At 47.6% G+C, this 62,793-nt stretch overlaps 4 protein-coding genes and 1 non-coding gene across 10 annotated transcripts in view; 3 read left to right on the top strand and 2 right to left on the bottom strand.

Moving 5' to 3' along the window:
* The first annotated feature begins 2,049 nt into the window (after positions 1-2,049).
* Positions 2,050-2,121, top strand: Trnam-cau (transfer RNA methionine (anticodon CAU)). The gene has a single exon. It is a non-coding gene; the product is annotated as a tRNA-Met (tRNA).
* Positions 2,122-28,607: 26,486 nt separating this feature from the next.
* LOC125950200 (KH domain-containing, RNA-binding, signal transduction-associated protein 3-like) lies at positions 28,608-32,645 on the top strand. 3 transcript variants are annotated; one of them, XM_049677961.1, is made up of 4 exons: positions 28,608-28,937; positions 29,005-29,662; positions 29,739-29,902; positions 32,559-32,645. In XM_049677961.1, the coding sequence occupies exons 1-4, from the start codon at positions 28,739-28,741 to the stop codon at positions 32,597-32,599; spliced, it is 1,062 nt and encodes a 353-aa protein (XP_049533918.1). In that variant the 5' UTR covers positions 28,608-28,738; the 3' UTR covers positions 32,600-32,645. The 3 variants fall into 3 exon arrangements, with proteins under 3 accessions (XP_049533918.1, XP_049533916.1, XP_049533917.1); XM_049677959.1 differs by lacking the exon at positions 32,559-32,645 and adding an exon at positions 32,258-32,453; XM_049677960.1 differs by lacking the exon at positions 32,559-32,645 and adding an exon at positions 30,162-32,085.
* LOC125950218 (sugar transporter SWEET1) lies at positions 32,529-33,686 on the bottom strand. Its single transcript, XM_049677987.1, has 3 exons — positions 33,456-33,686; positions 32,984-33,389; positions 32,529-32,911 (listed from the first exon to the last, which is right to left on the bottom strand). Exons 1-3 carry the CDS (start codon positions 33,623-33,625, stop codon positions 32,813-32,815), a joined length of 675 nt encoding a protein of 224 aa, XP_049533944.1. The 5' UTR covers positions 33,626-33,686; the 3' UTR covers positions 32,529-32,812.
* Positions 33,687-34,404: 718 nt separating this feature from the next.
* On the bottom strand, positions 34,405-36,324 carry LOC125950216 (sugar transporter SWEET1-like). The gene is made up of 4 exons (XM_049677984.1): positions 36,115-36,324; positions 35,746-36,031; positions 35,557-35,676; positions 34,405-35,473 (listed from the first exon to the last, which is right to left on the bottom strand). Exons 1-4 carry the CDS (start codon positions 36,285-36,287, stop codon positions 35,372-35,374), a joined length of 681 nt encoding a protein of 226 aa, XP_049533941.1. The 5' UTR covers positions 36,288-36,324; the 3' UTR covers positions 34,405-35,371.
* Positions 36,325-43,225: 6,901 nt separating this feature from the next.
* LOC125950176 (AP-1 complex subunit gamma-1-like) overlaps positions 43,226-62,793 on the top strand; it is a 30,219-nt gene continuing 10,651 nt past the window's right edge. The window contains exons 1-2 of one of the 4 annotated variants that reach the window (XM_049677891.1): positions 43,226-43,313; positions 45,963-46,272. In XM_049677891.1, the coding sequence (XP_049533848.1) occupies positions 46,217-46,272 (56 nt within the window). In that variant the 5' untranslated portion in view covers positions 43,226-43,313; positions 45,963-46,216. Of the gene's footprint in view, positions 43,314-43,615; positions 43,771-45,962; positions 46,273-62,793 lie in introns of those variants that run through there. The other 3 variants (XM_049677889.1, XM_049677890.1, XM_049677892.1) reach the window with 3 other exon arrangements.

Here is a 62,793-nt window from a genome sequence, read left to right as displayed (position 1 = left end):
ACAAACCACAAAACCACCAACGGAATCCACTGGAAAGTGGAAAACCGCTTCGAAAGCCGCCACCACCACTTCGTAAGACGATTAACGTTCGTTCGTTCGTTCGGGCAACGGGGACAACCCGAAAGACATCCCTCTCCGAATGGTGGTGAAGGAAGGGCGAGGAACGCACATGTCCATCAACCACACCACACCAGAATGGACGAAGACATAAAGCGGACCCATCAACCCCTTCCCAGGTTCGTGGCTTGATTGACATACCAACACAACCTAACAGCAGCAACAGCAGCATCAGTTCCGAATTTTCCGAGCACCAGACCCACGGCCAAGCAGGGGTGGCAGAGTCAAACTTTCCACGTTCACGACTTTTCGCCGGGGCCGAGGTGTCACAGTTGTAAACTCGTAAGATATTCGACCACCAGAACCAGTGCTGCCAGTGGCGAGGGTGTAGGAGGCGCTATGGTGTAGGCTGTTGTTCCGGTCGCCCGTTGCTCCATTTCCCAGAGCTCGCCAAGCAGTCCGTAGCGAAAGGAAGAATAACGCAAAGAACGCGGCATCCGAATGCAACCGATCTGAGAGCCGCGATTCGAGGAAGGCAAAAGTTTTGTTTAAACTTCATCGGTGGTGGTGATCGGAGCTGCTTGGTTCACTGGAAGACACGAGCACCCTTGCCATGGCCGGAACCAGGGTAGACGCTGGTCGTGTTTCAGTTCATGGTAGTGTGGGTAGCAACGCTCCTACACACGGTTTTTGTTTTAAGTAAAAAGTCCCATCCTTTGTGCTCTGCAAGATAAATTGAGGCAAACATGGTCCACAAACCGTAGGCGCGATGACATTCAACCGAAAGGAAGTTGTGATGCAACTTTAAAGTCCACGACACACACACACACTGTCATGCTCTACTTAAATCTAAATTCAAATGAAATTAAAGAAGAACTGCTCACGCCATCGCGACTGCATTATCGCTCGCACATTAAACCCAATTTATGAGCAGCAGCAGCAGCAGCAGCAGCAGTAGCTTATGTTGAATGACCTGCCGAGCATATCTTTATTAAGCAGTTTGCACGCTACCATCGAGTGCGTACCGCAACAAACACTAACAGACTACTACGATCATCGAACAGGAAGCTGCTGCTGTGCGTGACATGTAGAGCCACAAAAGCCTCACCGCCAGCACCACCAGCTGCTCACCATCACTTGGGATTGACGTGCGCATCCGGCATTTTGTTTTTTTTCCTTTCCTGTGTGTGTGTGTTCTCCTGCGTACTGCTCCGTGCACCTTTTGCTGCGGAGAGGGAATTATGCACAAAAGCTGAGCTACAGCACCGAAGCGTTAGTCCGTGATTTCCACAAATGCTTGTTCACATTGAGTTACCCTTGGATCACACAACGCGCACACACACATATACACACACGTACGTACTCTCTCAACACAAGCACCATAAAACCACTTGTCGCATTCATGAGGTTCGTTGAGACGGAAAAATGGCACCACCATGGCACCGGATTGGATTAGGCAAGGCAAGCGAGTGAACTTCACCGACACCGGCGCCCTATCCTACCGCCTACCCCCGATGGGAGGGGGGCGCAGGGGATTTGCAGTTCCGCACGGTTTTTGATGATTGAAAACTGCCGCTGAGTCGCAACGTCAACGAGGATGCGAGTGCGAATCCTAAATAGCTGCCAAATGGCGCACCGATTAGCACAGTAGGCAGTGGAGAGAGAGAGAGAGAGAGAGAGAGAGAGAGAGAGAGAGAGAGAGATTGTCCTTCGAAAAAAAAAGGATTCGACGTATGACCTAACTCTGGCTGCTCTGGCTCTGGACCAGTACTGGCTGCTGACTGGCGGGCTTATGGTGAGATTTCCAAGCGATTTGAATGTGTACGCGAACGGATTTGTGAACGTCGCGTTATGGTGAAACGGCTTTCAAATGTTTCCAGAATGATGCATAATCAATCCCTGGTGATTGCGTGGCATGCTGCATGTTCCATAATCCAATTGCGGCTCAGCTGGAAATATTTACTTAAAATTTTAGTAACCCTTTCCGTGGCGAGCAGAGTGGCGCAGTGGAAGCGTGCTGGGCCCATAACCCAGAGGTCCGTAGATCGAAACTACGTTCTGCTATCCTGGAAAATTCTCCTTTTTCCCTTTCGTTTGCAACAGTAGAAGAGAGGTTTTTAGTGGTGTGTGTTGTTGTGTGGAACTATTTTAGTAGCGTTTTTGAATCAGGATAGTGTCTTTCAAGGGTAGAGGTTTAATACATACTTCGTACCTGCTGCAACTCAGCTATTTTTTATGCATCCAACATTATTCTTGCACATAGCGTAATCACTCAGACATGAGAGAAAGAAAATGTCTAATCAAATCCAAAACAAGCTAGATTGATTACCTTCAGAGAAAGTGGACAGTTGAAATCGTAATAATTGTAAAACATTTTTTAATGAAATTCGGTTGTATTATGGCGAAACGAAACTAATTTGAATGACGAATTTGAAAGCACTAGAGCGAGCGCACTAGAGCATCACAAAGCTCTCATAATCGATTGCTTTCCACCGTCACTGGCGAGTGAAGATGCGTCGAGCTCGTCGAAATTCAGGACCCATTCAGGACGCCTGCTATAATGCCTTATAATAAATCACCGACCATCAAATCGCCGCTCGTTCAAAGCGCAGAAAAGAAGCGCAGAAAAGGCGGAACTGCACCGAAGGAGCTGCTGTTGGGTCAAAAGCGCCACCGTGGTCGGCATTCCTGGGCGCTTGATGAGCGCCATGACGAGCGCCAGCCGTACCGAAAGGAAAAGAAACAACAACAGCCTAGCGCCTGGACAAATTTCCCTAAGTCATGGTTCGCGTCTTCCCCTTCGCCCCGTGTCCCTTAGCTTAAATGGCCGTGATTGGGGGCAATTTTCGCTGAAGCCAGCGCCACCAACGCCACCCTATGGACACCTTCACAAAAGGAACAGCTTTCCTTCTAGTTAACTTCTTCAAACAGGCGGTTCTGGTTCCACTCTCTCTGTCCCTGCTCTTGTCCTTCGCTTCTTTGCGCGGCATTAATGGCATAAAAAGCGAGGGGGGGAAGAGAAATGGCGCAGGGCAGACGGATGGTCACACGATGCTTTTGATCGCTTTAAGCTGATGGGTGATTTGTGCCCTCCATGCCACCGTCCCCGTCCCTCCAGTGCGGGTTATGATTGAGCGGTGCTGTGGATCTTAAATGTCTATTAGGGGACCGACCATCGGAGATGCTCGAGAAGCGCCACAGTTTGAGTTTGATTATCGTAAACGCGGACGCGAAACGACGGCTGCTCGCACTTAACATTATGGCGTTGCTGCGCGATGATAGCGTGCATGACAACATATTCCAACACAACAAAATCATAACACGATTACGCCGGTGTATTACCCATCGCCCATCGCCCGTCACAACGAGCTGAGTAATCGTTTAGCAATAAAATTTGCGAGTTTATGCGAGATCTACTGGGTTCCATTCCGGTCACTCACTGTCACCGCACAGCGCCTGCTGCTGTTGCTATCTGTTACGATATCATCATCATCATCCTGGCAACGGCGTGGACTGCCCCTTCACTCATCCATCATTTTATGCTCTCTCTCGTTTCGGTTGATTTGGCAAAGAAGCACGTGTTTATCGACACGTGCTCACAACCGATTGGCGTGCGTTACCAAGGAGACGACAGCGCCTCATGGTCGGCTGCTGCTTGACCGAGCAAGAAAAAGGGGTTGCCCGGTACAAGCTGTAGGGATTCAATTTTCGGCGAGCAAATAACAACGAGTGATAACGAGAAACTCCAACGCGAACTTTCAACAGATGCTGTGCTCCAGCTGAGGCGACCCCTAAACTACTAACATTTCCACACACACACATACTCACACACAATATGGATGATGGATCGTTCGTAGCGGCATCTTTTTTGTAACGCTTCACTTCAGCCAACCGAGCGAATGGGTTTGTTTGCTATTTAAGGTTCCACATTAAAGCTACCACCACGGATGCTTAAAGTGATGTTAATTTCATTTTAAAATCTCACCAAATCCCTGGCAAACATTTCACACAAACATATCAACGGAGAGGAGCTTTACACCGGGCCCATTAATCATCATAATCAAAGCGCTTAATAGAAAACACGAAAGTGTGCGAAGGTGCAGCTCGCTTCCTACGCGCGGCATTTATCATCCCCGTCATGGATGCAGCTCGATTAATACACACAAAAAAAAACTAAAAGCCAAAAGGCCATGCATCGAATCGATGAAGCGCTTTAAAGTGCATTCCACTAATCTGGGCACCGATTTTGCAGCAACAGCAGCAGCAGCTTTGACAGCTAGCTAGGGTGCAACGGTGGTGCTATAGTGTAACCGGATCCGGTTACTGGTTCCAGCCATCACCGTGCCCTGAACATCCGAAAACATGTGCCGCTTCTCACGTGTAGCAGATTGATTACAGCCGATACACAACATCACGCACGCCGGGGGCCTGCTGGGCCGCCTGGACTGGGTGCACTGAAGAGTGATCCTTCAGGGTGGATTTGGGCACACGCTCGTTGCTCGATTTTTCGTCTATCAACCCCGGACCCGGGATCCATCCGATAGTTGATGTGCATCGTACCATGGTGCTTGTGTTGCTTGTGCTGCAGTTTGCAAATCGGTCGATGCCAACGAAAGCGCAACGAACCGAACCGAAGCATCAGCCCCTTTTTCTGGAATTCATGTAGCTGTAGTTGTGGGAAAGGGGATTTTCGATACTATCGATCGCACCGGTTCGGTGTTTTTGCCGATACTTTCGGTTCACTTTGTGCTCGATTCGATTCACACTTCTTGCTTGCCCGTACCATTGCCGCCGCCGAGAAGCCACCTTGCTGGTGGCCACAGATGGTATCACGTAATGCCGAGTGTAATGCTTTAATTTAAATCGATTGCTTCACTGAACAGCGAGAAAAGGCGCCACTTCAGTGCTGCTCCGCGTACACCGCGGTATTGATGTGCAGAGCGAAAAGAGGATGTTGCTACTGGTGGTGGTGATGGTGTTGGGTTGCATCGTTTGTCGAATAATGAGCGCTATATTTTAAGGGAATTAAGTTGGAATACCTTGAACGGCTTTTCTCTGTCTCTCGCCTTTATTGGCATCTGGGGTACTGTGCTGGGTAGATGTGCCCATGTCCCGTGAATATGTAACAGTGTGTACGCTCTCCGTTCCTGAAATAGGATTTTCTCATTAAAAATCGATTTCAAAAGGATTCCACCAACCAAACGGGGTAAGCCCGGCCGGGGGTTCCCAGGGGAACTTGTTCCAAACATATGAACAATGCGGCGCTGGAATGGAAAGGAAATGTAAGGGGGAATAAGCTGAAACAATGCACCCACTGATCGTAACAGTAACGTTCCATTTCAATTTTATGCTGTTCATCATTCCATTGCGCTCTGCGCGCGTTGAGTACCTATGGTGGGAGGAGGGAGGGAGCAATGAATGGAAGAGGGCTTTATCACGATTAAAATTATAATGACCACGGTGGTTCCAAGGACCACGGGAAACCGACCGACCGCTCGGTGCACTCTGGGGAGCGTGTTTTCATTTGCAACCTGCAGATCTCCGCGGACGGAGATGGACACCAGCAATCATGTCGCGCCGCACCATCGTGTGTATGTGCGCTCCATCCTTCGTAACCGTTACTACCTGAGTGCATAATAATTGGCGGCAACACGTTGCTTGTTGATTTTTCATCACGCTAATTACTGTTGTTACCAGAAGTGAATGGCACTTGGCAAGTGGCACGTCTGTTTATGCGCTGCCAGAACGCTTGACTGTTGTTGGAACGAATGGTGTTAATGTTTTACGGTTCTGGCTTATTTAGAAGCTATTTCTGGTTCACTTTTTCTTCGCTTGGGATCCCTCTGGTAGGAATAGCGGCATGCCGTTGAAGAGACATGTTGGCATAAACACTTGAGAAATGGTTCGAAGAAAGGTTGTTAAGGCTAGGTTGTTTAGCGTTTTAAAGAAAAGTAGTTAAAATCGATTAAAGGTTCAGGCAGGTATTTTTAGACGGACACAGTTTAACGAAAACATTTTAACTAGCATTGCTTCACTCAAGATGAGAAAATATGTAGCGATATTATGAATCTGAATGAGCATTCGAATCATTCCATTTTAGTGCAAAATAATATAAAATTCAGTAAAGAAAATGGATCAATACACGGCACGCAAATGATTCAACGGTTTTGCAAGTTGTTTACGCTTCTTTTACGCTGCTTTTCGCTACATCTAAGTATACGAGAAGGATTTAAAAATGCACAAGTTAATAAGCAGTTTGATTAAGGTTCGTATTCAAATTGACTGACAGGTTTAATTAGAGACTCGATTCGGGGTCTGTTCTGCATCTCATCAAACCTCGACGTTAAAGCCTCCCAAAATATTTAATCACAATATTCCCCCGGGGAAAAAAGAGGAAAACCTTTTTGAGCCCTCATTGAAACAAGAAGTTCAACATTCAATTAGACTCATCCATAGATACCACATGGAACCAAAGGACGCAACGACGTCGGCACCATACGGACACATTCCACATTTGCCTTCACCGCTTTTTAACCACCAGATCAAATCCTTTCGTTTTTCCAGCTCACCGACCGACTGTTAAGCCCTCGCCACCTGCATTTGTTCCACGCAAAAGGGGGAAAAGAAATTTGTCGTTTGCCCTCTTTCAAACGAGCTAAAAAGCTAGAAAACTCCCTCCCGAGCACCAACAGGAGCACAATGGCTTTGGCTTCTGGGAAGCTAGCCTTGCCGGTGGCCTTTGCTTTGGTCCGACGGTGACGATAGACTCACTCGTTTTTCCGAACTCCTTCGCCACGGTCACAGGTGCAGGTCACTTCAGATCCCGGTGTCCCGGAGTGCATAGCGACAGTCAGGCAGGCAGGCAGGCATGGCCAGAATACCCACTGATGCCTCCTTCCACCTGTGTGAGTGCTCCACTGAATCGAATAGACTTAACAAGATTACATTTTTGCAATCATAACACAAGTGAACCCCTTCAAATACGTGTGATTATGTTTGTCCACCTGCTGCCAAGGAGTGGTGCGCCAGTGATTCAAGGTATTCCAGCTACTGTTGCTGCTGCCTTTCCTTTGCTACCGAACATCCTTTGCGTTGCGTCCAGCGCTCGACAAAACCTTTTATCATCTCTTAAAGTGGGCAGCATAAGCATACGTTACGGGTTGTAGACGGTGCTAGACCACACTTCTGGCAGTTGGTTTGCTTCCAGTGTGCTCTTAGTCTGGCTAAAAGTACCAGAAAATCCGTACTCCAGCTGCTGCTACTGCTGCTACTGCTGGTCCTGATAAGTGGTTCCATTGAGTGGACCAGCCCTTCCAGGCAGGTTCCAGTGGCAGGTTCCTCCAGAAGAAAAGCTCAAGAGTGCACAACAAACTTACTGCGGTGGCTGGCCGGGCGAAGAATTAGTTCCTGTACTCCAAAATGATCAAACAGACCCATTCAACTCGATTCCAAATACCGTCTTTACCAACGCTCTCCATGCTGGACCCTTTGTGTCCTTTCAATTTGGGGGTTTGGAAGGTAAATACCCCATGGCCATAGGGCTGTAGCATGCATTACGATCCCACATGGACGTAGCTACCGGTAGACCTCTATACCAATTAATTCTCTTCCACAGCCTCCTACAGATACAATTAAACTTGATCTAAAAGGCAAACAAGCTGCACGTCATCACCTGCTGCCCACACTCTAACCATCCCAGTAACCTATTAACGTCTTAAAACGGGTCAATCCAACCAATTGCACCGACCATAATGAGCACCAGGATGTGAGGTTAGGAAATCTCCGAAAAGGGAAAACTTCACGCCGACGACCACGGCACAATTCTATCGTCCTGGGTCAAGCGGAACAGAGCGACTAGGACGCGTCGGACGCCCTTCCCGGCCTTTACTAACCGGACGGTAAGCGATTATTAATGAGCAGCAGCAGCGGCGGCGGCGATGGTGAAGTAATTAAGATGGATCAAAATTTATTATCTAATTTCAGTCTGCGCCTCGGTAACGGTCCGATGCTACTGCTGCTGCTGCCGCTGTCAAGTAGATCGAGTTCAGGTTCAGGTTCAGGTGGAATGAATAATTTACTGCAACTCGCTCCCGCCACCCCCGGGTAGTAGTCAACGTTTCGCTGCTGATGCTTTCGATGCTTCGTGGCCACTCGGTTTGCGTCCGGCTTAAAGGTTCTGCATAGAAATTAAGGCCTCGTTAATGGATGCCCAAATCGCGCGGAGCGACAATCGGGTTTTATTTTCCTCCTTCTTTGCAATACATTGAATCTAAAAGTGTAAAACCCGTTCTCTTTTACGAAAAACCGATACGAACACGGGATTCAAAGGGATTTATCGATTAAGTTGTGCTCGAACCTTGCTCGAGGGCAGGACGGCCACCAGGCAGAGGGATTCCGCAAACGAAAACATCAATCAAGAGTGCTATACGTCTTAGCAGCTCTCAGTAAGAAGCTCGATTGAAGACGCATTCTGAAAATCTTCTACCATCCCATTCCTTCTTCGTTCAACGGTAGGAGAGCATTTGATCGAGGAAAGAATTTTCCAATAACGATTCGGTCCTTCAACGTCGTCTGCAACCGCGGACTGACGCCGGGATAAGGATGTGGTATCTGCGCTTTTGTAATTCCCCCCCCCCCACCCTCCACACACACACAGCTCCAAACCCCACTCGAGCTCGCCGTCGTCGTCGTCGTTGCTGCGAAGGATTCGAAAGGGGCCGGGACTTGGAAAACTCACCTTCGTCTCGTGAAACCCGCTCAACCGGTCAATGGGCCGGTATGCGGTGTGCTTCAGGACCGTCAAGACCTGTCAAATCAAGTTTAATCAAATTGTCATTTGTTCCGGGGGCGGTGCAACGGCGCTACGTCGGTTACGATGGAATCCCCGGGGGCGTGCAAAAAAAAGGATACTTTTCACCAACATGACCCGTGGTTTGACCTTCTTTATTTGATCCCGTCCATCGCACTAACAACATCCGGTTCTGGTGATCCCTCTTGGTGGTGGGAATGGGACCAACATTCGAAGATTAATAGTAACTTTCGGGGCGCAGCTCGGCAGCGGCTTTAATGAGCGAAAAGGCATTGAAAGGGAAAGGAGAAATGAGGGAAATGTTTACTTCTTGGTGCTGGTGAGAGAACTTTGTTTAAGATTCGTCGTAAAATCAAAGTACAGGAAAGTTTCCTGGGTTTCCAACTGTCCAAGACTTCGCCGGAATGTCATTATTTGTAACAAAAAATAAAGTTAGCATCCGGTACAACGCACTTGCTGCTCGAACTACCATTTGTTGTTGATTTCGAAACACGATCCAGAAACTCTGGAGCCAGCGAATACAACGTCTTCCCACGTCTTCCCGTACACCGAGGCCACAGGTGACACGTTTCGTAATTAAAACTACCTTACGATTGACTATTTTGGGCCGCCCCAAGTCGTACCTGGCGTTGCATAACGCCACAACAGAGCGCCGGAGCACAGCACACGGGAAGAAAAACTTTCCGTTCCGGTCGGTATCCAGACCCGAGCCACAAACATTTGCGCCCAATTTCAACCATTACCACGCGAACCGGCGTACGTACGACGATGAGCACCGCACCGGATACGGCACTCCGTCCACGGAACACACCATGGAACATATACTTTCCCCTGTTAGGGGTTCCCCAAAAAAGGGCAACCAGACGGACGGACGGACGGACGGACGGACAGCTTCTCGAGGCCGGCTCGGTTCGGCTTTTCTCGGTTACCATTTGGTGGAGCACCGTTCGAGTACGAACTAAACAGAACCCCTGCTGGACGGACAGGTTGCTCTGATAACTTTTCAGATTTAACGTCTCACTGCACGCGCTCATTGCAGGGCAGGTACTGTTTCGGTTGCTAGCTGGTGACGTTGAAGTCCGCAAATGAAGACATGATGCTGTGGCTGGTGTAATGCATCGAGCATGCAGCAGGAGCAGCAGCAGCAGCATTGGCACCGGTAAACAGTACCGGGAACTGCACTGCCAGCAACCAACAAACAACGTATGGTTTGTGGAGGTTTCCCGGGAAGCTAATAGTGCTGGTAATTACTCCGCAAGTTACACACCGTATGCACACCGACATACACTATATTTCGGCCACGAGATGCTGATGCAGGAACATTTTAGAAGGTGCCTCTACATGGTGTGCAAGCGTTGCAAAGACATTTGTGGCGCTGTAAGATGTGTGTAGCTTCAAACTTTCATTGATTAATGACTCTTGAAAAAGCTGAATATCATAAATTGGAGGCTTTAGAAGCAGTTTTCCATTTTGGGTGATTATAGGCGTTATCATTCTGCTACGCTTAGATCAGAACCTCGCACCAGTAGTAAGACTGTTCTCTGGCCACTGTAAGTCTGCTCTAGCGTCGACTCCTCCATTTCAACATCATCATCACCAGTCGCCAGTTTACCGTAAGAGGAAAAAAACACTGTTGCATCTTTGTTGTCTGCTGCGGAAAGGAAAATCATTTCTTCAATGCGAATAGAGTCGCAGGAAGAGGAAGAGACATTGTTTCCCCTCTTTCTCCTCCCCAAAAAACCATTCCAAACCAGCGGAAGCGAAGAAGTTGCGCCGATCACGTACGACACGTCAGTTTACTCGCCAACTTCCCTTCCCGTTCTACTTGGCCACTTCGAGACTTCGGTTTCAGGTCATCACTGTCAATGTGGCAGTGGCAGAAACACGGAAACGGAACACGGGGGAATGGAACTAGCTCGCCATTTCGCTGAAACCGAGACAACAACAATAATAGTTGAAGCAGAAGAAGAAGATGGAAGGAGGAAGAAAAGAAGGAAAAGAAGCAGTCAAATAACTTTCTTGCCAGCCGTCATCGTCGTCGTCATCGTCTTAGTAGTCTGGTATGGACTCACTAACGATCCTGAAACCCCACTGACGGGAGAACATCAAACCCAAAACGTCTAAATGCTTGTCATAACGGAGACGATGACCGCATCGTGGCTGGACCCTCTCTTTCTGTCTCTCTATCTTGCTAACGCGGGGTCAAGCGTGTCTGATTTGATCATACTTTGCAATAATATCATAAACTCCGGGCCACTACTAATACTTCTCAACTTCTCCTTGGGCTAAGCACCCCCCACGCCCATCAGCCACACGATCAGATGGCTCAGACAAGATAAATAAGGTGGCGCAACAAACAACAACTACCAGTAGGAGGAGGAGGAGGAGATGAGGCTAGGTTCACAATAACTCCTCCCCCTCTTGGAGCAAGAGGAACAGTGGCCCATTGGGCAGAAACTTTTCACTTTCCTGCCGGACCTTCCAGTGACATTAACACGTGGCTCAGGGCACGTGGTTGACTGTCTGAACATTAAATAGAGCAAAAGGATGAACATAATTTTATTAAAAAAAAACAAGCGCATCGCACGACAATCTTGCGACAGACATTGGAACTCATATTTCATTTACTAGCGCCTCGAGCAGCAGCAGTAGCACATTGGTGACACATTTCCACAGGGAACCGAACCGAACCACCAATTATATTGACTAATGAAAACAAGCGCCCGGCATCACTTTCTGTGATAAACGATCTGGTGCTAGCCGGCGACCAAACAGAGGACCTCGCCTAGAGTGACAGCTCCACCGCTGCTGCTGCTGCTGGTACTGCTGACCAAAAAGGGTCTGTGTCACGCGCGCGCGGAACAGAATCCAGACGAAAAACTAACAAAACCGAGGAACAAGAAAGAGGTGCAAACCGAGCTGCACACCATTTTGCGCGGTGCTCGGCGCGGTACTCATTTCATCGCGCTCTGACCATCGCTTTCTGATGCCACGTGCCGCTTTTGCTCCTATGACTTGAGCGCCGGGACAGTCCGTGAGATGACAGTCATAAATCATCAGCGAAGACAAATGCAGAACATACCGCGCGACTGGATAGTGTCAACGGTTGCGCAACTCACTCTGTCTCTCTTCTTCTCTCTCTCTCGCACCAGTTTTGTGCTGCACTTTTTTTTGTTAATTAATTAGAACGCTACTTCAGCCGGAAAGAAGAGTCCTGGGGACGGCTATCCAGCTGAGTACAATTAACAAATTGAAAACCACTCGACTCGAACAACTCGCAGCGCACATGGAAGAACCTGCTTTAAACCTGGAATGTCGTGCTGATCGCGTATGTTACCTAAAAGGACAACCAGCTAAGATTCTTAGTTACACTAGCGACTCCAAAGGAAAAATCTCAATATGTCGTAGCAAGCCCTTACGCGGTCCCGGCGAAACTACGCGCATCACGATGCTCATCAATAAAACATGAGTATGCTAATACGCTCTCTGCCGGAACTGGTGCTGGATGGATTGTAAATCATAACCATGTGCTCCGTTACACCGGTGGCTACACTTCCGCAAAACCTACACAGCGGCGCCCGCAACACGCGGTGAGAATGGAGATGAAGATAGGAACCTGCCCTAGGAGAGGAACATCCGCCATTCCTGTGCTGATTTCCCATGACCAACAACGCTAAACTTCGGCCTCCCCGGTTCAGGAACGGCGGCGCAATCTTAGCCCGCAAACTACTATGGGTTAGTTATTTATTTATTCTGCCCCGAGTTTCGAGTTTTCGAGGACTAACGGGTAATCATAATACCTTGTGGCCAACCGGCCAGGACACCCAGTCCAGCCCAGCCGCCCGGTTTTGTCATGGCCCAAAGATGCCATTCGACTTTGGACCTCGTTCCGTATGCATGGAGAAGATGGTTTTGTTGAGAAAATAATCATTATACATTTAAAATTATCAACCTCCCTCCTCCGTGAAGGAGAATCTGAAGCAAGTTTCCCTTGCTCGGAAGTGAAGATAGTGGCTTGTTGCCTCGGAAGTGTGTTGTGTTGTGCTCCTGTGGACCGAGCAGACGCTTTCTCATTAACCATTCCACCCACCCGCTCGAGCTCGCATGGAGTGTGGACTGCAAGACTTCGGATCGCCACCCAGTATCTAAACTATTTTCACTCTTGCGTCACGGTTAGTAACTTGTCCGGTTTTTGGGAATCGAATCAGTATTCAAATGTATGTAGCAAAGTACCAAGTGACCAATCTCGCCACTAGCATCTCATTACGCAGCTTGTGATGGTCGCCAAACGGTCAAACTTTCACGCTGCTAACATTGATATCTCACGTGTTGATGAGGCAGGCACCGCGAATGGCGAATTCGTAATGCACAGAACCCCGGGAGAGAACGAAGTGAAGGTATATGGTCCAAAACCACAAAACTTTTCTACCGCGTTCTACCTCACATGGGCTGATGGATGGAGACAGCTTCGCATCAATCCCCCGCTGAAGCGCTGACACGTTTTCACGCTCACGATGATGGTCCCCTTCTCAGGACGACGACGCCGATCCATCGTCCGGTGACACCAGTTTACTAACACGACAATAAGCATCGATGTCGGGCAGGAAAAAAGCCAGGTATCACAAAACTTTTCGCACGCCCACATTACAGACAGCTGCCATTTGGCCATCGCTTTTACTGTGTGTCCTGCGAGAGTTTATCGAACTTTCCGGCTTTTTTCGCCCCGACCACGAAATTGGTGAGATGCATGTTTCGACATTCGGTGCGACCATTCAACTCTCACACACGGTCTGGTTTCGGTTGAATTAAATCAACAGCAACAGGAGCAGCGGCAAAAAAAAGAGGAGGAGGAGGGCAAAACAAAAAAGGAACGCACCTTGCGCACCAACCGGACAGACAACAGCTCCGAGCTCCGACTGGTCACATACTGGCCGACACTGGCCCTCGGGGCCGGTACCGCATAACTACGGTCAAACTTTCGGCCACAGCAAGCTGCGAACGACGATCTGATGCTAAAACGGTTTCATGGCGTAAATCATAGCAAGCAAGCAAACAGGAACCGCAGCCTCCTTCGACCTTCGAGTGGAACGTTGCACATGGAGACGCCTGGTGTTTGGTGTAAAAACCATCATGCGCCTCCATCCATGTTGGCATTGAAACGTTCCAACAAATTTAGCTGCCACCGAACCGACCGTTTTTCCCCCGACAGAGCTCGGGGTGCATTCCAAGCCCAAGTGTGTGTATGTGTGTGTGTGTGCGTGTGTGTATTCACGCAGAAGAAATCCGTTTTACGTGAACGACCATTGACGCGAGATTAGTTGCTGGAGCTGGTATGGACCAACACCGATGCTCCAAATTTGGTACAAAACCAATTCATTTCAATTTTTGGTTGAGTTTGGCCAAAATTACAGTTTTGCTGCCGACGGGTGAAGCTAAACAAATGTGGCTCGTTGGTGGTCTGCTGCCAGGACCAGTGCCGCCGGTAATTAAATGCTTCGAAACGAACGAACGAGAAACTTTGCCCCAAAAACTAATGAACCCTAGTGTAAAGTTATGCTAAACTGATTAGCGCAAATTTAGTTCTCAAACATTGAACATGAAGCTGAAGCCACACACAAGCTCGCTTTTGGTTTCGTAGCCTCGTATTCACAACCAACGGTAAGCAGGAATACACTTCACGCACTAAATGAGATTGAATTTACGATCTGCACAGCCCTGCCCTCAATTCGAGAATAACAAGTTAATGTTGTTCGTCGAAATCGCTAAACGATTCGGAAAGGAATGATACGAATCTGCCAATCTGCCGACACGCTGTTCTGCCGGTTTACACTGCAATTCGGTCACCGATAAACGACAAAGAAGCTAATAAAAAGGCCAATACAACCACAAATCACCTACAAGCGAACGACAGTAATGGGTCACTAATCGGGGGGTGCATGAACATGAATTGACGACCATTGGCATCGGCACTTTTGCGCAGAGAGAGGGAGACAGAGAGAAAGAGAGAGCGATTCATGGAGCAATACATCTTTACGACACCACAAATCCAGCCCGGAACATCGTGATTTGACCCGTTTGCTGACCAGCAGCAGCATCACCACCGCAAAGTCCGACGGCCAGAACTTCATTCTGTCCATCCATTATCAGCTCAAATCCAACTCATTCTCTCTACCGCCTAGTTCCTAATATATCCCCAACCCACAGTGAGACAGAGAAAGAGAGACAGAGTGATAAGAGTATCGTTAAAAGTCGTTCCCAACTCGATTACTAATTTTCTGCAAAAAGCGCGCGGGCCTCGGGGCCCCGGGGCTGCACTGTTGGTGCATTTTCCAATTTAAGTTTCCGAAAGTCCGAATGTGCAACTCCTTTAGCGGTGGCGGATATTCCCCCGCGAGGGCTTTATTTGATAAAAGAAAAAAGGTGAATGGCAAAGAACGCTCAAGACAGAGAGAGAAACAAATAGAGACAAAGAGAAAGAGAGAGCCAGTGCCCGTTAGTGAAAGTAAATCTCCACAAAACTTTGGCATTACACTGGTACCGCACCAGACGCCGATATCTCCAAAGATCTCCCGGGCCCGGGCCCGTGGGTCCGGGTCCCAAGGGTTGATTAAATCTTGGACGAAATTTACCGGCGTAGAATCCTTCATCCATTCATCCGGGGCTGTTTGGTCGCCCGGTTTTTCCTTTTTTTTTTTTTGCTGCTCTCAGCGCCATTCTTCACCCAGAACAATATCCCGGGGGAGGAGTGGGTCTGGCGCAAGGGTCCAGCAACAAAAGCGGTCCCCGTCCCGGAAGAAGACTGCTGGAAGGACCTTTTCATTTGACGATGGATCGAGCTGGTTTGCTCTTGTTCGAGCACAATGTACCCCCAAAAACCCCCTACCTGAGCACACGACAAGTGACCAACCGAACGACCGAACACCGGAACCGAAAAAAGGGGAGCAAAAAACGAACTGTCCGGTCCCCGACATGTAAAAAAAAAAAACAGAGTGTCGAGAGTGAATTGGTGTAAATCGGAAATTGGCATTTTAAAAATATTCCTTTCGTGACGGCGAGGACGAGTTGTCCTTCGCCACGATACGTCGATGCCACGATTCATTTCAATTTACCTTTACTTTGTACTATCCGCTTGGGAGCTTCTGAAGGGCTCTCTCTCTCTCTCTCCCGGGGGGACAAGATGTTGAAGAAATGCTCTTGCTAATGGACGCGAGACACTATTCTATGCTACGCTGTAGCACATGAATGAGGAGAAGACAGCGAAAGGCAAACGAATAATATTCCTTTCTGCCAATGGAATGAAATCACATTTTCCGTCTCCATCCGGCCAGACTTTCCAGGCATGCGACCTTCATGCGGTACGGAGCGGTGCAATTCGTTCATACGGTCAAGCTAGCAACAGCTGGCCCTCGCAATGGATGATGAATGAGTAAACGGCCCCTTGGTAAACCGTGGCCCTGGTCTGTGTTTGCTTCACTTTTCCGCTTCTTCGAATGCTCTTTTCGAATCAGAATCGTTTCATTTTCATTGGAGTCCCATTATACAAATTCTATTCAAGTTCTCTAGCTCTTGCGGCCGGTTTCACTCGTCAGATATTGCACTTAGACTGGTTTAAGCTTTAATTTAACCTTTAAGATCTTATGATAATTTGAAGAATATCTTGAATCGCTGATGAGTATTAATACAATATTAGCAAGCCTTTTTCTGTTGCTAATGAAAGAAAATTATAAAAAAGTGACGACCATGATTTTTGTTTATTAGTATGAGACATAAAGATGATAAAACTACTTGAATAACTTGATTTACGCAGAATTTTATAAAACTACTACAACTACATTCGATTACACAGATATAACATGTCAATGCTAAATAAAATATTACATTACTGTAACAAATCATGCTACAGTTTTACATATTTTGTTCATGTAACATAACTCTACTTATCTACAGTTAAATATATACACAGCTCTTTCTATTCTTTCCTTTTGATGTTGTTTTACTCTGTCGTCGCCCCATAATCCGATGAATTATCTCGTAAAAAGCCTCCCTTTTGTATGTTTTATAGGCCTACCTTCAACTATATGGTATAAAGTAAAGTCCTGATTGATCCCTTCTCTATTGCACATCGTACGGGTTTCGTTCCATTCGTGAATAAATCCCATTTATCCCAGCAACTCATCCGATCATTGGGAATTAAATGTATCACCTACCCCCCTCCCGACGGTTGCGGTGCACTAAAATCCTTTTTATGTATCCAGCATTGGCAACCGAACCAAAGTGATGAAAATCGATACTCGTTCGTCAGTGGTGTGTGTGAGTGTGCATATAATAAATTGGTGAGCTGCGAGCTCGTAATGGAACTAATTGTTTATTGCTGATGAGAGCTATATTTCTTCGATCGAGCAATCTTACTCTTGGCACTACCAGCACGAATACGTTTTAACTAAGCCGTTACACACGTCCAGACAGCAAATTATTGTGGCTCGCTTAACAATCTACTATAGAGTGGCTGCAGCAATAGTGGCGAACATGCAAGCAACACATACAAACCTTCACCTTCGTACCGTTACACTCTCCTGAGACTCACTCTTCACACCAGCCACACCGGTGGTGTCTATAAATATTACTCGATTAATTATTCATTGCATTAATTACTTCCCTTCACACCGATAGGAAGATTCACGCGTGGCGCCCCACGGTGGCTCGAGCTGCTCGAGCGGAGCGCAATCCGAACGGGAATATAAGTCTTACGGAATCACGTTCTGCCTTGTTGGTTCCGTTCCGTTCGCCCCGAACGGCCCACCGGTGTCATATCTCTTGCGCGAACCAAATCACAGCCCTCCTTATGGACGGAATACTAATGGTTGTGCCGTTTGTGCCGCTCAGGCTCGACTTCGGTGCTAGTGGATCTACTTAAAACCAATCTAACCATTCTAATCGCCATGACACCATCGGATGCTTGTCTTCTGGATCGATGCTCGAATGGTGGCTAGAAATTCATCTGCTAATCAACACTCAATACCATTGCAATAAACAAGTACCGCTGGGTATTGTAATCGTTTACGAGCTACATTAAAGATGTGGCAAAAGGGTTTTGAAGAACCATGCGATTGAATCCAATTTACCATTAAATCCATAGACACCATTATTGGTAATTGAATATCGATCTAATTTTTACATAATAGCCTAATTTGCCATCAACCTAAACCCCAGTCGAGTCAATTTCAATTAGCAGCCACAGGCCATTAATTGCACCGAGGCATTCGAACGAATCCTAATTACCTTCAAAAGCACTTTTTATGATCGCTTGATTACCGCAAAAGCGAAGGTATTCGCCCATTTATTGAAAAGAATTATTTGTAGACATGGAAAAGACGCTCGAGCAATACCTTTGTTTCGACGGACAAGGAATATTTTCAACAGGCAACTAGATGGAATCGATTACACCAGATGATGCACTAACAATCTGTCTTGCGTTTTCCACTATACTTGGTCTTATTATTCAACTCAGTTTCAAAAGCAGCTCTACCGAACAAAGGTCATTTGCGGGCCGTTGCTAGACTCTTCCACATCATTAGCAAAACGTTCATAATGGCGAAACGATTGACTAGACCTTAATAACCCATTCTTTGAAAAGATCTTTCACTCCAAACGCATACTTATAATCATATTGTTTGCAAACCATTAGCCATACCAAACATATCTTTAATTAAGTGTCTCGATATCTAGATTTCTAGACCAAATCCTGGTCAAGCAAAATCACTGGCAAGAAAAGTATTTTTCTTTTCCATTCAACCTACACAGACTACACAATGCCTGGCAGCCAAGAGGTAAACGATACGTTGCTCAGGTGGCTCCTTCAACATTTTAATCTTGTTTTGTGAGACCAGAAGAAATCACCATCTCGCATCGGCATCGACCGATCGAATGCTCCATGTGGTCTCATGTGGCATCACATGGTGCGAGATGTGCCAGGGAGTTGATGCGACGATACCCGGCGACCGTTGCTTCTTCCTGGATATGATGGTATGATTTGCATTTGCGCTTACCGGGCGCATCAGGTGTCTGTCTGTCGATTTGCATATCGAATGCATATTCTCCCGAGCAATCATCACCGAATCGAATTGCGAATCTCCAGCAAGGCGATTGGGAATACCTGACTGACGTGATGATGGGCCGGTGCTCTCAGGTCTACTCAAAACACTCATTATCTTCTTTTGATTATCTTCTCACCATTTGCTGCACATGTGGACCTGTGGATATAGATGGCGTGACTGAAAGCGACAAACAAGGCTTGAGAGGGAAAAAGGAGAGAATGTACGATGCAAATCTGGAGAGGTATTGCATTAATTTATCTGCACTTAACGAGCCTTTGAATAATGAAGTTCATCTTCAAATGCAAAGGAGTAGCAGCAGAAGCAGCAGCAGCAATCGAATCGAAAGCCTTATTGTCTTTGTTGAGTTAGTTGGTTTGCGCAATGAACTCACCTTGGAGCCACTTGGAAAGAAAAAAGATTAATTTAAGATTTGCTCAAAAAGTATCATTCAGATCAAAAGTAGATTTGACCAAAAGAGAGGACGCTTCGAACTAAAATGTAGGAAAAAGGTCCTTTGCACGCATAGTTCTGTTATTGTAGCCCGCATTGAGTTACATTTCTGGCGCCGTCTCTCGCCGTGTTACGAGATAAAGCTTTAGGGACCGATTATGTGTCGTTGAGCGACAAAATGTACGCCAAAGGCATCGAAACCAATCGTTCAACCGCGACAAATAAAAAACCAACAAAAAATAAACCGCGAAACCGCAAGACTGCTACGTTCCGATTCGATGCAATCGATCATAGCCAAAGCGCTGCGCATCATTGCACCAATGGGACGCCACTCCAAGGGCACCTTACCTTAAAGAAAAAAGGTTGTCGGCAATGTCAGCTGTGAAGGTGCGACTCGTGCTGAATGTGAAGAAAGGTACCACCTGAATTAGCATATTAGGAAGGAGCTGGAGGTGTTGGAGACACAAGGAGATCCCAACACCACCATACACGCTGGAAGTCTCCCGGAATGTCACACTCACCGGAGCGAAACTTTTTTGCTTCGCTAGCGAGACATTCCGGTGGCGGCGTTCCGGTGAATGATTGATGCCCAAAATAGGGACCATTGCCCTAATGCTCACCAAAACGTACCATCACAGACAAACATACACACAGTCATAGGAACCTAGTGTGCGTTCCTACTTGTCAAACGGGTTCCCTTTTTCTATGCATAAATATCATTAAAAGATGGATTGTGGTTTCCTCCTTGTGGAACGATAGACAACGTACACAGCTGAAGGTAAACAACTGGCGCTGGTTCTCTCTCTCTGTCTGTCTCTTTCTCTCTCTTTACATATTTTTACGCATCGCTACCTCCCCCGGCCAGCCAGTGGTTCCAGTGGGCTGATATTCAAATTCTACTCCAACCATGTGTCAATACAGCTGCATAAATTCGAAATACCTGCTATTATCTTTGAAGCTCCCGGTAACAGCACCACCATACTCTTCCTGGCGGCTTTGCGTAGTTTCCTCGGCTCCTCGGCACGAAATGCTGGTGTGTATGCTGGATAATTCCGCCTAATACCAACTCAATTCGACATCCCACTTTTGCTCCTTCCTATTTTCATCCGATTCATACGCCTATGTGTGTGCGTGTATGTTGGAATCATGTTTTCTTATGCCATCAAGCCACCAGCTAACACCAGCTTTAAGGCGAACGAACGATCGCTACGAGGATGTCCACCACCATGTCCAGTGCGTGCCTGCGTGCCGTCCGGATGTAATTGAATAAATATTTGCGAATGGCATTGTCCTAGCACATCATAAAATATTATTTCGGAGAGCACGCACACGGACGCACGGGCACACGGATACAGGACGGCATCACACAAAATGCCACCATATAGTGATCGTACAATCCCGGGTGGTTCTGATGTCCGGACCCCGGCGTCCGCCCAAGGGCACTTGTTGTAATGTCAAACGTTGCGCATTACATTCCGATGGTACGGCGTCAACGGCGAAGGAGCCGGTCGGGCGTCTGCCGAGGGCGAGTTTTACTACTTTTTGTTGTCGTCGTTGTTGTTGTTGTTGGTAGTGATGCTGGCCCAGTAATAACTAGCCTCGGGCAGATTCCTTTTTCCTCCTTTCGTTTCGTTGGGAGCCACAGCGTATCTCGGTGCGTGCGTGCGTGCGTGCGTGTCTGTGTCTGCCTCCGAGCAATATCGTGACCTGTATCTGCAGCACACACACGCACGCACGCACACGTTATGTCATCAAATCCTTTGCTCGCCAATCGCACCAAAGCCAACCGATCAGAGCCGGAGCCAGCGACCGTAACATTGGAATCGTCGACGTCCTTGTCGTCGTGCGAAAAGCGTGGGATCGGTCACCGGATGCCTTCCTTTTTGCGGATTCCCCGAATCTCCCCGCAGTTCGGTTTAGTGTAAACAAGAATCAGCCACCGCCACACAGCATGCCATGGGTGTGCGCGTTCTAATGCTGCTGCTGCTCCTGTTGCTACGCTCGTATGTATTCGTATGCCGGCCTACTGTGACCCCGGGGGTGCATCGCTACCACAGCTCGTTCTTGTGAAAATATGAAATGCTGGAACAACTGGAATCACCCGGCAGCGGCGATGCCCGGATGGTTGATCAGTAAAGGTTTCAGGCAATCACCACGGCATCAGTCAGGATGTCGGCACTTCAAACATCAATCTGTTGCTCTGCCGATTGATGCGAGGCCGAGGTCAATGTGGGATTGGAAATGTGTTATTGGTAGAAGTAGATTCCCTTTAAGTTGCTGCCGCGGTATACGTGACACGGGAAAGTGCTCGGTGCTTCTGCCGTTGGGACACTCCAAACAACACACTCCATCTCAATTGGCCTCTATTGCCTTCTCTCTCGCTCTCTCCTTCTCGGCTAGTTCGGCTGCTCCTCATCCTGTGGAAGGAGGTTAAAAATAATTGATAGCATTTAAAATTAACACCATTAATGGTGTTGGCGATGGCCAACGTGGTGGTGGTGCCGCTCCCCGTCCCCTCCCCACGAGGACGTGCTTAAAGCGTGCTCAAGCACCAGAACAGGCCGCGATAGGGTAATGACAACGTAAAATAAACAACAAACCACCCGACACCCAACACCCAACACTCAGCTTGCAGTGTCATCATCATCGTCGTCGTCGTTGTCGTTGTCGGTCCGAACGACTCTTAATGTTTCGCTGGCCTTCCTTCCTTCTTCGCCCGGAGAGCTGCCCGAAAATAAACAACTCATCCAAATTGCTTCCCATCAGATCATTTATCATGGTCCTCCTCACATCACAAACGGCCCCGGCGTGCACGGTGTGAAGGGTTGATGAGTCTGTTACCTCCCCTCTCCCCAGTGGCGTGCTGGCTGGTTTGGCGAGCTGTCAAAATGCCCGTCCTGTACCCGGGACGAGCTATGACAAGAGAGCTTCCGTTTCCCGGGCACCAACCGGTGTTTGACCGATTTGTTTCGATTTCGACAACACGATCGAACGGCAATTAATCGTAATTAGCGCACCATTTAGCGCCCAAACATTTTGCTGACCAAGAAAATTGATCACAACCGTGGCCAGTGGAATGATGAAAAATGCTTTCTTCACTCTTAGTGTCGTGCTCCTTCTTTACTGGAGGGTCCTTCGAGGGACACTTGTTTTTTTGCTAGGAAAAATACGTGAGCTAACAGTCATGATAGTGCGGTCCCAGGCAGGGCTAGGTGGTGGTGAGCATGATTTACTCACAACAAACCAGCAACATGCTGTTCAACATGCCTTGCTTCGAATAGATAACGCTACGCAAGGAGGATAGTGGGTAGTGGAAGAGGTCGGTTCGGTTGTTCGGAAAGCTCATCAGTGGGGAAAGCTTTCCAAAAACGAACCTTTCCGCTTCCGGTTTGAGAGAAAAATTGAGAATAAAACAATTACTCAGGGAGAGAGAGAGAGAGAGAGAGAGAGAGAGAACGAGAGAATTTGAATGGGAAAATGATTGTCAAAAGTGATTCTCATTGATACACAGCGATGAAAACAAGTCACTAAACGCTGTATGATAGCAAAACAAATGATCAATCGCAGCTGATTGCAGCATTATTGAGAGTGTGAGAGAATGCTCTCTAACTTCATACAGAATGATTTTTGGAAGATCGTTGAATTTTTTCAACGTTTATGCATTGCTTACCAACACTAGATCGAAAAGAAGTATTAAACTGTGTCCAGACGATGACGAATGTTGGAGAATTTCTCGACGAGAACTTCGCAAACAAACGTCATCCCATACAAATCCGGCGAGAAGTTATCGCGATAACTGCAATGCACGTCTAGCAAGCGAGCAAGGGAGAACGAGCGAGAACTTCTTTTGGAGCTGTCAAATCGTATGTAAACAGTAGGGCGAGAAAGTTATCGCGATAACTTTGTTGCTCGTTTGGACGCAGTTTTACTAGACTAAAATTTAATTACCATTAAAAAATATGTAAAGATAAGCTAGAACTACACTCAATGTTAACATGCTGAAACCATGACAACCTACCTGTACCTTTGCACACGTACCACCAGCTACTTCTACTTCAAATACGCACCTTGAACGATACTACTAACAACCATCCATTATCCTGTGTCGTAGGATTTGCGAGCTTTAAGCTGAAGGAAAACTTTTCCCAAACATGTTCCCAAAACTACTACTCTTCGTGTATCTTCAGAGCAAAGCGTCTACACCGATATGCTGCATATGCTGCAAAGGAACCATCGCAAACCCTCCGCCCTCGGATGCTGTATCGTTGGAGTTCGTCTCGCCACCGGCAACCAATGGAAAGGTAATCAAAAATGCACCTTTTATGAAAACGGAAAATCTCGGCGAAAGAAGAGTCGTGATGAAAACTTGGCGAAAACTCACCATCTGTAACGCTGCTGCTGCGGTGCATGCGATCATACCGTGGGAAACATTACCCACTACCTGAGACGGTACGCGGTGGCATTAGGTGATTATGTTCCCGTTAAGCTTACATGATGAAAATACGGTTCACGGTTTAAGAACCGCGATGTGTTGCATTAGCATCGTTTCTCGCGCGCGCAGAATATGTGAACTCCCCGCCAATCCGCCTAACACAACCTGTTGTTAGTGGCACGGGAGGGAAGGAGAAGCAGGGAAAGTTTAGTCCTCGTGTTCGTCCTCGCCTAGTCCGCCCACATTGTCCACAACTCGCGCACCTGACGTCGGAGCAGGACAATAGCCGGACAGAGCAGAGCAGAGCGGAGCAGACAAGAGCAAAGCGGAAAAGAAACGATTTTCTTCGCTACTTAAACTCTCAACGAGCTCTCCGCTGTGTGTGTGTACTTGTGCTTCCGGTAGGACACATTTGATGGAGGGAATGGCGCGGCCAGCGGGGCTTTCCTGTTCCACACAATACCTGGTATGGAGCTCATTCCAATTGAATGGCAAAAAACGGAGGATGTCTTGGCACAAAACGATGTATCGTAGGTCGGTTCCTGAAAACCGATAACCACCGGTGTGGTGTGGTGGCCAGCAATTCTCTTTGGCCACCAGTGTATTCGTTTCCAAAGCGGTATTTAAGGTATATTACCATAAAGCGGAAAACCCCACAACTGCAATCGATGCGCTGCGATGTTCAATTCTTTTGTAATTTGCCCAGAAACCACCACCAGCGCTGAATGTGGTGGCCGGGCTGCGCCAGGCCCGTGGTTTTCGGCCAAAAACCCATTCGAAAAGCGATTCCCTTCACATCGACGATTGGGTGGGGGAAAATGGAAAACGAAGCGGCTCGCTTGTATAGCGTCAGTGTAAACTCGATTCGATTCCGGGAAAGTAAACGGTAGGCCAGGCGCACATGTGTGCTCGTGTGTGTTTATAATAATCCCTCCCGATGCGCACATTAAATATGAAACGATGGGAAGCGAGGGAACCGATTTTCGGCCGAGGCACCGCCACCAACCTTCGCCATGCTCGATGAAAAAGTCATAAAAGAACCAAACGGACGGAAATCATAACACGATTATCGCTGATAATGTCTATTGATTATTGCGTTTTCCCCCCTCCGCTCTTTCGCTGGTTTTCCGGTGAAACAAATTGATCGTACAATCGGGACGGAGTCGGGACGGGACAATGGTGTTGGACTGCATTGTTGGGATTGACTATTTGCGTTTGTGGTTAGCACAATGTTTGACGTTGAAATTATGACTTCCTCCCCGTGTGGAGCAGGTGAATGAAAAGATGAAGGGTAAATAACGGCGCAACGGCGGTGGTTGCCCAATAAACTACATCCAGGTTTGTTGACTTTTGGTGAACGCAGCTGCAGCTGCACTATCGCCAGACCTTGAATAGTGGATATCTTTAACAGTTTGCGAGTCCCTTGCGCTTTCGCAACATATTTCATACCATTACTCAACGTTCCATTCGGTCAACGATCTTTCTAACTTTCTCGTTTATCAATAAAAAACATTCCTGGCCCCCCCTGGCAGCGCCAGACAACAACGCACCCCCGCGGGAGAAGGGTGGCGCAATTATCTTTCTTGTGTTTAATTAAAAACTTGAACCATCCCATAATTGGCATTCCCGCTGAATGTTTGAATAGTTTCCCACGCTTTGGCGAGCGGGTTTTTTGGTGAGCGCCGAGAGTAGCCTTTACCAGGCACAGGAGGACGAAACATCTCCTCGGTTGGTGATGAAGGCGTCGAGCGTGAACTCGCCTCCACAGGCCACGCTGCAAGGCGGCGAATTGTTTTGAAGTGGCATTGAAGTGCTAAAGTTTCCATCCAAATGGGCACCATAAGGGACCAGGGAATGTGTATCCGGTAAAGGTCGGCTGCAGTGGGCCGGGGGGTGGCTGGAACGGGGCGCAAAGAAAATTTATAACCATCGGCAAAGGAAGAAAACCGCTCGTCCATTTAGGTTGACGAGGAGCGGGAGAGTGGAAAAGAAAGAAGGCAAGGTAGTGTAACCATCATGGTCATCATCAAAAAAGTTAGAAGCGTAGTATTACGAGCAAGTGAGCAAATTACAGGCCATTCGGGTCGTTAGGGCCGGACTTGGCCAGGCCCACCATTCATGGGTGGTACCATAGAGCGCCCAACCGCCAAACGGCCCACTATAGCAGTGAGCAAAAGGGAGAATTTTACTACAAGGTTCCGCGGAAAGCGTGCTAACCACACCGGCCCGACGTGGACACAGCCACAAATGTTGCGCAAATTGGTAGTTTGTAATAATAAATTAGCTTTTCTATTACTCCTCGAGCATCATCAGCGGTAGTGTCGGCTGCAATATCGTTGAACTTTATCCGAAGACGTGCTCGGTGAACCAAAGGTTCATTTCCATTGCCATAGAGCTGTAGTAATCTCTAGTCTAATATCATGCCCGCATGGTCTGTGTTTGTCGAGAAGCGAACGCCCTTTCCTCATTACGTTCCGTGTCTTGTTACGGTCGCTACAAGATGAATACCGTTCCGGGATGCAGTCGATACAGTCCAATTACGAGGAAGCCAATGATTTTATTATCAGATTGAGGTACTCCTTAGGTTTGCTATTGTCCTCGCACCACATAATAATCCATCGATACACGGAAGTCAAAGTTTCCGGTGCATCTGCAGCTGTTGGGGTGGTGCCTGTGCATTGCATAAGCCCAGCCGTAAGTCGTAAACAAATTTGATTTGGTTGTGAATGCCACTTGGAGTTTACCGGTTGGATTGGACAAAGCCGGATAGCTTCTCGCGGGAAAATGAAGCTAGGAGCAGAGAGTATGTAGTCGCTGTGTACACAATAGACTTGCCGCAGGCAAACACACCGCTCCCTATAGTGACAATAGCTTATTTGATTAGGATGCACTATAGGAGCTTCCCGAAGGTTGTGCATATTGCGGCAAGAAGTCTTACTTCAATTATTGGTCTCACCTTAATTAAGAGCAGGATGAGAAGCCCAGTCATTTCCTTCAACAAATTGTAATTTGTCGCCACTTTATATTGTTTTGTTTCACTAGTAGCATTTTTGTGAAGCAGTCATTTATAAATTTACCTTTAGAACTGGCAGGCTTCAATTATAAATAGATGAAAATAAATTTATTTTAGCTATTACTGCGGAATCAATTGGAATTAGACAGACATAAAAAATAACTTACGCGCACATCTCCCCTCTTGTAACGGTCATTTTAAAATGCACGACCTGAATGATGCTGCCGTTACCGAAGGGATCGGGTTATAACAAAACGAATCCTCCCAGCCAAAATCTGAATGAATTAACGGGACAGGTGGCACCAAATCTTTCCACGGTAAAAAACCAATATATACACCTCAACCGATTCGGTAGGCTAACCGATTCTAATTGCATACATTTAGGGGCCGAACATTTCAAAATTTGGCCGTTAAATAACCAGTGGAATGAACAAGAACCTTAAACATGAGATTAAATCAATTTATGGTGCGAAAAACTACCCAAATATTATCTTTCGACAGTGAAAATGTAATGGCTTCTCCCTGCCCTCTTCCGTAGTAGCACTATTTAACGTTTATAATGTATTTTTCAAAGATATTTAACTGAAAAGGTGTGTATGTTTTTGGGACAATTATTATGTCTAAATCATCTTTTTATTTAGCTGGAAGGGACGGGGGGAGGTACAAGCGATCTACTAGGTATGTACTCGCTCCCTACCCCACCCCTCCTTCATTTTCCACATGTATTTCTATGTCCGGCTCATTCTATCGGTTATCTAACGTCTAAATTTTGAATTGGATAACCGCTAAAATTGTTTGAATCGGTTGAGGTGTATGTTTTGGTTTTTTACCCTTTCCACACGTTATCGGTATGCTTTATGTTCCCTTTATTTATCGCCTTAAAAAGAAATTAGTAAAAAATCCTCGATATTTCGAACCCTTTTTTCAAATTCCGTGCGTTTTCTGTGTGGGTTGAGCAGTTATGCTATTTGCCCATGTAGCCATTTGAATCGGTTAGGGCCAAGGTACTTTAAAAAGACAGGTAGCATCTTAACCGCTTTGACAGGTCACCATTTTGAATTTGTTTGACATTCATAGCAGGGCGCTTTTATAAACAAAACCACGTGAGTTTCAAGAAGAAGAAGAAGAAGATATGGGCAAGTTTGGTGGTTTTATCAAGGAAAGTACCTGATTTCACTCTTTTTCGAATGTTTTAATGATTCATCTCTCTATTTAAGATCATTCGAGCGACCGAGTTGTGTTTTAAAGCGAGTGAGCACGGTCCAGGAACGCTAGCTAGCTCTTGTTCTAGGCCGGGTGGCAAGACCTACGGACCGATACCATATTGAAACACTAGGAAGAATTTTGAGAATATTTGCATAAACTTTAACTTTCGTGCCACTTTTCGTGAATTTTAACTGTCGTAATACCACAGAAAAGCGAAAACAGCTCCGAAAAGAGCGTTCCCGAAGTAAACATCCCACCATCCCGTGAATGTCAAACTCTGAAGTTTTTTCTAAAATAAAATCGGGGATTTGTTCTGGATAAAGCTACCTGTCTTTTTAAAGTACCTTGGTTAGGGCGTAGTTGGGAGAAAATTACGACAGTTTTGGGAGGAATTCATCATTTCATGGGATCCAATCTAAACAGGCCACCCACGCGCAATATTATTGGTCAATATTCAAGGTTCCTCCGAAGAATATCCCGATTTTCTTTGAACTACCCTATAACCGATTCAGATGGCTGCATGGGCAGACGTTTGTTATGATTTTTTGTTGTTGTTGCGAAAAGCAAAATGCAAAAAGAATCCCCACCTTTTTTGAAGAAATTTTAGTGCGTAGGTTCTCGTAACGACGAAGAAAATTCCGAATTGTGTTCCTCGGGCAGCTAAAAAGTGGACGAAAATGGGTGACCAAGAAACGGGGTATAACGATGAGGCGAGCGATTTTAAGCGAAAAAGTGCCCGCGACCTCGATCAGGAGGAGGACAGCGAAGAAACGAATAAACAGTCCGAGAAGGCGCAGGAATACATTCGGAATATTTTGGCCGAACGGCTTGCGCTGGACCGCAAGTATCCGATCGCCGATCGACTGCTGGAAGTGGGTAAGTATTCTCTCTTCCACTGGGAATCTCCTTAACGAAACCTCTTACGACGGTCCTTCTTTTACAGAAGTGGAAACGGTACACAAAAACGGCAAACCACCGGCCCGGCGCTACATCGATATTTACCGGGAGAAGCCCATCAAGGTGCAGGTCAAGGTGCTAGTGCCGGTGAAAGAACATCCAAAGTTCAACTTTGTCGGCAAACTACTCGGCCCGAAAGGCAACTCCCTTAAGCGGTTACAGGAGGAAACGATGTGCAAGATGGCCATCCTGGGCCGAGGGTCGATGAAGGATCGCAAGAAGGAAGAGGAACTACGATTAGCGATGGATCCGAAATACGCACACCTAAACGATGACCTGCACGTCGAGATCAATGCACTGGGTCCTCCGGCAGAAGCACACGCCCGTATCGCGTACGCTTTGGCGGAAGTGCGCAAGTTCCTCATACCGGATAGCAACGATTTCATCCGCCAGGAACAGATGCGTGAGATGCTGGAGGATCCAGACATTGAGCTGCCGGTCCGAAAAGTGTACAAGAAAGCGCTGGCTCCGGCCGCCCCGCCACCGTCCTCTCACGAAGTGCCTGCACCACCATCATCGATGATCTCCAAAGGCGGAAGTAGTTCACTTGTTCATCAATCATCTCGCACCAGACCACCGCCGAAGAAGGTGCTCTCTATTCTCGATAAAGCACGAGTGGCCATGGAAGAAACGCACATTTCACGGTTATTATACTCTCCGCTGCATGGCCATCTGGCCTGTTGGTACTTGCCTAATGTGTTCCTCCGTTTCGGTTTCTAGATCATCAAGTTTACGATACGAAGACTCGCGGTATGAGCATGATCAGTACGAAGCCTCGTACGCGTACCATCCTCCGCCGCCCGCACCTAGACCAAAGTACGAAACGAGTGACTACGAGCACGATTATCGCCGAGAGTATTATCGAGATTCGGTGTCCTCCTACGGTAAGTATGTCCTAACCATTCCGAGGTACCAAACAGCACTTTCCTTCTACCTACGCTTCGCTATTGGTTAACCGAATGTCTATCCTCTCTAAAACCGAGCATATTTAAACCCAAAAACCCCAAGAACTGAAATCAAATCAACTATACTAAAGCTGTAAACCATCAACCCCACTGTTCTGCTAAACTATACCATCTTAACCTAAAGTAAACGAGTAATAACATAATCCAATTCAACCTGTCTCTGAACCTGTCTTGTCAGCTCCACACAAGACGACCACGCCATCGATGGGCGGTCGTCACTGGAAACCATCGGCGTACGGTGGTTCCTCATCACGCGACGATATCTCTTCGAAGCATCACGCCGCACGCGATCTTCGCTCCTACCGACACGCACCGTACGCGCGTCCATCGAAGTAAAAAAAACATGAAACATAAGCCAACCTCGCGCTCACTCAATCACTCACTTAATTCCGTTTTTTGCGTGCGCCTTCCATCACAAGTGGCTACTGGTGGAAAAATGACCATACATTGGGCCAGAGTATTGCAAATTGCAACTTGTATAAGCTCCAAAATTTAGTCGAAAAAGGGTGGAAACTGTTCACTGTTTTATCAGGACGTTGGTCATTTTTTCATCCTTACTCAAGGAAGATAATATTTGGAATAAGATAAGTCAAGTGTTGTTCTTAATTGTACATAAATTATTAAATATTTACATAACTCGCAAATTAGCTCACTAAAGTGCGTCCCAAAAACCGGAAGTCTCACCTAGTTATTCCTAGTTTTCAGTCTCGAACTGCAATAGATTGTCCCACAAAACACTGAATTCGAGAACTGCTTAGTTTATGTAACACTTTGCAAACGAAACCGGTACGATATTTTCCAACGGGATATACCCTGTAATGCTATTTTAATAATAGTCTCAATTGTATATAATAGTATTTATTGTAAGTTACTAGACATTCACTATTCATTATATGAATGGTGAAGTCACCACGTCAAGAGCCACACACTGATACGTGTCGCGCTGATAGTCAACCGAATTTTGAAATTGCAGCACTGATTGAACAATATACGACAGCAATTAATAACGTAAAAATCGTAAAGTTAATGCGGACATCGGAAGTCGTCTGGTGGCAATACTTAGGTTTTTTTTATTCCAAGAAATGTGTTATTCTAATTAAGTATAAATTGAATTATTAGTTTCTACATTCATTAACTCAACTCAACATAGACTCGCAAACCATTACAAATAACCTGGTGAGGCTATCCAATTTTAGGGGAAACCGTTGGGGAAGGGGAGAGAAAAAGTAGCAGAAGTTTAGCTGCTAAAACATGCCGATACGCGACGAAGTACTGAAGGCGATCACTTTTTCATCCAAATCGATAATTGGATAATCATTTTTTAATAAATTCTACATCAAACAATTTAAAACGATATCGTTGACGTTAAAATCAATTTAAAAACAAAATAAATGGTTTATTGAACCTGCTAAAAAAATCTTAAAAGTTACATACTACGATATCAATGGTTAAACAGTGGAAAACAATAATAATAATTCTGGCCGTAATTTTTCAAACTATCGTGAACGTTAAGGCGCTAAAGTACAAACGCAGTCAAATAACAGATGAAAAACAAAAACACGAAACATAAATCAAACTGACCCATAGTGGTACAGACGAAGCAGCAGGAGCAGCAGGAAATTTAAAGCACATGAAAAATCAAGGAAGACAACTGTAAACCGATGCCAAACAAAGAGCAAAACAATGCATAACCTTAACATAACAACATTGAATAAACTGAAAACAATATTAACATAATTGTTAACATAGATTTTCCCAATTGTTAACACCGTTCCGAGCGTGTAATGCGCTAGTGAACCGATATTAGTAAACGTATATAATCGAAACGCATCGTATGGCGTTTTTTCTTCCAACAATAAAACCGTTAATTATATACAGTAACGTGCTATTAAAAGAAAAAGTAACCCGCAAAACGATTAGCCCATTACGAAGAACGAAATAGGTTGATAAAAAAAACTCTTACCCAACATGTAACAATAAACTACCACAAATCATTAATAACAATGATGAAGCCATTATGCCGCATAATAAAACAATTCCGATTGTACAATAGCAATAATCCGTACCAATAAAAAGTTCACCAGCCAAAATATCCTACGAAATTCAACGTGTAAAATGTTTGTAAAAGTACTTTATGTTCCGCATTACTAATGCTCCATGTCTTCTCCGAATTTAATTACAATATCATGCACCTTCATACACCTGACGCCATTCGAAGTGAATAATGATTGTGTGTGTGTGTGTGTGTGTTTATTTCTTTCGTATCTGTTGTAGAGCAACTGTGCGCCAATCACAACCATTCCACAATCAGTATCCCTCACCAGCATACGTTTATGAGCTCACCATTCTACTACCCGCCGACTATACACAATCAGCCAATGATGTCAATCGATTACCAAAACCATTGTTCATTCCTGCCACAAGCAGCTGCACAGTGGGAGCTAGGAGCACCAGCATGAATCTAAACCTGAGTTAGTCGCCAGTCATCGAGTCAAGATCACACCCTGAAGCACACAGGAATCGTTTTTCAAAACGGAATATTTTATTTAATCTCTCATTTCATTCCTATTCTAAGTAAGCAATAACAATGGATCTTGGAATGGTTATGAAGACTGATGCGAACGATCATCAAGCGAACGTCTTGTATGGAAAACTAGTACAGCCTTAGACAGCCTTTTCAACGCGATCGCCAGCTATGTACCAAATACTGTCCAATAAACACGAAACTAGAGCAGAAGCTACTTAACATCAACACATCCTACCTGTATTGTTCTTTGCTTTTGAGTCGCTATGCGATCTTCGTCCCTGATTTTAATCTCTAAATGCGAATCAATTACGCTTCTTACTCGGTGCTGCTGGCTTCGACGGATAGATGGCAAACAATGCGAGCTGGATGCCACTCAGTGTAACTGCCGCCAGGTTTTGAAGCTGTAAAATAAGCAAATTGTACCACGCCGTCAGCGATCAACGGTTTACCATGCTACCGGCACCAGCACTTACCACAACGAACACATTGTTAAGGATCACACCGTACAGCAACCAGCTAAGACCGACAATCGTACCGGACAGGATCATTGGAAACGGTAACCCTTCGGTACTCTTTCGCCGAATAATCTCCGGCAAACCGATCAGAGGCTGCCCAATCAAACACAGCATCAGAACGGTCAGTATCATACCGAACCGATCCTCGACCACGGCCGGATTCTCAAACTTTGCGTACAGCAAAACACCAAAGGTGAACAGTGTCGTCCACAGGGACGCTCGCCAGAAACTACCCCTTCCCTTGGAGGGGGTGTAGAACGCAAAGAACGCAGCATACGAGAAGCTGATCGCTAGACCGACGAGATTTGAGTTGATCATCACCGAATCGCCCATCAGCATACCGTGCTGCAGGAAGAGAATGGTTCTGCAATGAGAAATTTCTTGGAATGAGGAACCGTTTCCAGAGAGAGTCCGTCGACCGGCAGCTTACAGTCCGCAACCACCGATGAAGGGCATCGGTGAGAATCCGTCCGTTGTACCCTTCTTGCGGATATCATTGCAGACGAAACAACCGCTAAACATCTGCCCGACGGTCAGTACGCCGGCCGTAAAGCCAACGTGCTCCTTGTACGGCTGCAATAACTCCGAGATCGCTTCCATCTCTAGCTAGAGACACAGAGATGCTGCGCAGGTTTAACGATGCGGTTCTACGCGAGATACACCGAATACTAAGCCGCCTGCACCCGGTGTTCATCGCACCGACTGCGATCGGTTCGTCAAGGGTAGCGTTGACCATCGTTGTGTGCGTCCGCGACAAGCTATGCGCGCAACCCATTCCCCAATGCTTGTCGAAGGTCACATTTCGTACCGGCGGCAACCGTAGCGGTTGATTGTTTGCCGCTGTGACTTAGCATGTTCTTTATCATTTTGCGTTCGTTAAGTATGTGTAGGAAGCTAAAGGGTGGTGCTGATGATGATGATGATGGTGGTCACACGCAACCAACTAAACATCGCGGCGAACGAATCGCTCACTAGCACGTGGCTCGCGGTGACAAACCAAAAACGAAAGATCATATTTCGCGGTAACAAGCAGTCCGATGCATACTGCGGTCACAACCATCAACGAAGAGAATCTTTCAGTGTGCTGTGAGGGACATGATTGTGGTTATCTTATCTACGGTATCATTTTCATACTATTCAATCCGCGCTTCGGATGCGATCGATTTCGGTTTTATTCTCACACTCTATTATGTGTAGACACAATCATGCACTTTCAGTCATTTCGTCGCAGGTGAATCAACTGATACCTGCAATGACTGCGTTGCAATGATTATTGATTACAGCAGTGCAATGATTCACTTTATGTTCGGAGTGATTTTAGACACGAAATATATTGCTTTATGAGATATATTGATTTTATTGATTTATCAGAGTTCCAGAAAAATACACGCACACTTGAAGAATGATTTATTTTGTGTATTGACTTGCCAACTAACGCATAGGTAACTACGTGTTATTGGTAACTACGGTAGTGTTGCCCATAGCTACCATAGCTTACTAACAAAACGTTCCAAACCGTTTTCAAAATGTACAAAAGATTTACAGAATATTTAAGAATTATATATCTTGTCAACCGTAAATGTTAAAAGAATATCTTGAAGTATACTATAAGGTACAAGCAGGAAGTATTCTATTCGTTGTTTATCTTTCATTCCAGCATACCATGTTGTGCCTAACGAATGTTGTTTCGGACGAACCATGGCGACGTTTTTATACTTATAATTTCACACAAATGTACAAATGGTAAAATTTCGAATGTTTGGATCCGAAAAACCACCAGATCCAAGTAACAGAAACAACGCTAAAAAAAACTTCAATGAATGTCTTCAAAATGGTCGAAGTCCACTTATTTTGTAATCACTATCTTGCGCGTTACATAGTTATTGATTTTCTAAAATGAGTTTCTTTTTGTGTTCCGCTCAGTTAGCTCATCTGGCGCAATCACATTCGACACACACACACACACAAACACACACACACACACACTCTGTTAACTGGCACTTCAACACGCTGTCCATCCATTCATTCTCCAAGCTAAACACCACGGAACGAAGCGGAACGGCCGGCAAACTGCCGATAAACGGAACGACGCCCCATTATCAGCCCGGAACCGGTCGGCCAGAGAGTGTCATAAAAAACGTACCATCATCTTTCCTACCACCACCACCACCATTGCCGCTAACAACAAAATCCCAAACAACAACAACAGACAGTCCCGGCGCTAGGTGGGACTGGAAATCCTTAAAATCACTCCGGTTGACCAGATAAACCAGACAGCAGCCCACGTTGTACTGCTGTTAGGATGGCCCTGCCCATGAGCAGGCTGGTATCGCTGGGTGGCAGGGATTATTGTTGCTTTTTCCGTTGACCAGCCGTAGCAGTGGCTGGATAAATGATAAACAAGGATAACTGAAGCGTGCAGAGGGCCAGCGCGATGATTTTCTGGACCTATAAAGCGTGCAAATGGAGAGGTGTTAGAGTATCGACACCGTAGTGAGGAGACTTCGCAGTCCCAGTTCCTCTGTACTTACGACAATGAACGAGTTGTGGATTAGTAGACCGTACAGGAGCCACAGGATGGAGGCGCCAGTCGAGGCCGCTATAGCTGGCAGCGGCAGTCCAGCGGTACTTTTGGCCCTTATAATTGTTCCCTGTGGGAAGCAGGTTTTTTTGACACGATTAGACAAAAAGGCGCCGAGTGATAGGCCCTCGGAACTCACCAGTTGGGTCAATGGTAACGCAATGAACATTAGAGCGAGCACTGTTATGATGAGACCGAGCCGATCCGTGATCACAGCATCGTCTCCCTGGCAACCGTACGCATAAATCGCGGCCGTCGGTACGCCAACAGTCAGCAGCACTTTATACAGCGCACCCCTCGATTCGACCGGCGTGTACCAGAGATAGCAGAGCGAGTAGAGAACCGAGAAGGTCAACGTGCAGATACTTGTCCCAATCAGGGTCGGTGACTGTAGCTTCAGAAAATATTGCAGCTGCAGCAGCGATCTGTAATGATGTTTCAACAAACAAAAACACGATCAATTAACAGCCGGGGCAACTGGGATGAGATAAAACTCAGCGAAGCGTACAAACTGCAGCCAACGATGAAGCGCACCGGTGACACGCCCTTCGAGGAACCGCGTCGGTAAATATCGGCACAGATGAAGCAACCGGCCAGATACTGCAGCACCGTGAGTAGACCGGCAATCTGACCGATCAGTTCACGGTGGGGATCGAGAACAGTCAGCAGCGGTTGCAGCATGATGGTGTTGCTTTGCTGGTACTGCGTGGCCACTGGTGGTCGGTCCGAAACTAAAATAACATTTCACGAGCAAGATGGAACTCTCTGTGGTAATGTCGGTCGCAGCGACGAAGACCGCGATGACGATGACGTTGATGAACCCGCGGATCGGGTAGGGGTGAGTTGCGCCTGCTGAGATTGATCGTGTCGCGGCACGCGTGGTGGATGATTCTTGACACACTCACGCCACAACAGTAAGCCACTCAGCCAGCCGTACGGACTCGGGTCTCACTAATCTTATCACCGGCACAGATTCTCTGTTTGACTTTTGAATTAACGGATTATGGAGATGAGTCTCTGATGTCGAGCAGAGCTTCTCTCGCTTGCAGGAGAAGTAGCATCGGCGGACGAAACGAAACGACCTACTCCTCGCTCTGTAGTGTGCCTACTATGACAGTGTAAAATGGCGGCTTCGATCGAGTTAACGGACGTTTACCTAATTAGGTCTGAAACACATTGGAAAAGGTATTCGTCTAGCGGTTTAGCGGGATTCTCGTGACTATGTACCGATACCGCCAGCGTCCCTGGCAACCGACAACGTCCTTACCTACAACAACCAATATCGTACACCTGCGACAAATACATAGAGATTCCATGTATACTTCCTCTACCTCCGAATTTTTTCTTCTACCTTCTCCAAGATCCCTAAAACTTATAAGAACTATTCTAGAGAAAATTTTAAGTTTTACTCCGCGAAAACATCCGTCTTCTAGTATTGATTTGATTCTAACAACGTTTATCTTACTTAAACTCCAAAAAGGTAACACTCGCAAGGGCTTTCGCCGGTAGATTTACAAACACCTTGGAGTGTTACTGCAGCTTGCAGAATAGAATTATGGTAATCCCAAGAAAACCAATTTCGCCTTCTAGCTCTAGACCCCCGTGAAGTGCACTTCGTACTGGCAACACACGCACATTAGCATTAATGTTTGCGTCTTCGAAATAATGCAACTATGCTTGGTAACAATGCATCGCAAGAAAGGCATTCCAGGTATCGTCAGCAGCAACAGCATTTGCATACGAGCGTCAAGGCAGCCCCCGTCGGTCACAACAGGTGGTAAGCTGATAAGGAGAACAAGGGAAGGGTTTTTCGTTCCATCGCACGAGCACCAGCAACGATCTCCATTGTCTAGTGGCTGGTGTCGTTGAATTACAAATTCTAGAAACCGTTTGTTCCGATAAAGTGCCACACACACACACACTGTGGCGACTCCTGCTGAGAGTGACATTTAATCAGAGATCGAAACCATGCTCGAACACTAAATTCGAGATGCTGCTCGTTGTTGTGCTGCTCCAAAGTGAAGTACATCAACCGCACCACAAAAAGAAAAAGACGTCTGTAAGGATATAACACTCCGACTCGGACGAAAAGTGAACGCAAACGACAAAAAACGACAACCTCTGGTCTTCGGATTTTCGGGGCATGATTTACATAAATGCACAGCACGACGACGACGATGGCGACGACGCTGTCATCCAAGAAAGGATTCTCTCTGGCGCTGCCGCTACGACGCTAATAAGGCCAATGTTTCGCCTGTGCTGTAACATGTGCTCTTTCCTCTGAATAAGTCATGACTCAGGGTAGCGGCGAAGCGGCAGTATCGTCGTGATGCTTCGGTATTCGCGATCCATTTCCATCTCGTTCGTGGCTGGCTTGGGATGCCACGGCAATCTGGCTGATAATGCAGCTGCAAGTTACGATCCTGACGATCCTTTCTCATGATGATGGTGATGAAGGAGATGATGATAAGTAAAGCCATCTAGTGCCAGCCGGTTGTGTATCGTAACTTTTATTGGCATTTAAAGTTGCTCCTACTACTAGAACTAGAACGTCATTGTGGAGGGGAAAAGCGATTTCCATGTTGGTGAGTATGTGAAACTATGCTTTAGCCAGTTCCACTTTTTTGACGTTCTGCATTCTCTGAGAATGGAAATGGCGAAAGTGAAGGTTAGAAAAACACGAATCAACGGAAGCTTCAATTGAGATCCCAGCTTTTTACTTGTCTCCCCCTCCTCGTAACGAGAACTTTTAACAAGCTCCATTGTTGCGCAAACTTTTTATTTGATGAATCATGAAACCACGGCAATTGCTGTTGAGCAGTTGAGGCATGATATGTGTAACGTTCGTTGAGAGTTACAGTTACAGCTCTTCTCACGAACCCCCTTTCTGAGTGACGTATAGAAATCCAAACCAAGCTAAGGAACATTTTTTCATGGCACAATTGTGAAGTTAAACGAATTTTCACGGTGGTAAACCAGTAAAGTGCAGAGTTGTGTGGTAATGAAAGAGAAAATGATTTGTCAACAACCTGTACGCACACTCTGTTGCGAAGGGAAAAGCGAATCGAATCGAGTAATCATGGTTCTTGGTAGCGTTAGTGAGACATTTCAGCCCTGGGGCTGGCTGGCGTGTATCGTTCACTTTCACGGCTTTTGGGCGGTTATCAGCGCACCCAGTGCGCCGTTTCGCAGCTATCGCTCTTATCGCGTTTCAGGTGGTCCGATAAGGGACCAGCCTCGCCACTTGTCAACCCCTCCCTGCAAAGGGGCAAAACACACACAACCTCGACACCGCACGGCGTTAGTGGTGAAAACGTATTTTTGAGACACCACAATTCATGGGTAATATACTCTAAACGCTGACGCGATTGGCGGTGAGGGTGGTGACGGTTGTTCAACCCAATTAGCGACCCCCCAATGTCCGAGTCTAATCGCAATCTAATTATCTTTTTCTCCGAACCGAATGCCAAGCAGAATGAATGAACTGTCGCTGGCGCTGGATGCTGATGTACAGTTTCATCAGAAGGCGTGGGGCTTATTAGCGTTATTGGATGGAGGAAATGATACCGATTCCATGCTCCTAGCGCCCGGCACCAGCAGCAACCATACCGCTAGAGGGTTAATCCTCTTCGCTCACCGATTACGGATTGCTGACACCGAGCGACCGTGCCGCGGGAGTCCAAAGAGCCATTCAATAATCCCCCCAAACAGGTGTTTCGTTTCATTTTCATCTCGCACTCTCCGAGGCGTCGCAGACCGGTGGTGCTGACCGTGCACCGGACAGATTGCAAATCCGGTGCTCTCTTCGGTCAGAGAACCAAGAATTAATTTCTGCTGCTGCTCATTCCCAGCCGCAGTCATCGTTAGAGGCTGGTAACGAGCACTAATCTGCTACCACGGTTCGATTCTCTGCAAGATTGCCGCGCCGGAATGTACGGTGTACGGTGAATCACCACCAGCACCGGTGTTCTCTGCTCATTTGTCATTTATTTCTATTAGCCCCTGACAGCGTAGCGCCATGGCATGGATATCCAAGGCAAAAGTCACTAAATCACCGCCACCGTCACCACCATCGACGGTGAGGATCCGGTTAAGGCTTTGTTCGGGGTTTGCTTTACCGGTCCACGGTTTGGCCCCCTCCCCGGACATAAACGAGGAGCATGAATAAATATCCTGCCCTCGGGCGTTTGGTTGCCTGCGTCTGCCTACCACATTCCACCACCGCCAACGACCTTAACGACCGCATCAGATCGAACGACTTCATTCACACAAATTGACAAATTGGATGGCAAAAAGCTTTACTTCCCGGTCCCGGTGCCTGGCATGTAGCCACCACTGTGCCACCACGGTGCTCGCTCGCTCGATTGCTCGACGCGATCAATTGAAATGTTTTCCAGGCATCGACTCGCCATGTGCATGTGTCTGTATGTCCATCGGGCACATCACTTTTGGGCCATCATCCCTCGGTACCTCTCGGAACTACCGGGTACCGGAAATGTAATAACGGGCGAGGCTGTAACCATTTTTCCATCTTTATTGACTGGAACATCCCGGTACGTACACCCCGTTACTAGCGGGACCGCCGTTAGCCAGTTCGTCCATTCGGTCGCAAAACATGACTTTTCATGCCACTGCCTCTCGCGACACATACCCCTGCCACGGGGAAAACGGACGATAGCGGACACCGGGATGGCCAGGTCGTTGACTACGTCCGCCCGTCGACAGGCTTCCAATTAACTTTGGCACAATCTTTGCTGATTGGCAATCCGACGACCACCTCCGGGGGAATTGGTGCTCAAGTTCGTGCTCGTGCTCCCCGTGTGTGGAGCAGGTGATGATGGCGATGAGTTCGGGAGCTTTAGGGAAAAACGGACTCTACGGCCTTGACTATATACCATGAGGATGATGTTTTTTGTACTGTTTTTAACAGCTTTTACTGGACTCCGTGGTAGGGCGATTCTATTACAACGTAAAAAATGCCCCAATTTCCGCCAGTAATTGATGTAGAACTCAAACACACATACACACACACAGACACAGTTTAAGTGCTAGGTTGCCATAAAGCGGATAACATGGCTCATGACGGAAGGAGTGTTCTCCTTTGCGCACTTCTCGTAATGTTCCCGCTACGCTTGTCACTCTAAGTGAAGCCACAGAGGGATCTATTTTCTATCTGTACAAAAGTAACCAAATGGTCCTTGAAGGACCTTCGGAAAGGATGAAATCCCGGCAGGATTTGCGACGTCTGTCAATGGCACAAAGCGGGCAATCGCACTTGAATCCTTTTTGCGTAGCGGATTTGATCTCCTTCCTCTGCTGCACGTGCTGCAGCATCTTTAACGTCTCTTCTTCTGCTGGTGAGCTGTTGGCAGAGCGAGGTGTTAAATCACGGGAAACCAAACACCCTTCAGGTCGGGGGCACGAGCATGTCCTTTCAGGCCGATGAATCCAATGAACGAGTTGCTCTCTCTCACTCTCTTTGTGGTCGTCGTTGTTACTCGAGTTGAATGAAAGGATTACTCTCGATATCACCGGCAGCGCGGCTTTTGGTACATTCGCCTGCCTCAAGTCAACTGGTCTGTGGTCGTAAGAGCATAAGGCTTCTGATGTTGCAAAAACGTCCATCAAGGAGCGTGTGTGCGTGTGTGCGCGAGACACACATTGCACTTCCGGCAGATGCTCGTCAACAATGGTTCGCTTTCTCGTATCAGATGTGAAAGGAAAAACACGTCCAAAACACATGATACATTGCACCGATAATGATGACGCTTACCACACCGGGTAGTGATCGATCCCTGGAGGCTGGAGGCGTCTAAAGCGTCGGCCACAATTAATATGCAAATCTGACTGACATACCATTAATTGCTTCGCTTGACAGCTCCGCCGAGTCAGATCACCCCCTTTGCACCCCTTGTCCGCCCGTTACCATTATCGATTCCATTACGTAATTTAATGTCCATCAATGAGGTTTGATCTCTCCAATGTTGCCAATGGCTGGCCAATGTGTGTGTGTGTGCCAATCCCATATACCTACGGCTGATGCAGACATTTGACGTTTCTTTTTTTGAGTCGTTGTCGACCACCACAAAAACCAATCCGGTACAGAATCCCATTTTACCATACATAAATAAAAGCCCGGGGATTAAGGGAAAATTGAATCAAGCTTTCTTTTTCCTCCGCCGCCGCTCCAGATACGGATGATAACGGATTACGCGCGAACCGGCACCGTGTGTCATGCTTTGCAATTGCTGGCAAACACAACATGACGGGAAACCGCTTTCGGAGCCGTTTCAATTTCAATTTAAAAGTAATTTTATCAACCAATCGAACACACACACACACACACACATCGGACAAACCAAGGATCGGCGATGACGAACGCGCTCGATTTCCGCGACGAAATCACGGAACACAATCGGTCTATAGTTGTCCCGGCTTGCGCCGGTGACGCGTTTGCAACCCGAAATTGATGTGCCATGTTCCGATGATGTTCCGCCAGCAACCAGGACGTGGTCGGCTGTTCTTCCCAATGGCTGTTTGCCAGCCGTTGTCGTCGTCCATTGTTGTGACGCGGGATTGATGCGCATGAAACGATGGCTGGCTGCAAATACGGAAACGACGGAAAAACGGATTTTCCAACTCAAACCGCGAACGAGGCGCCCATCGCGATGGATCGCTCCTTTTTGGTTGGAATTTGGTTGGAATTTAATCCGATTGAGCGCACTGTATGCGTTCCCCCAACTGGTGATGGCTTCGTGGAACATACCTTGGCATGAAAAAGCGTTGCCATGGTTGCATGGGAAATAAATTAAAAACAGTCCATACGACTTGGACTGAAAATGAAAAATCATATCATCCGGTCAAGTAGTGTAAGTAACTGACGTCCATCCTATCTACCAAGACCGTACTCAGGAAAAGTAATATGCAATTCCAACGGACCAAAAGTGGAACAAACACACACACACACATCTACCAATCCGCTAATTAAGCGCTTATCATTCAAACCAACCAACCGCCTTGACAGTGTGATATCACACTCGCACTGTGTGCTCTCGCGGCCAACAAGTACGATCCCCGTAAAACAATAAACCCATTTACCGAGTCACGTAGCAGCACATCAAACGTCGTCAAACCAAGAACCCCCCTTCCCCCGCGACCCCTCAGAGCCACTCGTTCTGATGAGAGCAGGTTATCACACACGTTAATTTACACGTATTTACTCTGAATAATTGCATTGCATTGACAATATCGTGGCGCCGGGCCTTCACTAGCCCAGATCGCGAGGGGCCGAGTGCAAGGAATGCAACGTTTCACTCTGTTTCATTTCCAGACGTGGGGCCTTACTTGCTACACGCTGAAGGAATTGCAATTGCGCTTTCGGTTTCGGGACGACGAAGACGGTTCTGTTTGCGTTTGCTCCGAATGCGGGGCCGTTTGTCGGATGCCAAAGTTGCCCAAACCGAAACGACACACACACACGGGGGAACCTGTTTGTTTAGCTGATAGTAGTCCATGTGCCTTGGCTTTGGCTTTTCTCCGCTCCGTCCGCCAGCCAGTCCGTTTATCGTAAGACCCCGTGCGGACGGGCGGTGTGGAGGGTGGCTTTGTCGAGTGCGTCGTGGCTGATACAAACAACCACACGAAAAGGGGGGGCTCTCGGGTGCGTGAGTAACTTTACAATCGAGCCGGTACTACTACCGGAAAAAGGTACGCAACAGATATTACGTGCCTTTCGGTTTGGCGGTTTGTCCTCCTGCGAACGGTGTGTATGTGTGTTCATCCGGTCCCCATACTCACCACGGTTCATCCCGAAGGGGTCAAAACTCGTGGAGGAGCACGTTATCAACGAATTCTGTTGGTAAAGGGGCGGCGAGCAGCTTGTTGGAATGGTCGCCCTTATCAACATCGTACCGTAATGAACTCGCAAATACACCACGCGGTGCACCGGTGTGGTGTGTTCATTCAGGGTTCGCGTGCTGCCGGTGGTTCGTTATCCTCGGCAGTTCGTGGAAAACCATCGTCTGGAGTAGACGCCACCAAGCTGCCACCAAGTACCACTGGACCGAGCGACCATCGCGCAGTGATGGTCGCGCCATATCGTCGCGTCATCTGCTGAATACGGTGTCTGTAGTCTTGTGTTTGTTATCTGCCTCCCAGGGAGGAGGTGCGTGCGAGTGTGTGTGTGTGTGTTTGTGATGCTTAATTTCCACCCTCGAGTTGGGGTCGGACACTCCACGGAGTTAAGCTGCTTTAAGTGTTTTCGTTGCAACTGCTCGAAAGGTGTTGTTATGTTCGGTGGTCACTTGACAAACGCTAAATCGCGGATCGCCTTGGACTCACGTGTTTTTGGGGTCAAAACACAAATTAATTCCCCCCCAATCCCGTTCCCGATCATCATCTACGATAACCAATTCCTCGTGAATTCATTAGTGCAATTGGGTGCAATCGAGCAGCGGGTGCGAGAGCTCCAAATGTAGCGAAAAGGATCGCCCCGACAGTTCTAATCTACACTCTTTATTAGTTTTCCCAGTTTTGTGGCATCCACTGGAGGGGACCAGGAGCCGGGGTCGAGAGAGCAAAGGGGAAAAAAATGCGAGGGAAAAGTGAAGGAGATTGTGATAAAATTTTCATATTTCCATTTAAGAAGTTTGTGGCCAAGGCGCGTGAGGTTGAAGGCGCCACCGGATGGACTCTCATCGAGGGTCCCAAACCCAAGATAACTCTCTGGGTCCTCTCCGGCCGAAACCGCCTTAGGCACGGGAACGGCAGCACAGACCGAACCGTGGGTCCCCCGAGGGATTGTTCCACTTCCACGTGTGTTGTCGATCTTGGCGCGAAGAAAGGAAACCACCAACGTGCTTCGTTACTACGCGTCTTGTTAGTATTTATTTGTGGTGAAATGGTTCAAGTGTTGCCTCGCTAACCGGCTGAGGAGTAGCTTAAGGCACCACTATTCTTTGGGCTCCTGTGGCCGTCAGACGGACGTAGTACTGTACTTGAAGCGTTTGCCCAACAAAGGACCGGGCGAATGGAATTAATTCTGGTTTGAATTTATTTATGCATTCGCGCATTGTTCCGTCCCGTCGAGGCCTCCATTTTTCACCTTACTCCAAGCCCCTATGACGCATGACGGGTGGGAAGAAGGTCGGAAAGTGGTTTGTTTAGTTACTTTTCCTGGTGATGACATTTTCGAGACATGTGTGTGGCTTGCTTCGATGCACTACACGACTTTAAGGTAACTACGAGAGGCATATGGATTAACCTAACCTCACTTTTTGGTTGCCATGTGCTGCTTTCGGTTGCTTGGGACCTACGCCATGGCTGACGCAACCAAGCGTGCTCTACGTGGGAGCAGCTGTCTGGTGGTTAAGATGTGTTGTATCCTGGGACATCCCGTAAACCTACTAGCTGATTAGGGAACAAAAGGCACATACACACACACACACACACACACACTAATACGCTTGGGGAAGCAGCAATAACTAGTACTACCAGCTAATTCATTATCCTCCATCCGACTGTGGCAGTCTCGTGGAAAAAAACTAAACCTCGACGCGCGACTCCACTGAGCTGGGGCAGAAAGCGGCACACAAGAACAACAAAAAAAATAGGAAGTCGGTCAACAACGGTCACCTACAGACACATACACATACACTCTCCGAGGGACGGTGTAACACATTGTAACAGTAGACGGCGGTGTGCAGTATGGTCTCATATGGTTCAGTGAAGCCACCTTTTCCGCTTGGCAGGATGAACGAACCTGGGAATGTGCATGGAAAAAGTGCATTCGCACCGGTGCCTCCGGAGCATTTCTGTTATGTTCCTTCACTGCCTGCTCCTGGCTCTGACATTGTCGTGGTTTTGCGCGAAAGAGTAGAACTCCAGTAAAGACAAAAAAATAAACGACGAAACCTCACGATCGCTGCAAGTGGGCTACCTGGCAGAGTCGGCTGGCTGGCCGGTTGGTGGTGGTGCTAAGCCACAAATCCAGCAGAGAAACAAGCGGTCCGGAAAGTGCGAAAGAAAAAAAACAAGGGCCACTGAACCTGTGACTGTGAAGCGTGTGTAAAAGGTGAAAATTTAATTAAGAGAAGACACAAACAGCACCCCTTTTGCTGTGTGAGTCTTCTTGGTCCTCGGTACAACACCAACTGGTACAGGCTGGTACTAGAATGAGTGCTGAATGATGGGACGCAATGGTATTCAAATGAAAATGACGGTCCCTTCCCTCCGGGGGTGTGCGTATTTTGTTCAGTGTTGAAGTGGCCTAGTGTGTCTTACTAATGCAAAACATGGCCAGCTGTTACAGTGTTTTAATAATCATTACATGTGTACTTATCGTTCCCGGTTCTCTAGTGTTACTAACGAACGACATCCGCCATTAAGTAGCTGAAAAAGTTTCATTCAAAAGTGAATCCAGAGTGTGTCTGTGTGTTGTGCGTATGCGTAAAGGACTTTTTTCGTATGAGTTTTTATTTTGTTTTCAATCGTTTTGTTTTTAAATCATAGTAGAACAGTAGCGCTGTTTGGGTGTTTCGACGCATAGCTGCTCCACCGACAAATAATCAAATCGCAATCATTCACCGAAAAGCCGATCCACTGGCAACACCATGTACCCGTACTACGAGAGCGACTGGAGTATCCTACCGCCGGAGAATAATCGAAGGTAACGTATCTTATCAGTTCCCCATAGCGAGCGTTTCGCCTTTGTGCTGTCCAGCAGTCCAGAGGCCCAGGTTATGATGAAACGCTGGGAAGTGGCACATATGTCACCATCGGCTCGCACTCTCTCTCTCGCTCTCTATCTCTCGGTTTGCAAAAAGAAGCAAGCAAACCCACATCCGTCATGGTTCAGCAGTCACTGACGCGACCGGGACGGGTAACTTCCTTTTGCCACAAAAGTTCCTTCACTTCCCACCACTCAACCGGATGACGAAGATACGTCTTGACCTTTGCGCACTCGGTGCACACCAACCCGGCCCAACAACTCGTTCCCGGACCGGCCACCGGCCGTGTGATACATTCTTTTCCGAAGGGTCCTTCCCCCTTTTCCGGCTACCGACTTCCGGTGAAAAGTGATCCACTGCTGCAGACTTCTCCGCAACCTCAACGCAACGCCGCAGCAGGTCAGCTGTGCCGGTGCCGGTAGCACAAAAGTGTTTACACGCTCGACTACACCAACCATTATCGAACCGATGATGTCGACCGACCGATGGTGGTGGTGGTGGTGGTGTTGGCGATGGAGGGACATGACCATGGGATACGGTGGTTCAATATTTTATAAGACCTTTTCCGATAGGCCTACTCCATGGTCCATGGTGCAGTCCTAGGCTGAGGTCCCTTTTCGATGGAGTCAGCTGACGAGTGACGCATAGAACGCGGTCGAAATGCTGATGAAAAATGCAACAGCTCTAGAACTGCGGCCGATACTCGGCAACCGTTGAGGTTGGCAGGATGTACTCCGTGATGACGTTTGCCTTGACATTAGCTGAAGCAGAAATAGTATGCCATGGATGACCGATTCATCTGTCAGTCGAGTGCCCCCCCCCCCCCCCCCCCACACTCACCACTAACGACTAGCTCCACTAAAAATTGATATTGATGATCAATAATCAATCCCTTTTTTTGCAGCTTTTTATTATTCATTGCTTTCCATGCCATTGCCTAATTCAAAACCGGTTTACGTGACCAACGAAATAGGCCACCAAATGATGGAAAATGGCTTCCGTTGTTAGTGCAATGGTATAGCAATTAGTAGTGGTGAGGATTTTAATGCAAATGTATTCCAATGATTTTGGATTATTCAAATGGTTCATCGTGGCCGGTTCGACCACAGCGGCTGCACGTTTGATGGTTTAAAATGAAAACTGAAATCAAATAAAATTAATTACCTAATTGCAATCCCAATTGATGCAATGAACCGTGTAGCGCCAATGTAATTTCCTCTCCATCAATCTGGCAATCGGTAGCCGCCTATAACAGAAGTTCCAAACAGGAATCAATTTTTTAAAATATCTTTTTGTTCAAACATCAGTAATGAGTAAACCTACAAATGAAACGCCATTTAAACACCAATTCAGCAAAACCTTACCATCTTCTAGTTCTTTAAAATTGTACAACCTGTGCCCGCTACTTCCATCACTTCGATACCGGCTGCTTACGTGGCACTTTTACTTTCCATTTCTGTGCTATCTCGTACTCGCGGTTTCATTTTACTTGCCCCTCCGGAATCCGCTTCGGAAAACGCAAACACATTCGCCCCTCCGGAGGGAAGGGGACCCAAATTCCGGTGGATTCGGAATCCACCGCCACCTCAACCGCCACCGCCAAAGCCGAAAACCAAAACTGGCGGCACCGACGGTAAACACAACGCGACGCGCACAAAATGCTACCAAAACTAACTAACTTTACCGCAACTCCGTCCATCCATCAATCGAAGCGTATTGATTGACCTTCTTCTCGGCCTAGGACACCGGTTGGCCCACAAAGTTGGCCCCAAAAACCGAATGGATCGCAGATTTGCTTCTTGGTTTTTTTTTTCTATCGCTCCCTCTCTCTCTCGCTTTGTGGTGCTCTCTTTGTCGGCCGATACTGAGAAGTTACACTTACCGATGTGGTTTGATGGGTGGTGGCTGGGCTGCGTAAGGCCATCGGTACCTCTGTAATACCTCTCTGGATGGGGCCAGCTTCGTTAGCTCAATAACTTTCTTATGAAATAATATAGCTCATACCGTCCATTCCTGGCGTGTGGCCTCCCCTCCTTCACGGGGTGTCCCTCGGTGTCGTCATCAACAAACAGGCCACTCTTGATGTGGGGACAAATATCGTAAGAAATTGTTTTCGCTCCTTCTCGCTTTTGCTCTCTCAGTCTTTCTCTCTCTCTCTGTCTGTCAGTGGCTCTATGTCCCCGCTTCCGGTCGCACCGATAGCCACTTTCCGGTGTCCTCTTTGCTCGATGATGATGGTGGTGGTGGTGGTCTGAGGAGCTGGTGCTGACGCAAACTTTGCTAGTCGAGCCATTTGCCAGGTTCCATTTCATTTCCATCGGATCGTTTCATCAGCTGCCACGGAATTTGGCTACTAAGCGGCCTGCAAGTAGGTCCTTCTCCCTCGTACCACGTGGCGGAATGCTAGAATTATTAATAAAAACACGAAACCATGGAGGACGCGAAGGACGCAAGCCGGGGACAAGGTATTCCATGTTCGACGAGTTCCTTCTCCTTCGTTTTATTGATTTCCCGTTCAAGTGGTGCTAAGCTGCCGTTCTCGTTCGATAGGATAACGTTCGACGTAAGGTTTGAGTATTCATGAGCGTTTCGCCCGTCGGTGTACCTGCCAGGTATGTTAATGGAGCTCACCTCCTACTTGTGTGGAATTGGTGCGGCGACGATTCATCCGGAAAACCACCGTTCACCGTTTGTATGGTGTTTTTTTTGGTATAGAACTTCTTCGATTTGCTCTCTCTCTCCTTATAAGCGCTGCTGGTTCGTAGCATCAATCAGTGCGCGATCGTATTTAAGGCGATGTTCCATACTGCGTGCGATAACCGGTTATCCTGCTACTCCAGCATATCTCTCCCGAAGACGACGTTCCCGAGCCAAGAACTTTTCGCCAAAAACGCTAACGGCGCTGAATTATTAAATCCAATTTGAATCAATTTCGAGAACTGCCGACCGCCGTAGGAGCCTGCTGCGCGTTTTAGTTACGAAAGTGCTACCCATGTAGCCACGGAATGCCCTCGGGCCCCAAAGTAGAGGCGAAAGGCTCCGTAAGTTCCGTTAGAAGCGAGCATCTCTCGAAGGTGCGCACCATTGTGCTGCAGCAGCATCCAACTAGGATGTAAGTGGCGGAAAGGAATGGAAACCGTCGAGCCCGTGGCGAGACCCTGTTGCTAATTATTGCCATTCAGTTGTGTCATTGTGTCGGCGATATGACTATGCTGGTTGGCGGAACAGAAAAAAAAGCTCCATTCTTTCGCTTTTCCGCTTCACCGTTGCTCAAACATTTAAAGACCTGGGAAACTACACTTCAATAACATTAAATGGCGATGTTCTCGTCGTTCGCGTTTTTTTTTTCCACCGGAACATTCATCGCCCAGTTCCCGCCCGCCGCTGTTGGCGGCCTTTTGTCTTTGTGTCCCACCTGATGAACGAACAAAAATTTTCCATTTCCGTTTCCGATCAAGGGGGCCCGTGAGAGAATTCCGGGTGAAAAGTGGCCTCCGTTTTTCGACGTCATCGAACGGTGGGACGGAAAGGGCGCGAGAACGAATCCATCCGGTAGTAGATGGATTGGCTGGATCGGGATGCGAATCGATCGTCGAGGCGCGATACTTGAAATTCAATCACGGCACACCCGTGCCGTGAGGCCAGAAATGAAATTTTAAATAAAATTCCTTCACTGCACGGCGTTAGGTGTGTGCTTCGATCATCGATCCCGGAACCGCCGGAACACGTCGCCGGGAAAACGGGCCAAGCCTCCGGAGACGGAATTCCCTCACGCGTCAAGTGTGCCATCGAACGGCACTCGAACCTTTGGAGGATACGGTGTGTGCGTGTGTGTGTGTGTGTGTAATGTACACCATCCACTAGCGAACGAGTGGTTTAGAATCTCGAGTGCTGCAGAGCTTGTCACCGGCTTCGTCAGCGGAATGGCAGCTTTCAGGACATCATTTACCGACTCTCTACACGGGCGCGAGAAAGCTGAAAATGAGATGAGAATGAAAAAGGCGAGAATGTCAAATCCCATACATTTGTGACAGCCTACTTGTATCTTTACATTTCCATTTGTATGGGATTTGACATTCTCAACTTTTTCATTCTCATCTCATTTTCAGCTTTCTCGCGCCCGTGTAGATGAAGTGTTACATGGAGCTCTCGTTCCCTCACAAGTACATATTCGTTCTGTGATACACTCTCGATCTCGTGGACGTTCTGGACGAAGCGCGGTGCTCGCAATTTAAAATGCTGCGAAAGAACGGCTCCAAGCAAGCGAAACCAAGCTGTCATGTCACAAACGGAAACAAAGTAGACGATGCATAAATCAACCCAGGCCTACCGTGGGGTTTGTGGAGAGAGTCTCGGCACTTCATATGGAGCTGCAGCCCTTCTCGGGGCCGGGCTTCAGCGATCGAGCGGAAACAAACGAATAATTACAAACTTCGCGCTTCGTGTTTGTTTGTGTTTCTTATCGGTTCGTTTCGGTTCTTGAGCGGACCGTTGAGCGCCAGAGAAAACTCTCTAATCCTCGTCCCATTAATCATTTGGTGAATTGTGCTCTATCAGAGTTCTGTTGCGCTTGAACTGGCAAGCCTTGTTTGGTTTAATGATTCCACATCTATCACGCTGACTTACGAAACTCAAACTGTTTAATAGGTACATGAAGCTTTGGGAATCGTATTTATCTGCAAAAGAAATATATAAAACAACTTACTCTAAAATTATCATGAAATACAAAAATTATGGTGACTAAATATTTTTTTTAAATAATGTGTAAAGTTCTGGCCCATAAATCGCGCCTATTCGGAAAATTTGGACCTGGTAGATTTGAGGATATTTTGTAAATACGAAAAATATGAAATGGCTCACAGAAGCGCGTCTTCTGTGTGTGTGTGTGAAAAAAGGTATTTTTGCAGATGTCCATCGTAGCATTGTGCTGAATTGTCTATGCTAATCGCATATACTAATCGAAACTCTTGGTTGTATAGATAATGTTGGGCAGCTAATCCCGTCGAGTATCAATTAAATTTTCAATTGTTTAATTTTTAGAAGGACTTTGCAGTTTAGAAAAGTAATGGAATTTATGATTTTTCTTTAAAGAAAAGAACGTATTTTACCGGTCGGTCCAGTATTTGTTATCCAACGATGTACACCAACTTTGAACAAGTCCTTAATATTATTGGCATGAGTTTGCTCATCACTTTTTATGTTTTACACCAATACCAACAGATTTTAAGACATTATCTGTTTCTTTAGTTAAAGACGATAGCATGAAGTAACATATTCTTTCCGCTCGTTCAATACATTCCATAATGTTCAAATAACATACCAAAAAGGAATGAATCAGCACTCCTTGTCGCAATGTCACCAAATATGGCTTTAACAGCAAATCTCACATACCGATGACGCAAAGCCTGAATCCCCAATACGCTTGACACGCATGGCAATCACAATCGAGCCGAGCGTTTGGAGCGGCAATCTCCAATCCTACAGCTGGCAAAATATCCACCTCCCCAGCAATCACGACGGCGGTCGACACCAACCCATCGTATCCCACTACTATCCTACGCCCCGCATAAAAAAACACTGATTGACCCCGATCAAATCCCACGCCCTCCTCTCCGACCGATTAATTATATCGAACCATCACGAGCTGCCAAAAGGTTGACAAACTGGACCGCGCGATTCGTGCCGTCGTAGGAGGCGGAGGAGGAGTAAGACAATATCCGATGCCCGATGACCTTCCAGCCCTCCGCCGGAAAGGATAAACCCATTCCAGGCAGTCGGTCTGGCAAAGATCAGACACGACACGGAGACACGCGGAGACCCCCCTTTGACCCGATCCGAACTAGCGACCATTTCGTTCGGCAAATAGTGGCGCCAGCGGACACTCAATATTGACACGACCAAATCCGTCCGTCCATCCGCCTACATTACGTGGCACTGATTCTGGACCCACGCAGACACCGAACGATCGACGCGTTGGTCTTTTTCGGGTTGAAACGGATGGAACACGACCCGCTCAACTGTTTGCCTTCGAAATTACGGATGGATTTTGCTCTGCAATTTTCCGGGGCCGGTCTAAGCAACCCAAAAAGTTTGCCAACCAAATCCGTCACCGGCGACGGCAAAAGTGTACTGCTGCTGGCGATGGACGAGGAATTGCTGCCGGTTCACCATTCGGTTCGACGTTAAGCCACTTAAGCTGGAGCTGGAAAAATGATGGAAACCAAATCCTAGCGAAGGGCGCTAGGCTCCTCGCGTCACATAATTAATCGTTTGTTTTAGCAATCCGGAACCGTCCTCCCCTCCCCGTCAGTGGTTAGCAGGCGACCACGGACCGCAGACCCCGAACACATGTATGAAACCCCGGGATACACACACTCACACGTCCATTTTGTGTGTGACGGGACGGTCCTTGTGTCAGTTCGTGTCTCACGAGCCCCGGAACTCGGAAAACTAATTCAGTTTAAGGGAGATTTCGCCTTTTTCTCGCATGGCGTGACGTGGCCCTGTTAGAGGCCACGGCCCAGGAAAACCAGGATGTTATTTCATTACTCAAGTGCAAGACGGCACTAGCCGGCTAGTCGCCGGGAATTTGGGATCCTTCCCACGGGCCGGACTTAAGGCCGGAAGTGGTCGCGGTGTCTGGCATGAAATATTAACCAGAAACCTATCCGCCATTCCCTCGCAAGGAAACTCGGCGCCGCACCACCGCAAGGATGGCGTTAAGCCCATTAGGGATTCTGACACTGGTTGATTGTGCCCTTTCAGTGGTCCCTTCCCCGGTCCTTTCGGAGCTGTCTATTGCCTTTGCCAAGGGTGGTGAGAATGTAGCGCACACGCACAAGGGACGAATACGTGTTTCGCCGCCGTCTGGTTAATGATCAAACGCGAGTATCAACATTGGGCCCGGATGTGTGTGTGTGTGTGAAGAAGGGACATCGCAAGGAGCGTTGGAAGAGCAACTCTTTCTCAGGAAATGAACAAAATGCTGATTTGGGAAGGGAAAGGGGGGCTAACGGTATGATGGCATGTATGGTACGATGGCGTGCGACGTTTAACTATCCGTGTCAGAGCCAGCGAGTGGTATTCTGGGGCGGACGCTCCCTGGCCCCCGGGTGAACCGATAAGTTCCTAGAAGAGATGAACTGATTTCGGGGCCAACATTTCCGAGTAAACTCTATTTCTTAACACTTTGATACTTTACGTCAGACACACTCTCTACTTTCCGTATAAAATCCTTTTTCAAGAAATACATCGCATCGTGATTCTGGGCGCTACTTTTGCAACAACCTGACCCCCGGTTACTGTCCTGGGATCGAAAGCCTCTGCTACTCCGGTTCTCGAATTTCTTAATTAGCGTTCCCAGTGTCTCTGGGAATAGCAATCCTCTCCACCAACACCAACCACTAGCGTGAAAAGTGTTGTTTGATGCGGTTTTTTGTGAAAGGAAGCTCTGAGGGGTTCGTAGAGACAACGTTCACGCTTATTTCGTTCCCAACGTTCTTCTTCTTCTGCTCTCTGTCCTCACAATACCTGCTAATGTCTACCACCGAACGGTTCGGATGGTTCTGATCACGACTAATGGGAGAACCACAAGAATGCCGGTAGCGGTGCCCACACCCACACACCAACAGACAGCGTCAACAATGATGTTCACATCCCAAAAACCTGGTTGACATCATTAACACCCTCGGCACAGGTGGTGAACGGGTGTTCGAGCCCTCGATTACACCCTCCTAACAAGGACCTTTCAGAGGGAAAGATCTAGTTGAATTAAAGTTTCGAGTATCCATAGCAACGACGAGACCAAGATGGCGAGAAGCTACTTTAAGCACTCCGGCGTAACGGTGCTTCGTCACGGCACGTACACGGTATTCATCTTATTTAATTAGGAAAATCATTTTAAGTCGTGTGATGAGCCACTCACGCTAGCAAGCACTTTTACTATCAAGCCTCCTTTCATACACTCTTCATTAAACTTCAGACCCGGACCCAAAACTTAACCACGATCATTCACAGCATCTGGCCGCCCGGTTATACACGGCTTGGGAATGCTGCTCCCTAAAGTTGTACCTCCCGGTACGTACCCTCACTACGATGAAAGCAGAAGCAAAAGCCCACACAGAAACAACGTTAAATCCGACACCGGAATTGGTCAGCTTGGTGCTTAATCCCCCCCTTAGCGGCCAGCCGGTTCCATTGCGCCGACGAAACCCTCATGAAAAGGCCGACCATCCCTTAGGTTTTAGAATTACCCCTGCCTCTCCCACCCTAAAACTCATTTCCTCGAACGTCCGCTTTAATGCGCGCTGCTGAAGGTACGGAAGGAAGTGAAGAAAACACTAAAACCACCCTTCGGGACACTTCGAGGGGACACACACGCACACACACACGCGGGAGACGGGCTGGGAATTTCGGCTAAAGGCTTCAACGGCGCCGCTCCACGTGATTGAGTTCCCACGAGGCAGAAGGACGACTCACGGCTGTGTTCGAATCGGTTCGGAAAAGGATATCTTCATCGGAATCGGCTCCGTAACCAGCTGTAACTGTTATTGTGGCGCTGATGCTTCTATTTCGACTTCGAAATTCAAGGGGGCATCTTTCTCCCAGACTCTCTCTCTCTCTCTCTCTCTCTCTCTCTGTCGGATGGATTTTGTAACATATTTACTGCCTGCCACTGATCGGAGGGACCATTAGGTTTCGGATCTTCTCAAATGCGATTCACCATCACGGCGCAGCACCATCATCATCAGCGGAACACCGGAAACGTCGTATTATGACTTTACGACACGGAGAAGATGTTGATTGACCCCCTGATTTATGCAGCAGGGGGCCACCCGTTCGACCTTTTTTTTCTCTCGCTGCCTGCCTCTCTGTGTTCCACTGAAAGCCGGAACAAATTACGATTCAAACACAACCGAACCGAACCAACCTGTGGAAAGTGCCCTTTCAACGGTTTGGGGACGCCCAGAGGAAGAGAAGAAAAAAAACAACGGCATAAAACCCCGGACCCGTGCCCGGAGGACCCCGGATAGCGCACCGCCGGAAAAGAGAAATGTGTTTCGCTTCTTCGTGGCAACCGGATTTGGTGATAAATGTCTAGGACCTCGATTTCTTCGATGGCCCGACGGTAAGGGTAAGCGATGGGTTTTCCTTCCCATTTCCATGTCGAATGAGAGAGAGAGAGACCGGGAAGTACCAAACGGCAAACGAACCGGAACGTTACTATTAGCCATCACGGAGAGAGAGAAAGAGACCGGGGCCGGTCGGCCGGTCGTAGACGGTCATTTCTCTTCCCGCTGGCCGGCTAGCGGTCCGTTCCGGCAAATGGTCCGTTCTTTATGTTTATGCCAACATTAACACTTCTCCTTTATGCTCTGTGTTGGGGGACCGGAGGACCGACGCCCCACCAGAGCGTGCTGATGAATGATGGAAATCATCCGCGACATTTTCTCTCCAGGCCCCGGACGTCTGGAGGGAATGATGATTTGTCAAATGGATTTTTCCCACTTTTCCACCAGCATGGTACTGGTGCCGGTGCTGATGCACATCTTCCACACCATTACACTGCTGTGGTTCCAGCGTGCAACGCGTGCACCAAGCCAGGATCAAGGATCCCGGACAACAACAACGACAACAAATCGTTCTGCATTCGCTTTGGATCACACGAACAACGAATGCAATGCGGAGCAAGAGAGAGAGAGCGACCAGAGAGTCACAACGGATTAGCATTCCCACCCATCCCCCCGTGGGTGGACCGGAATCTCGTTTGCTGTAAATCAAATTGTTGTCATTTCAATCCTTCCAGTTCCAACCGAGAGGAGGGTCCACACAAAGATGCTGACAAATGTGTTTGACCGTTAGGGTTTGGTGTTGGGAATTGGGAGCCGGTTAGTGGTAGTTATGCAACCCGAACACGACCTTTCCCAACAACACAACACAGCCGGCATGGTAACGATCCGATCGGCCTACTTTTCCCAGCCACAACTTGGTAATGAAAACTTCCACTCACAGGTTGCCTCGTTTGCATTTTCCCACCAACACTGCTGCTGATGAGATGAGAGCTCTACCCCTCTACCACTCCGCGCCCTTTCGGTACCTTTCGTATGCAGCTTTCCTTCAAAAGCAGCGTTGGGATGAAATGAAAATTATTTTTCCTATCAAACATTATGCACTCCAGAAGTTGAAACCATCCACATGAAATGTGTGTGTGTGTGTGTTGGTGTAAGGGCTGGAACAATATATACATGAAACATGTGGTGGATCTTTTGCCTCCGTTTTTCCCAGGAAAACTTTACCCAGCGATCCGGCATGCCCCTCGTGGAAGTTTCGTTCTCAAAAACATCCCACCCGGGATTAAGTTGTGGAATGTAATTTTAAGTAGCAAACAGCAGCAGCAGCAGCAGCAGCAGCAGCAGTTCCCTTCATCCCCTCCCCCTGCTCCCGTTGCAACTTGGTACAAGCATCAAACAAGCGACAAATAATAATGGGAGTGTTTTTCCTGTCGTGCCGCCGCCATGCGCGTTTTTCCTGGCATTATGGTAACTCGCACCACACACAAAGCAGTGCCATTGCAGCAACGTCATTGCAACCAGCGGGCGCGGCTCGACCCCGACAATGGCTCTGGTTCGTCGTCTTGGGAACGCATCGTCTTGAGCTGTGAGCGCGTCCGGGAATGAATCTTACTTAAAGTGCGCCCGGCAACCACTCGGTCTGGGCTCTCGGTGCCGAAATGAGAAGTAATGATCCCAACCCACTGCGGCTTGCGGTTCCAGAGCCGGTGCCACTTGAGCCCCGAAGCGCCCGGGGTCCTCTGAATTCCGGGTGCTTTATTTGTGCTTCGTGCTTTGCCTACGATTCAGCGATGCTGGTCAGCGTCGATGGACGATGACACTAGGGGTGGTAGTCAGCAAAAAGGGAGCAAAGTACGCTGTACCCGGTACGTGACAGCAAACAGTGTGAAGATGATCCTTCGAGATGAAACCTGGTACGCCTTTACACCGCAGGTTAGCACCTCTGGAACGACTTCTCTCTCTCTCTCTCTCTCTCATTTCGTAAGAGTGTCTTTCCGCTTTCCGAAACGAACGACGCACCTCCTCCTCCTCCCGGGCTAATAACCACCCTGTGATGTTGCAATGTTGAACCGCACGGCGGCGCACACATACAGCTCTTCTGCTTCTTATCTGCTGATAAGACTAAGACAGCTCTCAAGCAGCGACTTTGCAAACGGTAGAACGAACGACCGTGTCAGCAGCAGCAGCAGCAGCAGAAGCCAAAGAAGCAACGAATGGAACGAGCTGCACATGTCGTCGTCGCTGCCGCCGTCGATATCTTAACCTCATTCCATTTCCTTATCTTGTCACTCACCTTCGCGACCGAAAAGCGTTGATGTCGGTGTTTGTGCAACATGTTGGGAGGGGGGGACACCACACCGACCTGGATCAAACGGATCCACCACCCCAAAAACTGCATCGCCTGTACCGTGATGCGCGCCACTCCGTGAAATGTTTCCAAACGATTCCAAACATTTCACTTTAGCCTTCGAGACAGCCTGGAGCGCTTGTGTGTATCCGTGCGTGTGTATGTGTGTGGGCCAACGTTTCCCACTAATTCCTTTCCTCATTTCGCTGTTTGTTTGCCCTTCATAAACAAGCAACGGGCGGGCGTTTTCTGCTTATCCAACCCAAACCCCCCAAATTCTCATTGAACACCTTTTCTCAAGGTTTACCGCGGTGCTATCCGGGGTGGGCTCCGAAGCCGATAGCAAATCCCACCTGACGAACCGACGAAAGGAGGAGAGCTAAAGGTGTGAGAAATCCTCGGATCCACGGGGGAAGTACGGGGGGTACGTTGTAAAATGCTGTACCTCGATAATCACGAAATGGAAATTTCAATTCCCATTTCGGCTCCGCCGAACGCCGCCTAGAGGTGGTGGAGAGTGTGGCGTCAAGCGAAATGATTTCCGCACCAACACCGCGGCACGAGCGTGCCAACAACCCGCCCGGAACAAGCACACTAACACCGGCGAGCGGAGAGAGGGAGGACGGCGGAGGAAAGGTTTGATAAAATTATCTGCTTCGAGGTTCGGTTTTTTTTCTTTCTCCTTCGAAGGAGTTTCACCTCAGTTTGGCGTGTTGGTGAAGCAAATTTTGCCAAACGACGATGATGTCGGTGAGAACGCAATTTAGATTTGCTTCGTTCAGTCGTTTGGTAGTAGTTTACCAGCAGCAACACGACTTTCAAAGGATAATCAAAGCAATCACTGAAAATGGTGACCCAAAGCAGCTGTCAAATGCGGATTAGTACAAGCAGTTTGGCAACACTACCACAACGAAGTATGACAGAGAGAGAGAGTATCTAGTAGACTAGTTAACGAGTTAACTGGAAGCGTGACTTTTTTGTCAAAACCTTAATGCTGTCTTCCAAAGCTACCAATTTCCATAAAAATTTACATAATTCGATGTTAAAATGAACTCTTTTACTCGAACACGAGCACGCAGCAACCCAGGAATATGGTACGTGGGACGAGTTGTGTGCATGCCATGTACAAAACATTGCATGATTATGCTTCTCGTCCTACCTCATCTCATCGGTAATAACCGATTGTGGTGAACGTTCGGAGAATCCGTCCCGCAACAAACAAACGAAAAATTCCTCCCATACCAATTTGCTGATGTGCCGACAAACAACATATTGTGCAAACATTGTAAATCTGATCAGAGCACATACCGCTGCTCGGTATACTCTCTCTCTCTTTCTCTTTCTACGTTCAGTTTTTCCTCTGTTCGCGAGCAACATTATAGATATGCAAAGCAGCACAGCTTTTTGACTCGTTTTTTTTTCTCTCAATTCACGGGGAAAGGTTTCCATCGATGAGCATGGCGCCGCTTTCGCGGAACATTTTCAAAATACAATATCAATCGCTCGATCACATCGTTCGCGTCGTTCACCATTTGTGGAGTAAGTAATTGAGTTTACTTTCCATTTTGTGAAGTGCGGTTCGACCCAAACCCAAACCCAACAACGGTGCAACGTGGTGCGCAATGTGTTTCACGGGGAAACTTCATTAATAGAAATCAATTTCAACCACCTTTTGTGTGACACTTGGTGCAATGAACACCACAGCATTTGGTTACCCGGCATTTACCCTCCGGAGCGCGTCCCCTGGGGAGCGGCCAGGATGATGAAAACTTTTCAAATAATGGTTGTTTGGTTCTCGTTTTTGGTAGTCGATCCCCCTCCCGAGGGTAGTCTGTGGTCAAGCGTCAAAGCAACGCAATAGTTCCTGGAAGCTGTTCCGATCGACCGATCAAACGTTACAATGATACAACTTTTGGTCCCTGCTCCATCCCCCCGCCCCGAAAGCCAGTCAAATGGAGTCCGGGGAACCGTTTTTCCGTTCCGGGAACTGACATCCTCACCACAGGCACCGGGAATCGCTCCAATCACAGGCGAGCTGCTGCTGCTGCTGCTAACCATCAGCTCCACCGGGAAGGTGCTGATGGAAAATAATTAAAATTAATAGCACCGACGGGCCGGCTAACGGGAAAATGTCCACTTGAAACGGATAGGGCAGGTAGCCGGGAAAGGTGAAGATAAATCGACGGGAACCGAACAGGACCGGAGACCAGGGACCATGGCTGGCTTGGGATCTTCTTCTTTTGTGGTTTTTGTTTCCTTTTTTGAAAGGAAATTTTATTCACCTTACCACATCAGATAAAACTGCTTCTATCCGTCCCTTCGATCCCGGGGACCCACATTCCAGTTGGCCAGTCACCAGTCGCGCAAATCGCTTACTTTTTCATAATCCACTTTTCGCGCAGCCCAAAGTTTGACCGAAGCCCGGCACTGGACACCGGTACCTTTTTCCAACCACGGCCCTGGGTGGAGGAAGGTCCAATCTGTCTGATCGTCCGTCCGTTTGGTTAAATCTTTGATCAAAAACCACTCCGCGCCAACGAGCCGACGAGACTACTTAAGGAAATCTCATCAAAACCACTTAAGATGCTTATCGAGTGACCGTAAACAAGTGAATGTTTGCTTCCGATCCGATGCCTCACCAACCGTCGGTGATGACCGTAAATGCGACTCTTGGAGGGACGAACAGATCCAGCGACAAGAAACAGGCACAATAGGTAGGTGGTTAAGGAGGATGTTTAGGAGGGTGAACGAAAAACCGTTTATCACCTTCTCTTCGAAAAACCGAATCATAAGAGACCCCGAACGGTGAAAAGGGGCCTTTGCTGGCCCGTTCGCCAATCGAACCGAAGTTCTTTGAACAACCTATTATCAACGCCAACAAGAGCGACGCGCTTTGTGGCTTAATCGTCCCTTTCGCATCGACACTAGAAAGGGAAATTGAGGAAGGCTCCGGCTGGCAGCCGGCTGCATTGTTTGCATTGTTAATTCAGTTTAACATATTTATACTGGTCCCCGGGAGGGAGGTTCATCAGAGCGAGCGAGGAACCAAAGGCATTCCGTCCACGACGGTTGTTCAAGAGTTGTTGGAGTACAGTGTCCTCACAGGCAAGCGAATCGTTTAATTGTTTTCCAAGAAATTTCCCTCCGAAAACAACGTCCCGAAGTAAACGGCCATTGTTTCGCTGCTGCACGACACGACAGCAAAGGAACGTAGAGCGTGTGGTGGAGTGTGGCAAGGAGTGTGAATAAGTTGTTCCGAGCAAACCACAAACAGTGTTTGTGGAAAGTTTTCCCCTTTCCCCCGTGCCTGGAAGCTGGAATCCACCGACCGAGAACATCAGTGCTCTTGATTCGAGTTGGAAGTTAGTTTTCTGGTTCGCTCGGGGCCGCTCATAAGACCGACGAACCAACCACTGGCTGGCTGACCGGGCAAGCGACCGTGACGACGGAGACTGAGGCTGAAATCTGTTGCAAATTAGATTCTCACGATTTAAAACGAAACCAAACCCAAACGCAAACGCTCTCAAGACTCTCAGCGACCGTTGCTCGTTGGTGTTTGCTTTCATGCCGGTCCTCGTGCGGCCACCATACTTGACCAGACTGTTGTCCCGATGCAAGGACAGTAGGAAATGCGAAATGCTGCGTGACGGTGGTTGGTGGTGGTGTAACAGTTCCTAGACCTCGGACCTCTTGGTGGCGTTTGCTGCGTGGTAAATGGAGCCGACCGTTCGACGGTGACGACGACGACGTTACCGAGGTTTTGTCTCCACGTCTCGGTGGAATGCCGTTCTCCAATTACATTGGGATTTCTTTTTGTCGTTTCTCTTGGAACGACTATCCTTAGACTGCCGTTGCGACTCGTCGTTGTGTGCTTCGTTAACTAATGAGATCCAAGCTAAATTGTTATCTGAAAGCATCATAGCATTGTGTTTAAAGTGTAAATATCTTCTTCGATTGCTTTCACGACGTTTAGCGAACAGATCGTTTAAGCTACTGCTACTGTTAAAGCATAAATCTGTGCAGAGAATGATCTGTTGTTGCGAGTCTGTGGTCGCCTCCGGCACCCTTGTCACTGTCAGCCAGTAACGGTTTCCAGAGTCACCCCACCCCCTAAATTAGGTCTTTTTGCTAACGTTTTTCATCATGTTCCATCCATACGAAAACATATCCGGAAGGGAAATAACATACCGATGCTACATCACACACGACCCCTCCACCTCAAACGACCTGAGAAGTGTAAACACTGGCAGCCTGAACGGTGGGCTACGTTGCAGAAAGATCTCTCGGAATGAAACTCACCAGGATACTCGACCGAGTGGACAGTGGTCAAAGTGGAACGGGGTTCCCTTTTTCCCATTGAACAAAACGCGACTGTACACGGGGAAGGGAGGGGGTAGAGTTCCAGTGACAGATCCATCAAAAAGGGGCAGAAAAAGGTTTCCCCCTTCGGCTAAGCATCGGTATGGCACCTTGCGAGGATACGGCACATTCCCACATGCACCCACATTCCCTCATCACACACACACACAGGGTCAAAACGGTATTCAAACGAAGGGACTTTATCTTCTTCGTTGGTTTTTGTATATTCCTTTTTTTGGTTTTCGGAGTCCACCTACGACAGCAAATAAAGCATCCCATCGACCAACTCGTACCGGCCCAGCGATCGAAGCAGAAGTCTGAATTTCATGCTCCAACACCTCACCCTCGGGCGAATACACATCCGAGACCTGAGATGTGGAAATGGGTGAACCAAGGAGGTGCAGGGAGGTGGGGGACTAAGCAAATGCCACTTGCTGAACGGTCGGTTGAACGAAATGTTCTCACAAAAAGCGAAACAAGACGGACAGACAGCAGAGGGGCGGGAACATCATAAACATGTGACCGAGAAAATACATTTCAAAATGGTTACCTTCGCACAAATACGGCCATTTTTCATCGCTACACCGGTGTGCTTTCTCGGTATATGCACAGAACACCCCCACCCATACACGTACTCCCTTGGTGTATGTTCCTGGCCCCGACCTGAACCTGAACGATCCCCT

The sequence above is a fragment of the Anopheles darlingi genome, chromosome 2 (genome assembly GCF_943734745.1).
Source record: "Anopheles darlingi chromosome 2, idAnoDarlMG_H_01, whole genome shotgun sequence".
NCBI classification, from domain to species: Eukaryota; Metazoa; Arthropoda; class Insecta; order Diptera; family Culicidae; genus Anopheles; species Anopheles darlingi.
Note: the sequence above shows the minus strand (reverse complement) of the source record. Positions and strands in the feature narration are given on the sequence as shown.

What these genes read in the sequence shown, in the direction of transcription:
- LOC125950216 (XM_049677984.1), bottom strand. Translation starts at nt 36,287, where the DNA reads ATGCTGCAACCGCTGCTGACTGTTCTCGATCCCCACCGTGAACTGATC. An exon ending in TTCATCGTTGGCTGCAGTTT is followed by an intron (nt 36,032 to 36,114) that starts GTACGCTTCGCT and finishes ACATCATTACAG; the next exon opens with ATCGCTGCTGCAGCTGCAAT. An exon ending in CGTTACCATTGACCCAACTG is followed by an intron (nt 35,677 to 35,745) that starts GTGAGTTCCGAG and finishes TGCTTCCCACAG; the next exon opens with GGAACAATTATAAGGGCCAA.
- LOC125950218 (XM_049677987.1), bottom strand. Translation starts at nt 33,625, where the DNA reads ATGGAAGCGATCTCGGAGTTATTGCAGCCGTACAAGGAGCACGTTGGC. An exon ending in TTCATCGGTGGTTGCGGACT is followed by an intron (nt 33,390 to 33,455) that starts GTAAGCTGCCGG and finishes TTCTCATTGCAG; the next exon opens with AACCATTCTCTTCCTGCAGC. An exon ending in TTAACAATGTGTTCGTTGTG is followed by an intron (nt 32,912 to 32,983) that starts GTAAGTGCTGGT and finishes CTTATTTTACAG; the next exon opens with CTTCAAAACCTGGCGGCAGT.
- LOC125950200 (XM_049677959.1), top strand. Translation starts at nt 28,739, where the DNA reads ATGGGTGACCAAGAAACGGGGTATAACGATGAGGCGAGCGATTTTAAG. An exon ending in GAAGAAACGCACATTTCACG is followed by an intron (nt 29,663 to 29,738) that starts GTTATTATACTC and finishes TTCGGTTTCTAG; the next exon opens with ATCATCAAGTTTACGATACG. An exon ending in AGATTCGGTGTCCTCCTACG is followed by an intron (nt 29,903 to 32,257) that starts GTAAGTATGTCC and finishes TATCTGTTGTAG; the next exon opens with AGCAACTGTGCGCCAATCAC.